A 70,465-nucleotide genomic window follows, 5' to 3' on the forward strand; every position below is an offset into this window, starting at 1 on the left:
CAACTTGRCTTTCATTTGCAGACAGGAACAGTAGCCTGTCTTTCAGCTAAGACTGACTATTGAGATTCAGTTCTTCTAAATTGTTTCAGTTCCTGGTGCTGCATTCACAGTTGTGCTGGTGAGTGCTATGCAGAAACTGAGAGCAAATTCCTTCTGCAAGATACCCATCCAGGTCTCAATCCTCCATGGTGGTGGTGTTACTCAGACTTCAGAATGTGGTTTTTGTAAGGATAGTAAAGTATTGCAGAAGCATCAGTTCTGGGTTTCTCCTGTCTTCCCCCCTGCCCCTAGTTAAGGTAAGTCACTGTGACCATACCTGTGTTACAAGAAGGTACATAGAGCTAGCTGTTAAAGAAGAACTTGTGCTCAGCAAGTAAAAGTTTTGTTGCTATCTGTAGTTGACTTAGGATGGCTGTAATGTCTTTGTAGTCCAGAAGCATTTCCCAATTGGAGATAAGAGAGAGAACCAGCAGCATAGAATGTTTGTACGGTGTTAGCTGTATGAACAATGCATAAGCTAAATCTACAGAAATCATGGAAAACCAAGTTAATTTTCTTTTAAATATTTCCTCTAAAGAATTACTTTCTCCAGAAGTGGTAACCACAGTTTTCAGAGGCAAATTGACCACTTTGCTGATTGTTGGGAAATTATCCTTTGTAAAGAGCCAGCATGCAGTATTCAGTTTACTAAATAAATGAAAACATCCTGGAAGTTTTGCAGTCTTCCACATTTCTGCTTTGTAAGGATTTGCATCATACATCAGTCAAATGCTGAAAAACAGGCTGTGTACTGTTGACTATTGTTGTTGCAGAGTGCATATACTAGCCTCCAAAAAGTACAGCTTAAGTTTGTTTGCTATAGGGAAGATATGGCCTAGGTTTCCCACTCAGCTGGGGAAGCCTGGCAGTCATAGCAAAATCTTTCAGTAGTACTGGAAAGAGAAGCTAATTCTGGACACTGGGAAATGCAAAGATAGATTCACTGGTGTAACCATATGGGCATGGCTTACTGATTGTGCTGGGATGCATTTGGATCATTTTTGGAGGCAGAAGGCGAGAAAAATACTAAGGGTCAAGGTAAAGGGTCAAGACTCATGGCCACTGTGGGAGGAACGGTGTGTGTATGTGGAGCAGTCCTAGGTCACTTGGTTTGGGGAATGTGGAATCTGAGAATAGTTCAGGGACCAGTGAAGGAGAGCTGGAGTGTTTTTTGCTTAGGGAGTTCTAACATGGCATATTTCTTCAACTAGGATCATAGGATAATTCAGGATGGAAGGACCTCAGGAGGTCATCTAGGCCAACCTCCTGCTCAAAGCAGGGACAAATACAGGGTCATGGGCCAAGGTATGTCATTGCAGTGACCACTGAGGGATAGAGTGTCACAAAGTTTGAAGACAGCAGTGAGATGGCATGACATCTCTTACCTGAGGAAAAGTGTAGTTGTGGAGATAACTGTATTCTTGTTCTTTTGACTCCTGTTCCCTCAAAATGACTAGATTGTCTTGTCAGTTTTACTGTGGTGTTGTGAGTATTTGGAAAGAGGTTTTCTCAGCTTTTAGCACAGGTTGCACTTACATTTATCCAAAAATGTTTCCACCACTGCTGCTGAAATGCTGCTATAGCCTGTAGGTCAAATGTCTTTGGGAGCTACAGGTCCCTCAGTAAGTCAATGGAAACTTTTGCATGAAACTTTTTACTGCTAGTATCCAGTCTCATTGAAAGGGTGAGAGTATTGTTATATGGGTATCGGTCTCTGTGACATAATTTGTTATGAGAGGGGAAAAAAAAGAAAGAACCATTTACTGATTGGTGACTAGTCATCCATCTGTGCCCAGAGCAGCCTAACTTGGCAAGAAATCGGATGGGATGGGGTAAAGTTCTGCAATTACACAAAACTGGTGGGCTTTCTAAGAAGCATCTGAAGTGAGCCTCAGATTTGAAGGTAGGTCTGTAGACCCACCTGTCAGGAGGTATATGTGGGTCAGGATTCTTACATGCATGTCTCTGTAATTATAGTTAAGTGGCTTGCGTGGTATTTGAAATGCTTACACTGAAAATTCTTGTGCAATCCTCTGGCTCTTCCATGGTCTGCACTTGATGTGTAGAAATGTATTTGGCTGTTCTTCCTTCTGTGGAAAGAAAACTCTTCATTAGTGGTCATAAGCTTCCACATGCTAAATACACGGGTTGCCAAGGGGACTTTTTTCGTCTTGAAATGATGATCAAGTCTCTTGGGCTGCACAGATGGGACAGTGGCCATGCACCATTGCTATAGATACTAATACAATTCCTGTAGCTTCCTAACAGTTAATGTGATGCAGACTGAGGACACAGCTGTTCTTTCTTTGATTCTGTCCTGGTGAGAGTGCATGTGTGTATAATAAGAATATCAAGAATCATTTGTAAACATGTTCTGCTGTAGTGACTTGTACAGGGTGTGCTTCTAAGTAGCAGCATGCCTTGCAAGTGCAAATTGGGTTTATTGGATCCATTTACATTGGCTGAAACCGCATGGTACCTCTTCAGAGACACCTGGGTCTCTTCCATGACCAGTGGATTGTTATTCATTGCCAGTAAGGAAATGATTAAAGATAGCTAAACGTTCCTCTGTGTGTTCTTTGTCTTAAAGGCACGTCAAGCAGACCTCAGATAGCATAGGTGCTGATGAGCAGACAGTATTAGGGCAGAAATAATTTTTGTGCATCACCTATTTTTGCTTGGTAGCCTACAATGTGTGCTCTTCTTGCTCTCAGAAGACAAGCTTTGTTTGTGTGCTGGCTTCTGTTGTGATTTTTCAGTAATGTACTAGAAGTGGGATAGATTGTTACTCAACCCATGATATATCTGAGAATATGCTTCTAGCATGAATCTGTGTGTGATGCTGGGTTTAGTTGCATGTGTGATCAGCTCTTAGGGAAACATGGCAGAAGTGAAGCAAAAAGAACCACCAGTTTGATTCACTTCATTGCAATTTGTTTGAGGGAGCCTGAATTTCTAGGGAGGCTGTTCTGGGAAAGAGCAGGTGATCTCCAGTGCAAGAAAGTTTCAGTTATAACTACATAAGGGAGTAAGTGGGAGGTGATGCCTTAGTAAAGGTAAGAAAGATCAGAGGTCCTGCATGAAATGAACACTGTCCCCAATTGTGTTTGTGTAATGGCAGAATACTGGCTGGGATTCAGCATGACTGACCTGTAGTGACCCAACTTCTGCCTAAGTTATGGAGGCCTTGTGATGTGGCTCACCTAAAGAAAGTGTGCAAGTTCCTGAGGTCATCCCTAGGAATGAGCAGGTAGTCTTGAAAATCTTGAGAAGGAGGTCCTGCTGCTGCAGACACCTGAGATATGCAGACAGGATCTTCTGGAAACCCCTAAACCCTTTCTCTTTGAAAGGGAATGTTACTTAAAACTCCATCTGGGGCTTGTGCTTTTTTAAAGAAAATACTGCATGTTTGTCTTAGGAGGCACAACAGGCATCATATCCCAAAACATCAGTGGATTGCAAGGCCTTTAGTTAAGTGCTTCAATTAAATATCTATATATTATTGACCCTTTGCAGATGCAGCAAATAAAGAAGAGGAAAGCAGAAACATTTTTGCCTGAGATTATACAGCAAGTCAGGAGCAGTTTTGGGGTATCGCCCCTACATCCTGAACTTCCAATTCCATTCCTAATTGGTTCTGCTTGGCTATCTTACAGTTAGAGTAGAGCTTCCCCATAACACTTTATCTTGTTGCTTAGGAATGTATTGCACTCCAGTAACAATCTCATTGGGTTGCCTGGTACAAGAGAAATTGGAGTAGAACTGGAGAGAACTGGAGTAATCTGCCTTCTTTATACAGCAGTAGATTTCATGTCCTTCCTAATGGGACCTTAGTTCTCAAGAGGGTACGGAAAGAGGATGCAGTACAATATGCTGTCAAAGAATATGATGTTATCTGATGATCTCCTCTACTAAAGAATATTCCAGCTACATTTCAGCTACCAGGGGGTGAGTCTCAACTTGATCTGTACATCCCTTAAATATCCAGGGAATACTTCTAAGGTTGTTGTGAGCATTATCAGAAACTCATTTGACAGGGTATGTGTCTCCACTGGAATAACTAACTGTCCACACCTGCAAAATGATCAGACGTGCTCCTGTGGACTGGAAAATGTAAGGTAGGGATCCCTACAATCCATATGTTTAAAATTCCATGATGTAAATGTCAGTCTCACGCTGGCCTTCATGAGTTTCAGAATGTTTAGGTCTGGCAGTACTTCTGCTATATTTTCACGGAGCTGAACAGCTTTATTGCAGTGTGGTTTGGAGCTGCTCAAAGACCACTCCATCAGCAGAGGACTGGGCATTGTGTTGTTCCACCCTACCTCATGTTCAGAGTTGACCCCGTCTCTTCTGCTGTGAACTAAACCATCAGTCTAGATGGCCGCATCTGCCACAACAGAGTATGAGAGAAATATTTGGCAGCCTTCTGGCACTGCCAAGAACACAGAAAAATTGCTTGTACTTCCTGAAAATCTAACTCATTTCAGATTTTCAAGGTATGCAGGAATTAAGTGGTCGAAAAAAAGCCCTATTTAATTGGCTATGTTGAATTCAATGAGGTGCTGCCTGGTTTTCTTAGCATGAGGTGAACAAGGATTTTTCATCCTGCTTTTTAAATTCTAGTTTGCATGCTGAAGCAGAGTTTCTAGGCTTCATGGCTTCAGGCCTCCCTGTGTTCAGTTTTGATCCTATACAATAGTGTTCAACCTCTTTCAGTTTGGGGGCCCTTAAAGCTTTTCCATTGGAGTTCTAGTCCCTGTCCAGTGAATTTCAGTCTGCTGACAAGAAACCTGTTTTTTATAAATACCTTAATCTGTATTTGCTAAGCACTTAAAATGGCAGTGCAGAGGTAGCTGAGCTGGATGTGTTTTTGATCACAGAATATATCTGTGCTTTTTAAAAGAAGCTTCTTAAAGTTCTTGTATACTTTAATTTGCTGTGTGCATCTAATTTTCCATGACAGGGTGGAGAATCCCAGTTGTAGCCACCTGTGATCTTGTGGTTATAAAGCTGTTCCGGTGGCTTTTGTCCACATTCYATGTTGTGTTGTAAGATTTCTTTTTTTTCTTAAATGATCCTAGCATTAACCTTTCCATAACCAGATATAAGGCTAAAACATTAAATGAACATACAGAGAAAATTTAGCCTGTGAAATCTCTTTGGCTTTTTAAATGATGTTTATACAATTAGATTGGAGATAGCAGTGTTGGTGAAATTTCCCAAGTCTTCCTTCTAAGTTGGGATTTTGCCAAGCCCATTTTCCTTCACCAAAATGATGCAAGGCTAAGCAAGGAGAAACAGGAAGAGGTGAACATGATGGTCTGGTATATGAGGAACGAGTGGGTGACTGAAAAAGAACTCTGGTTGACAGGAGTTGACAGTTTCTGTCTGTTTTGGCCAAGTCCCCCAAAACAGGCTAGGCAAAAAGAAGAGTGAGCTGAAGGTGCTGGCAGAATTCCCCAGTAGCTGCCTCTGAGCAAGGCCCAGCTGGAGCCAATAGGGGTCTGAACTTCATCTGAGTCTTCCAAGTTATATTAGAGAGTAAAGTAGAGGGGGGACACAATTGTCCTGTACCAACCTGTAGCATCTTGGATTCTTAACTTGGCTTCTAGTGTTGTCCAGTCACAAACAGATTTTTGTCTGATTCCAGAGAAACTGGCCAAAACTATAGACAATAGGCTTTGCATTTGCTCTCCTTCATGTGATTCTTTCAATCAGGTTCTGTTCACATAGCAGTATGAAACAAACCATAGGTCCAAATAATTTTTTCAAATGCAAAACATTTCACCCTGCATGCAGTTTCACTGAATGTAAAATGTGTAGTCTGTAACAGTTATTCTATATAGAGACTTTTCTTTTTCTCTTCTCATCATGGGTCAAAGTAGGAGAGCCTTGTCAGAGGAACTGTAGGTGATTGTTATGCTTGGCCTGGACAATTGGGATCCTGATGTTCCTGTTCATGTTACTTGGAAATAAAGTAATAAGTGAGCAGCCAAGATGAGATGGCAGGCGATAGCTGACACTGGGACCTACAGCAACAGAGTTTGTGCCTTTCTCACTGACAGCCTGAATCCATGTTACTACACAGTGTGTGTATGTGGGCCAGTATGTGGCAGAAGTGTTCAGGCAGGATAGTATACAACTCTCCCATCAGTGCATTTGCCTGGAATTCAGCAGTAAGTATACTGCAGCACCCCAAGAAGCAGCGTGGCACAGTACCTCCTTCATGTATCTGCTTCTCAGTGGACCTGCCTAAATCTCTTCCCCCCGTAGCTGCTCAGCAGTAGTAGAGTTGGGGGTTGCATGGGGTGAGAGCTCATGACATCCACCCTGGAGCTGTTTGATGGCTGGGGAAAAGCAGAAAACACCCATAAATATGACAGGAGGAAGTTTGTGAGCAAAAGTCTGATTTTTCTTCTGTAACCCTGATTGGTCTCATTCAGCATGTGAAAGACTTGGGAGGAGGAAGCTTGTGTATAAACTGTGGGAGCTATGACAAACATGGACTTCAGCTTATTAGAAGCAGAAGCCTATTTGGGAGTAAATTGCAGGGCAAGGAAGAGATCTGCTCTTACAGAGCATTTGACAAATGGGCACCATATGCATCAAATTCAAGTGCTACTCTGTTTTCCATTTGGGTTATTTTGAGCAGAGGGCTTCTGTAGATTAGATCCTCCATTTGCTCCTGGCTGCTCTGCAGAATCTTGTCTTTGTTGTCCCTTCAGGATCCTCCATGCCAGGCCCTTTTTCTTGAATGCTACATTTTAGACAGAACAGCATAATTTGGTTCACTGGGTCCCAGAAAGCCTCAGCATTACACTGCAGAAGTGAATGTGGTGGTAGGAAGCATGAGATAATGACTGGGGATGTGTATCTCATGGAAATGTACCTGAGGCATGGCAGATCTGCTGCTGGGAAGTCTTCCTGGTTCATGTTTGCCTGTGCCTGAGAATGGGTATCTGTACAGGTTTCTTTCCTTTTGTCAGCCCTGTTGCTAAGTCCTTCATACAACAAAAGCCTCACCTGTGTTTGGAGTATCTGGGTATTCCTTTTCATTCCTTGCTGAAAGCTGAAATTATTCACAAATGCTCTGAAGAAAACAGAACATTTCCTTGGGTCTTCCGTCTGTCATCAAAGGCTTAATAATGCCCGCAGGATAATGTTGGGAATCCTAGAAATCTTAACACCTGACTCTTGAAAACATTGGACCATTCCTGCCATGGAAATATTTAAGGGCTGGAGAAACCAGGCATATCATGTCTGTARCTAGGCACAGAGCCTTTCTTGTAGCAGTTTGTAATCTCAACACAAGTTTTGGTGAAATATGCTAATTAATGGATTAATTTAAATGGCCCAGTCGCAGATGTAGTATCTCTAGTTGAAGCATTGATATCAGTTGTGTTTGAAGACAGGAGAATGGTCTGACTTGGAACAGCCTTTCTTATGGACTTGTGTGGTGGAAGCTGGAGAAACAGTGTGACAATGTTTCTTTTTCACTCTTTTCCCCTAACAGTGGACTCGTGAGTAAATCTCACATCACACAGCTCATCAGGAATCGTGAGGTGCCATTCAGAGCTGGATGTTGTCTGATGGTAGAGAACCAGCCCCACAAAAGCTAAATGGATTGAGCAGAGAGGGAGTTCACTCACAGGTTGAGACAGAAGTAGGAGGAATGTGAACTGAAGTCCAGTTTTCTTAGGTCTTTCTAATTTGTGTTATTCAAGCATCCAGGTGAGAGCTGGTAAGGAGAAATTACTCAGGTGCCACTTTTTATGAAAACTGTGATGAATGGATGATTTCAGGAGATGGGGAGGAGAGTCACTAACATGTTTCTGGCCTGCCACATGAGTTGTCCCTGGTCTGGTTCATGTGGTTGGGAAGAGCATCTAATCTGTCAGGCATCCCAGCAAACAGGGGTACATGCGTCCGTTTAAGTAAGAAGAATGCCCAGTCAGGGTGTGGGTCAGTTTTCAGAACAGCCTGGAGTATGTAAAATTATGCCTATTGCTAGCTGTTATGTAGCCTCTCAGTTCCTCTGCTCCTCCAGAACCCCATAAACCAGACACAGCTGGCTGGAACCCCCGTATCAGGCTGAGTGGCTTTGTCTGGTATCTTGGGTACTAAAACAGCCCAGCTGCTGTCCTGTATAACAATGCCATGGCAGAGCATGTGAAGCAAGGGTTAGTGAAACAGGTCTCATGCAGAACACACGGCCTGTGGCTGGCATGCTCTTTGGAGCTGTTGGGGAAATCCTATGTATTTCCAGCTTCCTGGTTGTCTGTAGTTGGGAGTGTAGGTACCCATACGTGGTCCTTTCCATTTTACAGTTGTGTAGGGCTGCAGAGTCCAGACCAGAGGTTCTGGTCATTCCTGCTACGCCGATACATCTTATTTTGTCTAAAAGTCACTTCCTCTGAACATAATCACAGAATCACAGAATCACTGAGGTTGGAAGGGRCCTCTGGAGATCATCTAGTCCAACCCCCCTGCTCAAGCAGGGTCACCTAGAGCACGTTGCACAGGATCACATCCAGGCGGGTTTTGAATATCTCCAGAGAAGGAGACTCCACAACCTCTCTGGGCAACCTGTTCCAGTGCTCTGTCACCCTCACAGTGAAGAAGTTTTTCCTCATGTTCAGATGGAAGCGTCTGTGTTTCAGTTTGTGCCTGTTGCCTCTTGTCCTGTCGCTCGGCACCATCCTCTTGACACCCTCCCTTCAGATACTTGTACACGTTGATAAGATCTCCTCTCAGCCTTCTCTTCTCCAAGCTAAACAGGCCAAGCTCTCTCAGCCTTTCCTCATAAGAGAGATGCTCCAGTCCCCTAATCATCTTTGTGGCTCTTCGCTGGACTTGCTCCAGTAGTGCCACATCCCTCTTGTACTGGGGAGCCCAGAACTGGACGCAGTAAATCTAATGTAGTACTTTGATTATGCATTTCCACTTCCAGAAAACGAAGTCAAGTAGCTGTGATCTTCATAGCTTCACAGTTAAATGAAATGCATGACAGTCTATGAGCATGTAAGCATACAAGTTTGTTTATCTGTGAGAGCTTGCTCACTGGTTTTGTTGGTCAAGAAAGAATTCAGAGTCCAAGCACAGCTCTCTGGCTAGTTTCCTTTAACAAAGAAAGAATTCATATTTATTTATTTATCTTCCCCTGCATCTTCAGCCTGTAGTCTCTGGGATCCTGCTGCCCCCACACAGAAGCTTCTCTGCCTTGCCTACTGTTCCTGCCTTAGGGCTGTTCAATTAATTCTGATCAGGGCCACAGTATGTTCTTGGAAGAAAAATTTCTTATGCACAAATAGCTGTAGGTGTGGACTAGACAGGAAAGTTAATACGGCTGTCAGTCTTCCCGGTGCTGCACAATCAAAGTTGTACAAGCCCTGACATGCTGTTATGTAGTCAAGGTCATACAGTCCTATCTTGGGACTGCAAGTCCCAAGCAAAATACTGCAAAAGGAGTATTTTCTGGCCCAGGGCTGTTGCTGGGATGGAATGCCAGAACTGGTTTTCTGCATTGCTGCAGCCACAGTGTTATTTTTCATTTTGTGTTCTTTTTCTGGCACTTAGTTCTACCATCTCTATCTGTATAAAGTTAGACATGTATATTTCCCCAATTAATGCTGGCATGCATTAATATAGTAAAAATTGGTGCATTGCTTAAAGTTACCAGCCTATTTAAAGATGATGTGCAGACTTAGTATGTACAAATTCACTTCATAATACAACAGTTTATTTCCTACTTTACTTTCTCAGGTTTCTCAATTTCCTGTGCTCTATTAATGCCTTATGTCATGTAAGGAATGAATCTCCTCTCTCTGTTATAAGTGGTTAGTGATGCCATTCCAGTGATGGAAGGACAAAATGGCCCTGTGAGTTTACAGCTCATCAGGTAAAAAAAAAAGTTTCAGTTCGCCTTCCAACTGCATGTTCTGTTCTTTACTTTTTTTCCTTCCTTTTTTTCTTGTGGTTTCCGTTAAGTCTCATAAGTTTTTTTTTTCCTTCCTGCAGCGATCACACAAACCTTTATGCATCTTTATTATAAAAAAGAAGTGATTTGTCTGAGTAGTCAAGGGAGTTGAGAGCATTCATTAGTTAACATTAAAAATTAGTGACTAATCTCATGTAATAAAATTTCTTTATGAAAGAAATCTGAAAGGATTGCTGTTATGAAAAGACCGCTGATTTGTTGATAACACTGCTTGTGCATGTGCTGTCACCTTTATCCAGGCTGTGATTTCCTTATTTCAAGTAGTGAGGGACAGAAGGAGCCTAATGGGATTTAATATACTGGATGATGTATGGGGCACTAAGCAGTCAGAAGAATTGAACTCATAAATGTACTCATTTGCTCTGGAGTCACTGAGAGGGAGACTAAATACAGGACACTGCAATGTCAGAGTCATGCAGAGTCACTTTAACCATGGAGCTACAGCAGAAAGGCCGTATTCTTATTTAATAGCAAGCAAATCTGCAAATGAGCCCTGTGGGGTTGCTATCATTGAGCGAGAAGAGAAGGTGAACTTTTGCTGGATTTCCTTGTGTACAGACCTTTGACTAGGGGTTATTTTTCTGTGATTCTGAATGTTTTGGGGTTTTTATTTTGAAGTGACACAACCCCATGCTATCTTTGTCTCTTGCCTCCACCATGTCACTGCAACCCTGAGCTCAGCCCCTTGCCTTTAAACATGAAGGTGAAATGAAGGTGAAAGTATGCATCCGAGGATGATGTTTAGCCCCAGTCTTGCATTGGTATTGGAGAGAAATTTTCTCCAAGTAACTTTAGCAGCACAGAAGGRAACGAAAGTGTTTCTTACTGTATTTTTCTCTCTCCTCATTACTCTGTGCTATTGTGAGTGCCTGAAGACTCACTTCACTGCTTTTCTCAGAGAAGGCTATTTCTGTCACATTTTAGATCAATTTAGGTTTGTCCTGTGCATGTATGATAAAGACAAGATGTTGCTGCTGTAGCCTTGAACAAGTTCACAGATTTTAGATACTGGGAACAGGAGATGAGATTTAATTGTCATTGCCGAGAAGTTGGAGGGACTGAAACCACTGGCTGAAATGTGGAATTACCAAGCAGAGCCAAATTGTTTTGAAAAAAAGATGTAAACCACAACATAAGGCACTTAACAGTTTCCAGAAATGTGTATATACATAATTCCATGATGTGTAGCTACCTTAACGGACTGTTTGTACATTTGTGTCCAGACAACATAAGTACAATATTCCTGGTTGCATCCTGATCTTGTCATAGTCATTCCCAAGCACATCTGTTAAGCATGTCTTAAATGGATGTGGGCTTTAGTGCTATGATAAACTTTCCCTCACTGACTGGAGGAAAGAAATAAAGCTTACTGGTATTTTCTGTGCAAGTGCAGAGACCATATATTAGCAACACAGCAGATTAAGTCATCTAAATGAGCGCGAACAAAGTATTTGGTCCAGTTACACTGGTACGGCCCTTTAGATAGCTGTTTCACAATGATTCTTCAGATTGTCTCTTCAGCCTCCTCTCTGCAAGCTACACTCTGAATAGTACCGACATGCCCTTCAGTTCTTTTTGGGTCCAGCTCAGCAATCTCAGTCAACATTGTGTAACCTTTATTCTCTGCTTGGGTTGCCTGGAGCCATTTCCTGCATGGCGAGTACCACCTGCTCCCTTGGAGAGCCCAGGGAAGTTTAGGTGTACAACACAGCCTTCATCTACAAAGTGTTCTCCCTTGTCTCCTGCTGGTCAGATTATCTGTGGTTGATTCTTGGTGCTTCAGAAAATGAGCTTGTTTGTGTATGTGGCGTTTTGTCTGACTGATTTTTCTCCCCTGTGTGGGGATGCTGTACTTTAAACTGGAAGAAGATGGAAGAAATAGGTGTTTCCCTTTTGCCTGTTCCCTGCATTAGCATATATCTGAATGGGTAAGTTGACCAGGAGAGCTTTTTCCCTTCCTCATCTTTCAGTCCCGTTCCCGCACTTGCAGCTAGCTCCAAGGTACAAGGCTTTGCAAAGCACATCGTGGCTCATGTTGCTTGAGTCTGTGTTCAGTCACCCAAAACTTTGCAGGTCTATTTTGAAACATTATTCAATCTGTCCAGTATGGGTTTCTTTTTTTTTATTCTTGCTTCTGACATCACTTCCTGAACACTATATTCACTGAGTTCTGTAGCCAGATCCTCTTCTCAGCATATGATGCAAGGAGCTCTTTAAAATGGATTTCAGCTCTCCTTTTATCTTGCAGTGCTTGCTCGTGATAGTAACAGTTACTGATGGTAAGTGGGTTTTTTCTTTATGAAACTGGCACAGATTTCTGTAGATGAGCAGTCATCTTAATTTTTCTCTGAGATCTTTAAAGAGCTCTACCAGGTTTTGGGAGACATCGAGTAGTATAACTGTTAATGCATGAAAGAGGGCAGTCAGACCAAAAAAAGACAGCTTTTTTCAGTAATAACTATCAATATGGTACTTCTTCAGCGTACTGCATCTGTAATAGTGTTTCGGTAGAGAACTTAAGAGCCTTGTATGCAGAATGCTGGTTTGAGTTCTTAACACTCAGTATGACCTTGGGTCAGTCCCTGAGCTGCTGTTGCCCTGCCATTTTCCTGTCTGGGATTTGAGTGCAGGGAATGTTAGTATACAGGGATACTGTGAGACTTGTCCACATTAAAACTGCAACAGTACTTCACGTCTGTGAGTAAGAAGAGCTGTGCAAGTAGTATTTGTTTTTGCTACCATCTGTACAAGGTACAGGGCACTAATGCTCTGAGGATCTCTTTCTCCTCAGTTCCTCATGTGAACCTTGAGGGGAGAAAATCACTGTTCGGATTTCTTGTTTCCCTGTGTGCATGGTGTGCATGTCACTGTTGTGGTAGCAAGGGAGAAAGTTGGCCTTTATAGAAGGTGTACTATCGTCCCTCCTATTCTTCTGATTTTTCAATTATTGGTGTCCTCAGCCTGTCATTGGGGTGGAGCGGCCTTTTTGGGAGACAGACGGGGAGAGGGTGGATGGACATGGCAAGCTCACTGCCAATGCTCTGTGCTTCTCCTTTCAGCCTCTGCTTCCAGGATTGTTGCACTCAGCGGGAGCTCAGCAGTCTTCTCTCTGGGAATTCAAAGTCTGCAGAGCATCTCTGAAATGAGCAGAGACAATGCAAAATGCTTGACGGCTGTGCTGAATGATGCTTTGTTGGCCAGGTGCAGCACTTCTGCTAGATGTCTGAACTTGCAGAATGGTTCTCTGGTGCTGAGGAATGTGGAGAAAGGGGACGAAGGAGAATACGAGTTTGTTTTTCACAACACCAGCAGATCTTTTATGCTGGAAGTGTCTGGTAAGTGGCCTTGTTGGAAACAAATAGCTCTTGAAYCTGTGAGTTTGGCTGGAAGCTGCTGCCTTGCAGTTCTTCTTAAGAGACCTCTTGAGCTTGCAGGGAGTGATAGGTGCCTCTGGAGCAGCAGGCATAACTTTGTAAGCCCCTGGCACTGCAGGGAACAGTAATTGTGTAAATCAAAGGATGCATTTTGCATCCATGTTATTAGTCTCGCCTCTCTGTTGAGCCTTATTTAAAGTAGTTAGTCACTTCAGGTATGTGCTATTTTTATCTGACTTAAAAGACATCAGCATGAAGCGTTTGTAAAATTGAGTCTTCACTATGTATTCATGTAGCTGGAGATTTCAGTCCATTTCCGGAGTACTCCTCCTGATGGCTCCCAAAAGCTCTCATTGTGCCTGGCACCATTTTGCTGCCTGTAGACAAGCTTTGCGAAGAAATTAACCCTACCTGACTTGGCTCTGTAAACTGGAGTTCTGTGCATGTCTGGTTTGAGGTATGCTAGGTGCACTTTCCCACTGCTTCATGCAGTTAAGAAAAGGTATTAAAGGAATCCAAGTGTGACTTTCTGATTCTCAGCTGCCCACTTGCAGCTTAAATGTCAGCATCTTCTGGGTTATTTAGAGATTAACAATAGGTATTTTACCTTGCCAGTTTCCCTTTCGTCCTTTCTGTGGCCTCAGGATTACTGCGTCGCAGTCATTGGTCTGTGGAAAAAAAAGACCACAGAATCAGTAAGGGAAAGAAGCAGAGTCACTGTGGTGCAGAATCCAGCTCATTGCCTGGGGTAATACAGAGAAGACTTAAGCAGGTTTTGCCCACTTCTGGATAGTACTCTAGATAACAAGTGACCATTGTTCTGGTGCTTTTCTCTGCCTTTTCTTTTACAGAGCTTTCATTTACACAGGTTTCTAAGAGAAATTGAAGCGTATGAGTTTAATGAAAATGTTAGAGCAAACTGAGCTCCGTGAAGACAAATGAATCCTTATGCCATTCAAGTGCAAACAAGTGGAGCTGCCACAGAGTAGGTCAAGGATGTGGCTCCTTGGCACAAAGATCAGGGGTTTAGATGGGAACTGGGCAAAAACTGCAGAAATAGCCTGGTTTTAACCTCTATTTCAGTGAATCTGCCTTGTTTGTTAGCTTTTATCTCCTTCTGTCCTGTTGTCGTGCATAAGTTAGTGAAACAGTTTCCCAGCAAAGGTATTTCTAGAAATAGTGAATTTTAGTTGCGGATGATGTCATAGTTGAGGAAAGTGATTTCTTAATTTGCATAAATGTTTGTTTGCATCAGTGTCTTCAGTGTGGTTCTTACTGTCAAAAAAACCATATGACTTTGCTGCCTAGTCTATATTTGCAAAGTGGCAAATGTGGGGAAATAGTTTGGCTCCTTGTAGTACACTAAAGGAGAGAGATTCAGGAAAATGTAAGATGATCAGTGATTCATTCCTTCAGTTTAAATTGTCCCAGTGTGGGTCATCCTATCTATCTACAGGTGTCTTGTGTTGGTACCTATGTTGGACATAGATTGCACTAATTTCCATCTAAAAGGGAAGAAGAGACAGTGACAGCAAAAATGCATACCTCTCGGCAAGGGGAGGGTTGAATCATCCCTGAAGCTACATTTCTCTACTAATTACAGAGAAAGCCTGTGACTACCAGATGCTCGAAGAGCATCCACAGTCCTCAGTTCATGGGCTGATACTTTGAACTCTTCATTTACCACAAGGAAAAAGAAGAGACACCACATTTTTGTGGAATGCAAATACATTTAACATTGAAGTAGATGATATCTCTCAGAACAGGGGATATCGAAGTCTGTTCTAATTAATCTGATATAACTTGTGTCAGGTTACTTTAAGAAAACAGGAACCAAAAGTCGCTGACAGGGTTGGGTGAGCACTGCTATTTATTATAGGGCCGAGGGCAGGCACTGAAGAGTTTTATTCAGTCTGGTAACTTACTTCTGTGCTTCCTGGCTAATAACAAATGTGGTGGTAGTAGGACTCCTGGTAAGGGACACTCCTGTCTAGCTCACATTTGCTGCTGAGTCAACTCAATGTATCTCTCTTCCCTCCCCATCCCATTACCCCTGTGTCGTGTGACCAGAGCCAGCTGTTAGTATCCGGTGCTTCCCTAATGGGACTGGAGAGTTGTCCTGTGATGTGATTGGCAATGAGAGCACCGGGTTTAAGTGGCTGCTGAATGGTGCTGCGTTGGATGCCCCTGAGGCTTGCGTTAAGGATGGTGGGAAGAAGGTTCGCCTGGACAAAACTGTGCCTGGAGACTTTGTCTGTGAGATTCACCATGGAAATGGCATCACTAGGAGCAGACCCATTGCACTGTCTTGTGACTACTATGGTGAGTAACAGCAGCCACAGAATATCTCCTTTCAGTCTCTTGTAAAGGAAATCAAAGGAGTTGTTGCTGTCTGTGTGAGAAAACTCTCCTGTCCTCTGACAGCAGCCTTCTAGAATTGCCACATTCTCCCTTTAGAAAGTGTCCCTTCGACTTCCCTCTCTTTCTTCCTGCTGTATCTCACACTGACACAACCTACAATCACACAAAGGGTGAAAGTGTGTTCAAGAGGTCCTTTTACCCAATCCTGCTCCAAGGAAGGATGTCTATATCTGTGTTTTTCTACTTTCCAGTGATGGAGATATCATCTTCCTACATGCTGATCCTCTATGTCAGTTTAGAAACACAGGTTGCTTCCTACTCTGACATTCATCCATTACCCAGTCAGCCTTCCAGTTTCTGCAACATCCACTAATTCAGCCTTTTGCTGCTGGATTCAGCTGAGATAATTTGTAGTGTCTCTTTTCTGCTTTTCTAGACAAACTGCACAAAGATATACCAGATTATACAAGTGTCTCCTTATCAAACCACATCATCAGAGGTCCTTTGTTTAGAAAATGTAGGGTGTTTCCCTACATAGGGACATACGAAAAGGCTATGATTTTATTTTGTTCATTTGCAAGTTATGCATAAGTGCTGACTGTTCTGCTTGAATGAGATCATAGTTTGAGAACGTTAATCTGGATCCTAAAACTGATCAAAACCATTAGAACCTCATGATGCAAAGCAGTGGGGTCTGTATTGTCAGTTCACATATATTAAAAATTATTGATTAGGTAACTTTGGGTGTGATTTCACTTGTACCTCCAGCAGTGAAGATTTTTGTCCTGTGAGCAAAGATGACCATTGATACTATGTCAGGTGACATTATTTAACCATAATGGTTTTGACTAATTTAATTGTAATCAGTATAACTTAATCCAGCTTTGCTGTTAAAGAAATTGTGCTGTGGAATAGCCCTCAGTGTCCCACAAGACACTGTCATTTCAGAAATTGTCTGAGTCACTATATAGCAGATCCAATATTGTCTGTTCTTCTGTAGTCTGCATATAGTTACTAGGAAGGAAAAATGCTGACATACACCCTATGTCATGTGTTCTGGCATTCAGTAGAAATGCTGTGAGCTGTTCACACCTGATCACATCAGTGCTCCTGGCTGATCTATACAGGTTTGGCATTTGGGATTGTGGAATAGTGATCTTAATTTTGTCCAGTTAAATTGGTCAATGGCTGTTCAGCATACTCAGGTCCAAAAGTCAGCTGAGGCACTGGGGAGCAAGGATGCAAATGATCGTGAGCTCTGAATCAAGCCCAGTGATAAATCATGTGAGTGCTGACAGTTACCCTGTTTACTCTGGGTGGCTGCCCGTGTCCTGAGTATAAGATCACTTCCCTGTTTCCTCCTCAAAAGCCCACAAGGGAATTTAGTGATAGCTCTGCTGGGATGAACACATGCATGAACATGTTTTTGGAAGGATATGGAAGCAATAAACTAGCAGCAGTTCTCTTTTTTGTGACCAAATGCAACCATGTTCTTAAAGTGAACTAAAGCAGTTATGGATACCAGTGAAATGAATTAAAGAGATAAGTGAGTTCAATTAAATTAATTAAAGACAAATTCATTATTTTTGTGGGTTATTACTTGCTCCAGGCAAATGGCTAAATATGATTTTCTCACAGTTGTTCTGCTGTAGGTGTAAGGTATATGTAAAAGCACCTATTTGGGCAACCTGCTGGCTGATGAAATTCATTCTGAATAATAGTTAACATAAAACACTTCAGCAGAAATGTTCTACACATAGGCACCAAAGGGCTCTGATCATGCAGGATCTAAAACCAGTGCCTCAGAAGTTAACAAGTCAACATATGCATCAATAAAATCCTTTAATGTGTTTTATTATTGCTTGTTGCATTTCCAGTTTTTAATATATTTTATCTCAAAATGGCCCTTTTAACAAATGGCAATGTTTGAGTAAGAAATATTCAGGAAAATATTAGCAGCTTGTACTTACACCTTTGACAGTATTCTAGGCTTTTATCAAAAATGAAACAATGATTAGCAAAATATTTTCTCATTTGTTAAAAGTTTAATTTTGAGTATAGATTTTTTTAAATGTAATAACTGTTTCTAAAGAGACTGGAATGAGTACTTTGAAAGTGTATCTTTTTGCACGTAGAAGTGGCTGTCTGCAATTGTTCTTACTGTTCTTCCAAGTGTGTGGAATATTACATTGTGTGGTATGTCTTGGAACAATCTGAAATGTTTCCCATTCTTTTGGGATACACAGCTATTTGTACATAGCAATTCGTGCTGCGTTCGAGCTCCAAATTAGCTGATGTGTTTTTACCATGCTATGCAGACATGTTCAGCTTTGTAGAACAGGTGAATTGTGCTCATGCAACTGTGTTACATCCAGTTCAGGAACTAGGTCGTCTTGAGCTGTCCTAGAGAGATCTGAATGGCCTTGCTCTGAATTTACCCAATGTTATTAAGAGAGATACGAGGTAAGTGAAGAAATACTCCGTGTAGATAGGCAGTCTAGTTACTAACTGTTCAGCCTAGCTAAGCAAGCTACTGTAGTTAGTCTATGTAGTTACTCAGACAGAAGGATAAGTCTTGTTTGAAGGGAGAGAATAGCAGGTGAAAACAGGCCAAATGATTATAAAAGTGATGGCTTAGGTTTACAGTACTTTTAAGCAATTTGTAGTATAGTGATATTTGAGCTGTGTGGTGTGTATCTGTTTTTTTTTCTTTTCTTTGTTTTAATTGGAAAGAAGAATTTTCCTACTGACTGGCCCAGGTTGGAACAAATCATCTAATAAAAGGGTTCTGTATGGATCTCTTTAAGTCTGTGATGCCCTCTACCTGCCTCCCTACTCATTCTTTCTACAGCTGTAATGTATGCGCAGGTCTGACCTGTCAAAATGCATGTATCTGAGCAACCCTGAGCAAGGGACTGTGAGTAGTGTAATAATTACCACCAATCTGTGTGTGGCCTTCTGCTCAGCCATCTGCAGCCTTAGCTTCCTGCTAGGAATTTGGTATGATCTCAGGTGGGAAAGGGRAATAGAGAGAAGTCCTTTCATGAGCAGCAATTAAGTTGGTTTCCTATGGCTCTGACTGTGGTGGCTGGATTCTCTGGTGTTTGATAAAGTGCAGCCTTTGATCAGACTTTCCTTGAGGTTGTTGCAGTCTTAATACTGCTGTTTTAAGTGGCTTCTCTGGGGCCTAATATGAGCTGAGCTCTGCAGCTTTCAGCGGTAGATACTAGTTTGGGTTTCTCTCCTCTTTTGGGCTGCCTATTTTCATAAAACTTCCTCAAATACACTATGTTTCAAGGGAGCACCTTCTCTATTACATTTGATTGAAACTTGCAAATTGTTTTCAATGTTATTAGGCTGAGTAGGGAGAGATGGACAAATATGCACAGATAGCATAATTGCACAAATCTCTTAATGAAAAGTTCTGTACTGTAATTAAATGATGTGCYAGAAATTATGTGCCACTGTTCATGATTTCTGTCTAGCTCCTCTGTTCCAGACCAAACTTATAGTAATGCCCGCAGGTTCTAATCTGACTGCAGGGTTTCTCTGGTTTTGAGAAAGAAGCCTGTCTGCCCTGGTGACTAAAAATGCTGCATCCTTCCTGCAGGAGACCTGCTACAGAATCCGTGGTTCTTTTACATCCTGTCAGGATGTGCAGGAGGTGCAGTCGTTCTGGTCATTATTGTGTCTTCAGTTATATGTTGCTGCATGAAGAGGAAACACAGGTTCATCCCAGTGCCTTCAGGTGAGTGGAGAACACTGTCTCTTGGGATGAGTTTCATGAAGTCTATGCAGGCTGGGTCTGAAATAGTGTCAGCATAAAACTGGCCTCAACTCTGTAGCTGCTCTTGTCTTCCATTTAGCACTCTCTGGCTGGGCCTAGCAGAGCAGAAGCCTGCTCACTGATAGGCAAGTGTTACATCCAGCATGGTCTTGAAGAAAACCTTACTTGTCCTTTTTTCACCTCAAACTTGCTACTGTGTGCTTCTGGCCAGAAAGAAACAGCAAAACCTTTTCTATGGGCAAAAAAAGTCAGCCTCATTCTTCAGCTCAGGTCTCGTCCTGAGAGGACCTGAATGCTTCTGATGACAGCTGTTTGTCAGTACCAGTCCCTGTGTGCTCTTTGCTCAGGCCCACCTGGGCCACCTCAAGCTGCAATCCTGCTAGCACAGCTAAGCCTGTCTCTGGCAGGTTGGTAGTGGCCCTCTGAACTTGACATCTGTCTGCTCTGGGAATGGAGCCAGCGCCATGTTAGGAGGAGACACAAGTGTTTGTTACTCACCGCAGAGCTGCACTGCTATGCCTGGGCCAGTGGAATGTGGGGGGAACCTCTTTCCTTCAGATCTCTGATTTTCCTTTTACAGAGGAGGAAAAGGATGATGGAGTAACAATGTCAGTGGTCTCCAGTGAAGGTGTAAAGAGTCCCCCCAGTGGAGATCATGTTGATGCTCAAGCTGTCCAAACTGACTGCCCGCTAAAGCCTGGTGGGTTCAGTGACTTGTTTCAAGTGAGATAAATAACCTGTTTAGGAAAATGAAGGACAAAATGGACATGTGTGACTGATGGGGGAGGAGCTGATTGGAAAAGTGTGACTAGTGTAGGGAAGATACTCTGTCCTCTCAAGACAACAGAGGTTTCAGCAGGTCATATGTCTGTATATTACTTGTGCTCTGTTTCTGCAAATGAGTAGCTCTTGCCTTCACCCAGCCATGAGATGTAGTGGCAGCAGAGGGTGCTGCCAGCAGATTACAGCACATCTGTTCCGGTATCCCCTGTGCTAAAATATGCATGTCTTTAATTAAAAAAGAAAAGCAACCCCCCTGAATTTTAGCAGTTTTTCTGCAATTTTTAATCACCCCCTCTCTACTCATCAGTTACACTTTATAAGAATCAGCATTGCTTTAGTTAGCAGTTGTCTTCAGGACAACATCTACCACTATGCTGAGCTGTAAACGGCTAAATCCCATCAATGTCAGACTCTTATGTGGTTCCTTAAATTGGCACTAAAGTAGGAATACAGTCACATTTTAAATCCTTCAGAGAAATCAGGAGTTAAAAATACAGCTTTAATATGGTATGGTCAAGCGAATGCAGTGGTAAAAGCCTTTCAGAAATCTGCTCTGAATGCTTGATATTAATGCTCCACTTTTACTTTACATTTCCTCAGTTTTATTTCATAAACATGAAGGCTGGCAGCACCTTCCCCAGTAATGCATCATCAGCTGAAGTAGATCTAGCAGAGACATTAATTCAAGCAATGTTACGTAGGTCACAAGTGTGGTCTCAGCTCTGCTGCCTCCACCTCTGATGTCCTTCACTGTACTATGCACAGCCTCTCACCGGCTCAGCTGTCCCTTTACACAAGCTATCCTTAGATGCTTCCTTGCCCTGCCTTCAATATTGTAAAATGCTACTAATAAGCATGGCACAACAAAGAAAACTAAAATGTGGCAAGTCGTCCAGGTCATTGTTTAATTTTTATTAGCATATTAAAAATGTAGAACTAATTTTTTATTAAAACAAACAAACACATGGTCAGTTTGACTAAAAGCATTCTATAGTTAGATTTTCTACGAACGAGCTAGCAGAAGCAGAGATGCATGTGCAGAATGTTTAGGTGAGAACATATTAAATATTTGTACTTCAGCTGACTTTTATTAGTCAGATGTAACTGAACTGATTTGGCTTAAGGATTTCTTTTAAATGGCATTCTGGCCTGTTGGGCCCAGAAGGTTTCAGCACCATGATAAAGAGATGGAGAAAGCCATGGTGAACCAGTCAAGAAATGAGCACTTAACAAAGAAAAGTGAAATTTGGTTCTGTTGCTGCTTGTAGAAACTGTCCTGAAAGATTCCTTCCAATGCACATCACCTTACATTTCTGCTGTCAAAATGCTTGGCAGGGCTGAATGGCAATCAAAAAGCAAAAGAGAATGATGTCAGGAGAGAGAGCAACAGATGGAGAGATCTGGAAAGGAAAAAGGGATACGTTTGGTCCAGAGGTTTGAAAATACATGCAAAGGTGACATGGCAGAGAGGGATACCAAGGGACGCTGTCCCACAAAGGTTTTGTCATTCCAGCAGTGATCAGGAGGACATGGAGGAGGGACAGAGAAGCTTGTTTTATGCAAAAAGGAGTAGATCAGAGGAATGTGGGAGTAAATAAGTCGACAATGTTTTGGTGATTTTGATGAGGCTCCTGAGCAGGATGGGCAGTTGGCATGGGGGGTCAGGCAGCACACACAAATTTCTGGCATGGGGGGTCAGGCAGCACACACAAATTTCTGGCAAGAGATCGAGCAGGAGTGCGGGCACATGCTGGAGGAGCCTGGGGAGCTGGGACTGGACTGGTTAGGCAGCCTGTAGCTTTAGGCAAAGCGAGGGTGGGAGGATTTCCATGGAGATGGGCATGGGTGCATGCCTTTATAAACCATTTCTCACTTCTTTTCCAGATGCTGCCCAGACTGGTCAAGGTCTTGAGCCCCAACCCTTGGTGGAAGAAAATTTCCTAGTGGAGGCTGAGCCTGAGGAAATGCCAGACCCAGAGGTCATAGTTGATGTTGAAAGCCAGGGAAATGCATCAGACTGTTTCCCAGATCCAACTGATGCCTGATCTGACACGCTTGCTGTCCCATCGTGTCCTGAAGCCTATGGCACATGTCCTTTGCATCCCATAGTCTCATTGTGTGTAAGAATTGATCTGGAAAACTACACTGTGGGAAAGCCCTGAGGCATCAGGCCTGCTAACTGCATTAAAAAAAAAATAGTATGTGTGTGGTTTCAAGGCTGTGCAGCTGTGGGCTGACAGGTTCACCAACAAATAAAAATGGCAGGTCTCTTATGCTTTGTCTGCTAATAGATCTGCACTTGAACAGTGGAGCCCTAGAGGACAGCCTGAAATAAGATGGGTGATTCTTCCTGCTCCCTGCCCACCTCATGCCCTTCTATGTCTTTGCCAGCCTGCAGTTCCTGAAAGGGACAGGCATGACGGGCAGATTGAAGCAGCATGCCAGTCCCAGACCAAAAAAAGGGTCTGCCAGTAATTTCCTGAGAAATCCTGTTCTTAGGARATTTCTAGACATATTTCACGGGCTCTGCAAAGAGCTTGGCAGAAGTTTCAACTAAGTATCTTATGCTTCTCTGAATCCCTCCTCTGAGCTCCAAACTCCTTTGTGCTTGGGCCTTTGTTACTTACTGTGAGGGCAGGAAACATGATACAGACTGACTGTTTGCATACATATCACAAAAGATAATGTCATCTTGTTTATGTTTTGCTGTGCAGTGATGGTGGGGGGCTGCTGGTTACCCTTCACCACAGGTTAACTGCTTGGATGAGTGAGTTAAAACAGCTGAATCACTAGCTTGCTTGCCTTCAGCAGAAGAGTTCCTGGGGGCTTGGGTGTGTGATTTTGGCAGAAACATTGATTATTATACTGTACTGAGATCATTCATCAGTGCAAGCCTTAGAGCATTAGTGCCTTTAGTGTAATGGTTTAGCTATTGTGGGCTGTTTAAGCTGGCCAGCTGCCTGTGTATGTAGGTTTTYTCTATGCTGTTTTATCTATACAGACAGTAGCAATTTATAGAATCTCTTAAGTCTTACTGCTACGCACATCCTGTCCTGCTTAGGAGAGACCGAGGAGTGGAGCAGATGGGGTAGACCTGCAAGGAGAGAGCAAGGACTGGGTCCTGGGCAGTGGGTAGCTGAGTTGCTGGTAAGGCTGCTGGGGCTGCAGGACACACTGTCAGAACACGTATTTTACTGTTTAAGAGTATTTTGGTAATAAGAAGCAAGGCACATTGGTGTTAAACCATCTTCCAGCCTTGGGCTAGAAAGGCATGGTTCAGTAAAAGCAGGTGATACAGATCAGGACTGAAATGCATGGAGAGRTGTGTGTTGCATTTCTTTCTTCCCATGTTCTTTTGTTGATTTTTCTCATCATGTTGACATTGTATCCTGAATCCATTAGAAACAGATTTAAGATTTGCTTTGTAATTACTGCCCAATGAGGTCTGCAAGTACCCCAGTGAAGGAAAAAGCAAAAGCTTGCCAAACACTTCCTCTCCCCTCGTGGGGGAGCTGGCAGGACAGCCACATGCTTATGTGAAAGTCTTTTATGTCTCTGTTCACGGCAAAGCTTTGTGATAGTTATACCCAGCCATAGACTGTGCTTGTTGTTTCTTTATTCTAAGACTTTGTTTAAAAAATTTTTGGATTTTGTGTGCTGTGTTGGTGGTGATTCAGCCTATCTGTGCTTTCTAGGGATGTTGCAGTAATCAAGTTTTCAGCAGCAAGAGGAGGATAATTCTTTTTCTCATGGTGCTGTGCTGTCTCCTTTCGGTACAAACATTCCTCAAAGGCAGTGAGTTAAATAATAAAAGTGTGATGCTGGGCACTTGGGATGGCACGGTGCACTGTTGGGAGAGAGACCGCAATTGCCTTTATGTAGCACAAGTAAAGCTGAGTGGTTGGGGTCCAGAGCAACAGAAACTGGGAGATATAGTCTGCTTTGGTTGTGTTTCTCTTCTGTGCTTTCTGGCAGGCACAGGCAGGGGACAGCCAACTCCAGCAGATGCTTAACCTTGGGGGCTGAATAGTGCTCTGAGTCACACTGGAAAAGATGTATTTCAACATTGCGAGCAGGGTGAGGTGTCAGAGCTGGCCAACCTGCTTTGCTGGGCTGCTTCATCCCAGGTGCATCTTGCCCTAGTGCCATCATGCTGCTGTYAGCCCTGGGAGGGCTGTGAGCAAACCCTGGCCTAGGTATGCTGTGACAGCACTGTCACTGGTGTAATCCTTGTCTGGGAAGGTTTTTTCCCACTGAGATGGGAATCCAAGATTTCAGCCATCTTTAGGAAGCAGATAGATCATGCTGGTCTTCCTTACTTCTCCTCTGAAGTGCCTGTGTGGCAGCTGGGTAAAGATTGCTGTTGCTGTGGGGTCAGGAGAATATTTGTGTATCCTGTACTTAAATTGTACATGTTCATGCCCAGCTGTTCTCATTTTGTGTGTTTTTTTTTCTGCAGAATGATTTTGTTCCTAATAAAAGTATCTGTTTTCTAACCGGTATTGGAAATGTTTAAGTTCTGTTATTTAATAAATGTTTCTTTGTTTTTCACTGAAAATGCAAGGAATGGTTTCCATATTTCCACTTGGCCAAAAAAGGAAAGATGTTGACAACTTAAATTGACTAGAGCTGACTGTGGATAGTTTAAGGAACAGAGATCAGAGGTGTGGACGTTTGTTTATAAGTCCTGGAAAGGCTGTAGGACAGTAGCATGTAACTTGTTCCCATCAGAGTGTGTGCGTGCATGCATGTGTGTGTGTCTGCACATCTATCTGCACTAGCAGCACACCAAACCTGGCTCTGGTGCATTGCTGAACTGTGAGGTGGGAAGGGGTGCGTGGAGATGGCCTCACTTTGGGACCAAATAGGGAATGGCTATCATGAGTATAAACATTCCTACGTGCTGTTTGTTGTGCAGAAGTTCTTTATCCATCTGTGGTTTTTTTTTTTCTTTTTGGTGACACCTCTCACCTTAGCTGTGAGAGGGGATGCTTGCCTACGTAATTTTTTTTGCAAGGAAGAGATGAAACACTTCGACACTTTCATGCTAACCCATAGACCAGTGGACCCAGACAATGGGTAAAATCACTGTCCTGGTTGTCTGTGATCGTATAAAATCCTGTGACTTTACCATTATAGGGTTAGCCCTGGAACAGTGGCACGGTTGGACATAGGTGCTCCTGTCCTGCCACCTGTGACCTCAGCACCTCAAGGAATCACTCACCTGGATTTGCTGTTGCTTTCCAGCCCAGATGTGGCACTGCATCACCCAGACAACAGAGGGGATGCTGTTCAGACTGGGCCTATCCGGCGGAGTAACAGGAGTATATGGATGTATATGTTTCTGTTGGGAATTTGACGGGAAACCAAGATCTCTGTGCTGCCTCTTCATTGTTTCTGGCAGCCTTGGTGAGGCCATGCTCTGCCAGTCCAGCCCTCCCTGGGTTGTAGAGGGAGCCAGGGTGGCTGTGGGATGAGGATATCCATATGCTCCTGGCTGCTGCTCMTGGGGGCTGTGCGATGTCACTGCTAGGGGCTGTGGCTGGGTGGGGTGGAGGCAGGCTCTCAACAGCGTGGGCCTGGCCCTCAGTGTCTGGGTGCCTCTGTGTGCTGCTGGTCTCCTGTCGGGAGCCGGTGCTTTCCAGGGGAGGGCAGCTCAGGAGGAGCTGCTGCTTGAGCTGTTCTCCTCAGCTGCTGGTGGCAGGGGGGCCTTGCGCCTGGGTCCTGGCACCCGGCTCCCCTGGCTGCAGGGGGCTGGGAGTGGGGCAGGATCCATGGCTATGTGAATTGAGTGCTGGTGGGACAAGGGGAGCTCTGTGCTGTAGGAAATGTGGGTGTTTTGGGATGTGGTTTCCTTCCAAACTGAGACAAGCCACCAGTGATTTATAGCACTCTACAGAGTCAATATTTAGATTTGACTCCATGTCAGTTTTGTAATGGGAAGAGAAAAATCTCACTCCATTTGTAGCATATGCTAAGCAATAAATGACATGAAATAAAAAATATAAGCACTTTTTTCATAATATAATTCATGCAGTGTGTGAACATAAAAGGAAAACAATAGGAAAGTTCTTACTTGACTTATAGGTAGAAGCAAAAAGCAGAAATGTGTAACGAAGTAAGAAAAGGGGAATGATTCCTCATGTATTTTACCATTCAAAATCAACGTGTCCCCACAAAATCCTTCTCATGTCAGTAAAGATCCATATTCCAGTAATGAAACAGTAATGCTCTGCTTTCCAACATTTACCCATGTTGCTGTACGGATGTTCTGGTGGCTGTGTATGCAGCTCTTGGGCTTCTTCCTCAGAGCCCAGCACAGGGGAGATGCACTAGGGCGAGAGCCTGCAGTTTGTGGGGAGCTGGAGGACCAGCCCTGCCATCAGCTCTGCAGGAAGGATAGAATGGAAGCTGGTGGGTCTGAAAGCAGATAGGCAAAACCAATAACTTAAGGGCTAATTTACGATAGAAAATGGAACTTGTGTTGTAAATACTAAAAAGGTCTGTGAGCAGTGGTTGTGTAGGCATTGTGGTGGAAATAGTCTGTGTATTGAAGAAAATCCTAGCTTTTAGGCTTGATGCATAGTAAGTTCATGCCACTTTTTTATGAATGATTTTAATTTACTTCAAAATAAGCAAACAAGAAGAGCTCACCCGTAACTTAGGGGCAGCAGGAGGATACAAGGTCACTGATGCATATCTTCAAAACCATTTCCTTAACACTAGCTAACTAATTCTTGTGCTCTAAGAACAGTAGGTATTGCCACCGCCACCACCAGGCACGGAGGAGTGAGATTCCCCATAAACCTCAATAGATAAATTAGGTAAAATAGGTAAAACCCACAAAACCAGTAGCAAATGGGGGGGAAAGAGCAGCATCACTGGTTTCCTTCTGAGGCAGATGTAGAATTTAGTGATGAGTTGTTGCAAAGGCTAACATTAGTGTTTGGACATTGCTTGTGCCTTTGGCCTGGCTGCCTGGTGTCTGGGTGCAATCAAAGCTTGTTTTAACCCTGGAAGCTGAGATGAACTGTAACCCCACCTGTACTTAGGCTAGCTGCAGAGAAAGTCCCTCCTGAGCACATAAAATGCTTCCCTTGTTTCCCATCCTGTTTTACAGCTGAGCACAGGACATTATCAGCCAAGTGAGAACCCTGTGATCCTTGAAACCCAGTGACTACACCTTACATCAGTTTTGTTCACAGTGAGCTATTTCTTCCTTACTTTCTTTTCCTTCTTTCTTTTTTAGAGTGTGTGACTTATCTCTCAGATAGGGAACATGGCTGGAGAAGGCAGGGGAGTCTTTATGGAGAACCTATAAGATGGTGCAGCAAAAGAAGGCTCTTAGATCAAGCATTTCTAAATATTTGTACCTTTCTAGCAGGCAGGTGTTGTATTAATTGTATTGAGATTGGTTTAATTTTGACAAGATCAGTTATAGATATCCTTGGCCTGTGTGAGCCCACTGGAGGTGCAGCGTCTTTCTGGCTGGCCTTGTTAGGGCACCGCTTGTGCAACTCCAGACTGGTAGAGGGATGAAATGAAGCTCTTAGCCAACTACAGGGTTGAGAGACTGTTACCTTTAGCTCCCTTCATCACCAGCAAACAATAGTGGATGGCCTTTTGCTTCAGCCACACTGATAGGAACTAAAGAAACTGTTTTTTGGCTGTTCTTAAGCAGACAGAATGGAGGATGTTCAATGGCAAGAAAGATGAGAGGAAGAAAAAACCCTAAAATATTTGAATACCATTCAGGAGCTGGATAGCAATTACACAGAAGTATCACATGACTCCAGGGCAGTTCTGCCCATACACATAGACAGCATCACTGGCATCTTCATAGGGATGTTTTCCACCTCACCTGAAAGGTGGGATTTCAACTCTAAACAGCTCTTCATCCCTGGGCTTCACCCCACTCTCCTGTCAAACATGACTGGTGGTGCACACAGCCTGAATTCATCAAATTGTTTACACTGTAAGTTTAGGTATCTGACTATACTCTCCATGTCCTAAGATACTTCAGAAGAGAGAGTTTGATTCTGCTGCAAGAGTTAACTCTGCCATCCTCTTCCCTTTGTGCCTCCAGTCGCCTTTGAGTTTCCGCCGAGTCTGGCATCGGGTCAGATATCTGGCTCAGCAACCTGCTGAGTTATACCTAGGGATGCCTGATACCCCAAACTAAGCTGAAACTAGATTAGTTTGTGGATTTTCAGTTTATGCTGTGTGGTCCTGGGGTGGTTGTGAGGATTTGGTGAATGTCTGCCTCCTGGGAGATGGGCATACTTGGCCTATGCCTGTTTGGTTTATGGGCTCTTCGGGACTGGGGCTGTCACTGGCACACAGGGAGCAGTCATCTGTATTCTGCTTGTCATGCTGTTGTACAAAGGCAAATGGTAAATGAGAGGTGCTTGTCTGTAGATTGATAGCAAATATGGATGGCCAATGTGTGCTTATTTTTAATGGCTTTCTTTTTCTGGTTAGCATATTCCATATCATATGTAAATATTTTATCATAGGTATTTGCTAACATGACTCTCATAGTATGTACTTTAGAGTTAATATTGGATGTTAATTAAAAAAGAAACTTTGAACCTGAGTTCTGTGCAGACTCTTTTAAAATTCACCTAAACTGATCACAACTACTCATATTTTCAGTATCATTTAACTCTATAAAGACTAGATGTATTACAGACCAAGAATTACTCGGAGACAATTTTCATCAAGTTATTTAGAATTACAAATACAGTATATTCAAGAGAATTATCATCTACTCACATGTATGTGCAGATGGAATAAAGAAATACAGTTCAGTGGCTATATTATTTTTCAAGTGTTATTGTCCTAGCTTTGACTTAATTATACAGGTTCCTCTTTGAAGGCAAAATATATGTTCCCAAGGCTAAGGAGTGACAATTTTATTTGATGCTAAAAGTCATGTAATAAGAGACCGTCAGACAAAAAAAGAAAAAGATAAAGCAACGATAAGCAAAGGATAAGCAAGAATTGCAACAGTGAATTTGGTAAATGAATATATGACTTAAGACGATGAGCATTAAGAGTTTATTAAGAGAGAGGTTTTCATCACAGTGTGATTAGTGTCAGCAATTTTTCCTGTGAAACAACTGACGAACCAGAAATTATGGGATTCAGGACAACACGGGGGATTTGCCTGAGCAGCAGTGATGTAGGCAAATGGGTTGTAACTGCTTGGCAGTCAGTCTTAATGAATGTTGAACTGACTACAAAAGTTGGGGTGGGTGAAGACTTTCCCTGCATGGCACACTGAACCCAGACCAGGAGTCAACCTGCTGGTTGTGGTGGCTTCTACTGCTGGTTTCTCTCTCATCACAGGCTTAATCATGGCAGGGCTGAAAGAAGGATCCCTCAAAGAGCAAAGTGACCCCTGTCGAGGATCCGGAAGGAAGAAAGGACACTGGGATAATTATCAGTGGTGCAGAAGCAGTGGTGAGTAATGGCAGTCATATACTGTTTTTTTCCCCTCAAAAGAGTCAGGGGTCTGCTGGGATTGCAGGCAAAGTCAATCTTCTGTCATCCTGTGAACTAGCTGGTAATGTTTTCTTCCAGAAAACAGTACCCACTGCTGCTTCCTTCTCCCTCCTACTCTCTCTAACATTTGTTTTCAAAGGTTCCCCAGACAGGCGCTTTTCTCCTGGTGATAGATTGTGGCTCCCCTGAGCCTGAACAAAAGCCTCTCTGGTGATGTGTGGCCTTGGGCACTGGCCATTTCTTGCTCACCCCTCTTCACCCTTCTCGTAAGCCAGTTGCAGGGAGTGTATTGTAATGGTTTTGACGAGCCAGACAAGGGGAACAAAGGAAAATCTTCCCATAGTAGCAAAAGGGAAATGCCATATATTTATTTTTTCTGTATTCTCTAATGCTAGCAAACTTTCAGGATTTTCTGCTGACATCACTTTCTGGGATGAGTGGTACCAAATGTGATGGGAGAAGGATGGTGAGAAGACAAGACTCTGGCCAGGTTTAGGTATACTGGAGACAGATAAGAACATGCCATTTCCCTTTGCTCGCTGGGTATAGGCTGGGTCAAGATTTCTTTTGCTGTGATACGAGGACATGAAGACAGCTGTGCAAGTTATGCTTTTGTTTGTATGTATTGCTGCCCAGCTGTTGAGAGTTTGGGGTTCTTTTGATGATTTTGTTTCTGATAAGTTTTGTTCCCTAAACTGTTGTTGAGAGTTTAAAACTGTTGTTTGGCAAATGATTGTTTATTGCTTTTTCTGGAGAACCAGCTGTAGATGAATAGGTGCTTCTTGGCTGGAGAGAAGATGAGTAGGATTTGACACTGATATGAATTTGATATCACCTATTTAAAAAAGCAATATTTAAACAACCTCAGTGAAAGAGGAAAATAGATGTCTGTGTTTACACTGATTCACTGAAGTTGCGTAGCTTAAAGGAACTTCCATAATACAAATAACTGCTGGAACTATAGTTCCAACCCAGTGCATCTTACATATGTGGCACAAAACATCTACAATAAATTTCCGCTGAGGTTGCACTGCAGAGTTGCAGCTCTGCAAAGTGGCCTTTAAGGTTCAGCAAATTTTTCATGACTAGCCCAAAGGGATGTATGCAAGGAAGAAAAGAGAAACAGTCAACAAAGAGTCTGTTCTTCTGTAATGAAAATAGAGATGGATAAAAGGAATGGTGAAACAGCCCTGAACCTGACTGTTGAGACATTGGTTGTGGCAATAAATGCTCTAGATGGAAGATACTTTTAAATGGTGCTGTGTAGGCAGCTACTGGGGAGCCCTGGTTTGGATCTCAGGAGCATTTGGTTCAATTAGCTGTTCTTCTTTGGACCTGCTGCTTGACCTTCAGCAAGTCATATAATTATCTTCTGCTTCTATTTTCCTATCTGTGCCATTGGGATAATCGTATTGGTCTCCTCTGTACAATTTGTTAAGTCCAGCTAATATACAGTGGCACCTGACACTGCATGTTGGTGTTGCCAAGAGGCAAGGGACCCACTGGGGTGCTGCATACTCTGGTCCGGCCGGACCCACAGGGCTGCACAGTGAGCACTGTGGCCTGGTTGCCACAGGATGTCTGGCTGCCTGGGACATGAGGAATCACATTTACCAAAGCTGCCAGGGCAGCAGTGCTTCTTTCAGCCTCTGCAGAGGAATGTATATATTTTCTTCCAGAAAATCTCTTCCCCCTTATAAAACTGGGACCAAAGGCCCATCTTTATTTTCTCATTCACTGTTTCTAAATCTTCTGGCTAGCCCTTGTAGAGGGCAATACCACAGTAATCCCATCTCCCAAAATTACCACGCGGTTGTGGCAGGCCAGGACTGCAGCATGGTTGTAGGAGGGGAGAGTTAAGCCATGAGGGTATTGCTGTTTTCCCACTTCCTCTCTGGCAGGGTGCTTGAGGTTAGAAACACAACTACTTTCTCCTTGTCCAGTGGGTTCTGGTGCCACAGGAGGTTTCTGACGCTGGTTAGAAAAGGGGCAGCTTGTTGGGGTGGGATGGGAGTGAACCGTGCCCATGCAACATGGATTTCCCACCAGATCCTGGCAGAAGGGTGGTGTGGCAGTTTGCTGGTCCACCTTTTTTTGCCATGCCCGGTGGTACAACCTAGCAATTGTGATGTGTAGCCCTGTAGCATAGGAAATTAGTGGAACAGAGCGTTCTCAGATCTGGAAGGGGAAGGCCATTTTATTATGTGAAACTACTAAGCAAGTTGATTTTTGCACACTCAAACCTTCATACTCAGAAAAATCAAGGCCTAGTGTGACTTGTGTGATGCGCAGAGGACAAGGGATAATGGCTGTTGTACCCTCATCAGGTCTCTTGGGTTCCTCTTGACTGGTGACAGCAAACTCATTTTTTGAATAGGCCTTTTATATCCTTTAGGAATGGTTTCTTGCTGTTATTTACCTGTTGCTCTAACAGGAAGAGGGATGGTGCGATCAATGTGCTGTAACTGGGTTGCTGGAGCACAGGGTCTTCCAATCTGAGTTGTTTGAGCTGTGATTTTATTGGAGTGCAGGCATCTGGGCATGGCAGAATCTTGATGAACTGGAAATGGGGGCCTTTGTTATCAATACAGACCATCCTTTAAATCCTTGTTCTGCTGTTTTCTCTGGAGCTTTCCCTCCTTTTCTCTCTCTCTTTCTCTCTCTGACACACATCTCCATTTGTACATTCATACCAATCCCAATTTCTGTCCCTGCAGCTGTACGCAGGCGATACCCAGCGAGCAGGACTGCACTGTGCAGGCTCTGTGTGTGCACAGAGCACGAGGACAGTCCCTTCGCCAGAGCGCTTGCAGTCCAAGTGTGCTGGAGCTGACAGACAAAACATGAGGGCCTGCAGGAGGCAGGAGACAGCCTGGAAGGATGCTGCCTTGATGAAACGGCAAGGCAAGAGTGTGGGCAGTGGTTTCAGCACATCAGGGGCCTCCCTTCGCCTTGCTTTACACACTTCAGCACGTTCGCCCACTTGGCTCCTTTCCTCGAAGCCGTCGGTCACCAGAGCCTTGGGGCAGTGCAGGGGCACCGGGGAGGTGCCACTTCATCAAGGCCGACCTCTTGCGGTCGCAGCTGGACAAGGGGAAGGCTCTGTGCATGCTCCAGGTATGCCATGTGTCCTGGGAGCAAACCTTCCCACCAGTTGTTGATGCATGGTGAAGATGAGAAGCTACTTGTGCAAAGAACAGGAGAGATCAGGGTTGCTGCCACTGCCTGAAGCCCTGGCGGTGCAGATCCAGTGCGTCCCTTCCAACTCGGCCAGAGAGACGGTCCCACAGCACTGCCAGGGCACAGCCTGGGGTCTGCCAGTGACGTTGCTCACTGAGGGAAGCCTGAGCGTGGTGGCCCAAAGGCAGAACCAAAGCGTGTCTTGCGCCTGTTCCTTCCTCTTGCCTTTGCAGGTACCTCTGCTGCATGTTCTTTGCAAGGAAATTATGGTAAAAGGAAGGAAGAAAAGCACAGTTCTGCCTTCGGTGCGGAGTGGCAGCAATGCTGACTGGGGCTGTCATGTTTTATCTCTGGTAATTTTTTTTTCCTTTTGTGCAAAAAGTGGAGTTGTTACCAGCTTTGGTACCGCTCAAAATACAATAGAGGCAGAGAAGGGGAAGGGTCTTACAGGATCCTGCTGTTACTTCAAGGAGAATGACAGGAAATAAGAGGGAAAGGTTTACTTAATATTTTACATTTCATGTGCTGTAGCTTTTCTGTTGTCCTCTCTTTGCCTGCCTCTGGTTGGAAGATTTCACCAACTGCTGTTGCAAAAGGATTGTGCCAGGGAGGATCTGAGACAAAATCCTCACCACTTCTATGTTTCCTACTGGGAATGGGAGTGGAGATGATAGCAGCTTCTCACTATAACTGGGCCTAACCCCCACCCCGCCTCCCAGCTTCCTTCCTCACCCTCTTTCAAACATCAGCTGTGGGGCTGATTTTTGGCTAGACCGAGGCCATGTTTCCATCCTCTCTCGAGCTCACCTGCCCTTGGCAGCTTGCGCGGCCACCCCGTGGGGACGCGCACGTGGCACTGGCCAGCGCCTCGCTCTTGGGAGGTGTCCGCGAAGAGGCTGACGTGGCGGTTCCCGCAGGAGGTGCCTCTCCCTTCTGCGTGTGATGCCTTTGCGGGATGGCCGCAGGAGATGAAGTCTCCTGTGGGCCCTCGAGTGGGCCAGCAGACCTCGGCACCTTCTCACGTTTGGAAGCACGCGTTTTCCTGCTCGCTGCACATCGCCCCTCCTTGTGGAGGCAGCAGAGCAGGAGGTATTTCTTCCGGTGCTGCTGTGCCGGGGCTAGAAAGGAGAAGTGCTTGGGCGAGTGATGTGAGGAGGGGAGAGGGGCAGGAGGGCTGTGCGGGCACATCCCACAGCTGGCTCCATGCTGCACAACATTTTTTCACCTGCCAGCAGCTATCATTAGACGAGGAGACGCTGGAGTTTTTGACCCTGAAAATGAACTTTAGGAGGATTTTCCTAGTCAAGTGCTTGCTGCTTTTATTTCCCAGTGCAAAATGTGAGTCTGTATTATTATTATTTTTTTTGCCTTTTCTGCCTGGCTTTGTTAACATTGCATTTTAAAGCATTTAAAACTTGGTGGAATGTTACTGATAACAAACTGGCTCCACTTCCTCAGTGGATGAAGTGTTTGGAGACCTTTGGGTTATTGCTATTATTATTTGATTTAGCTTTCAGGCAGGGGGAGGGCAGGACCTGAGTTTTCTGATTCCAATTATAATAATCATCTGTAAACAGTTCTGGTTTTAAGTTAATGAGCCTTAATTTGACACATGTATAATGAGAAATGTCGGCATGCCATTTTCTCTCTGCCCTCGAGGTAGCTTATAGTGCATTTGAGATCTGGTTCATGGTGCATTGTGTAGAGCCATTATTTCATGTAATTTCCTTTTCTTATCAAAGATGAGCAAATCTGTTGAAAGCACAAATTGTATTCTTCCATAAGTATTAACAGAAAGAGCAATACATCCCGGCAGACATAAGTGGAGTTGAAGGAGTCTAGGCTGTGAAAAACAGTAAGAAAATACATTTGTATATCTTTTGCATTATTGCACTCATTTTTTAAAATATTAATCTAAAAAGTTAATTAAGGTGTTAACTCACAGATTGGAGAAGGTTTTAAAAGATGGAGACAATACAATTGCTCATAGATTTTATTTCCGTTCATTCAACTATAGATCATATGTATGGCTTTTTAATGCTTTTTTTCTCCTCCAGAACAAAATGAATAGATAAATAAGGAATTTATTTTTGTACTTGATTTATAAAACATCCTATCAAGCAAAACCAAAGATTATTCACTTGAATAGAACAGCTTGTTTCAAATATATATGAAACCTTAAAACAGAAGACTTCCATACTTTTATGAAGTTATTATTGGAGCCTTTCCTTTTATCTCTGTGCCTGTGAATGATCTGATTTTTCTTGTGACTGCAAGTGAACTCCATGCTACTGGTTCTGATCTTACTGCCCCTTGAAAAGCATTTCAGTTGGCATTAGCAGAAATGCTGTTTCATTAGCTCTACAGATTTTTAGTATCRTGCATGTGGGATCTTCAGCCTTCAGTGAGACTATGGAGATTCATTAAACAGTCAGAGATATGGCTAGGTGATATGTCCATAGAGATGTCAGTGAATTTTCCCTGAAAACTTAGACTTTTTATTGACTTCCAAATGAAGGAATAAATGATTGTATCCATTATACAAGGAAATTCTTCTACTAGCTCTAAATATCTGTGGGTGACTGAGCAGAAACAAGTATCAGAATTCAAATATTTGACTATAATCTGAACTGTTCTCTGTGCAGAGGATYGCCACTTCCCAGATTGTTTGATAGTTTGATTTCAGAATATTTCACTAGATATGTCAAATACCTTGTAAGAAATGTGATAGTGAAATAATAACCTCTCCTTAGACTGGTGGGCGAATTGCTGGGAACATTTCAGTGTAATTTTCTTGCTGCAGAGGCACAATATTTTAATTCTTTGATTATCTCTAATATCGTTAGTTTCATGAAGTAGCAGTTGGATTTCAGTTTCCCCTCTGTGATATATTTTATCATTGTCCTAGACACAATGAATAAAGGTTTATATTCTATATGGAAGGATTGTAATAAAAAAATGTATAAACTTTTTTCTCTGTGGGGGAAAAAGTGCTTAAAATATGTAAAACTAGGGCAGAATCAGCTCTACCCGATAAAAATCCCATGCTACTTATCAGCTTTATCCTATAAATTGAAGAGAAAGTAATATAGAAAATGACAAATGAAATAAGTTCTGATTCTGCATGTATATTCAGTTATTAAAGAGCATATTTAATCTGGCACTTGTAAACACTTTTCCATCCCTTTCTGCAAATTTTCCACCCACTATTGGGGTGAAGGCAGTACCTTACTTGAAGTGACTTCCAGACAAAATGTGCGCGCAGAAGCCCCGGTGGGTTCTTTACATTCGCCGCAGAGGTGAGCGTGCCTTGCAAAGGCTGTGAAGCAGCGCTGGGGATAGATGGGTGTGAGACCCAGGCGCAGTGTGAAGTTTGTGATCTCTATTGCTAATCACATAATGTTTAGCAGCCTTGGTTTTCTTAATACTGTCACCTTCAACAGTCACACAGTAAGTGCTACCCAGTCCTGATAGCACCTCTGTGAAGCAGGCTACTCTTAGCTATTTTGCAGAAGGGATTTATGATCAAAGGAGTCCTGCAAAGAAAAAAAGATTATTTTTTTGGTCTTTGCTTATCTCCTAATATCACCAATGCCTGATGAGTTCAAAGGCTGCAGTTAGCTGTTTGTTTCTTTCCCCCTTATTTGCACCGTGACCCTGTGTTAGAGATACCAACTGCAAATACTCCGGAGGGACAAGGTGCTGGGGATCAACAAGAAGCAGGCACTAGAAGCTACCCGTGCTGGATCTTCATCCAGTGCAGTGTCCCACACTCACAGCTTGACACAGGAGAACTTTGGAGGCTGCCCTTGTTATTACTGCCATCACTATTATTACTGCTCCTTCCATCTAGAACCACTGCTAGTTCATATTCTTGCTATCCATAGTAACGTTTAAAGTGATGAGCGCTCTGATTGTCAGCAGTGTCAAGTGCAAAACACTGAAGAGACCCGATTTTCAGAAAGGGTTAAGTTCAGAGTTAAGTTTGTGGGCAACTGGGAATCAAGGCATCCAAAATCTGTACAAATAAGTCAGCCAGAATACAAAGCCAACTTTTGAAAACCGGGCTCTTAACTTCCTAGTATCTCAGAATTGAGTGCTGATGTTTAACTAATTAAGGGTCAAGAGAAGCTTTGGAGCATGAGATGAAAACAGCCTCAGCAATGAAGAGAAGCTTAGGGAACTTGGAGCAGAAAATGCAACATTTTGGGTCACCGCTGCTGCTGGATGCAGCAGCGGGTGCTGTTAGAGATGCACTAATGAGGCCGGTTGTGCTTCCCTTTAAAGGTGCTGTCACCAAATGGATTTACATGCCAGTGAATGACTCAGTTCATCTTAGCGTTGCTGCTGCTGGGAGCATACATCAAGCAATGTGGATGAGAGACAAGAAGTTACTTCAGATAAAAGATATGATAACCAAGTATTACGTTAACAAGGATCAGTGCAGATGTAAGATATTCCTGAATGGGACTCTGCAAATTGAGCAGCTGGTGAAAAACGACAGTGGAAAGTACACAGTCCTTGTTTATGGCCAGGATGGAAAGTTGAAGACAGAAGAGGATACAATGCTTATTGTTCAGGGTGAGTTTTTGCTCTTCTCGTACCACTCCCAGCCACAGCTGAATAAGACTTGGTGTTCACACTGTCTCATACAGCCTTTCCTACTCATCACCCCCCTTTCTATTTTAGGGGAAACTGCTGTGAGATGTACCTCTTTCTTCTCTCTGATGGCAGCAGTCTGCTTTTCTTTTCTTCCCTTCCATTGCTGCTCTTGATTCCCTCTGGTCCCCCTTTTCCACCTGGTTCCTGTCTTTATCAGCTACGAGATTTCTGCATGTGCCCAAGCAAACAGCCACAAGCACCTGTGTGTTCAGCAGCAGTGTGGGTACTGGCATACTGCAGCACAGCACGCAGTGCCGGGACTGCTCGGGGCGCTGACTTCTGAGCTTGGGCAACACCTCGTGAACAGGGCTGCATTGCTTCCAGCAGCATCTTGCACAACCTACTTATGTCTGCTGCTGTGCTGTGTGCCTGCCTCAATGTGGGCTTCTGGTGCCATTTTGGCACTGAGTTGTGCCTTTTGACCTGTAGCTGCTGATCCAGAAGGCCTTGTGTTGTATCTGCCAGCTCCATAAACAGGTCTCAGGAGCGCAGGTGGCACTAGATGCCTGTATTTAGGCAATAGGATTGCACTCATAGTTTTTTGTCTACCATGCAAAATATCCAGGAGTCACCCCCTGCCCCAAGATACACCAAAAAAGGCAAGGAGTTGTATGTGCAGGGGGAGGAGACTCTTGTATTCCATCCTTGGATAGCATAATACAGCAAATGCAAGGACCATGCTGTTTAAAGCACATGCCCAGAGTATTCAGCTGCATGGATTCAAAGCATGAGGGCAGCCTCAACCTACCGAGGTACCATTCCTGTGCTGTACCTTGTCCTCAGAGACTGGAGAAGTAGCAGCTCAAAGCTTTTGGGATGAGCAGGGAAGATGGGCTTGGCTGTTCTGTCCCTTTATGGCTGCTACCACCTCTCCAGACCACTAAGCTATAGTGCAGGGTGGTTTTTCTTCCAGACAGAGGATGATTTTGCCCTGACCTTCCTCAGCCCATGTGCACATCTCTACCAAACAATACTGAGTCCGTGGCACCACTGAAACGATGTTTTGGTGAGGCAGCAGCAAAGACAGTTGGAATGGTTTTAGCACTGTTTCTGTGTAGTGGGAGGCCTCATACCTAATGAGCTATTGAGAATTGAGGGTGTCTCACTGGGAACTATTGTTACAAGCTGTTGACAGATTCAGGAAGCCATCAGGGGCCTGATTCTACTTAACTCATGCTTGACTCATTCGGGTGTTCTGGGTTCAATTTCGGTTTAAGGCAATAGGTTGCATTGTAGCTATGTGATGCAACTGTTTATATACTGTGCGGTGGGGAGACCCCCACCATCTCCAATATGTAGTTTTGGAAGTAAAACCCTTTAACTTTGAGGTGCTAGGGTCATCTGTCAGCCAAATTATACTTTATTACAGCTGGGAAAACAGTTCTTAAAAATAAAAATAATAATAATAATTTAGTTGATGACATCATCACACAACTCCATCATCAGGACCTGGACTCTCATGTGCAGTGTTCCACGTTGGGGGGTTCCGCTAAGAGATATGCTATAGCTTGCAGAAGAGGAGCAGGCTTAATGAAGAAAGGGAGGTTGCAGAGATCACAGTGTGAACCCAGACTTMTTTGCTTCAAACAGCCCTTCCTGGCTTTAAAATGTGTGTTCCCCGTAGCTTACACTGCCTATACCTAGACATGTTTTTTCCATCTGTTCCTGACAGTTGACCCTGGTTGAGAAAAGTCCTGCAGGGCTTTTCTGTTTCATGCAGCATCACCAGTGATAGAGAATCTGCAACTGAAAAGTAGCAAGGTATTTGCAAGACACAGAAAGAAAATGTAAATTAGTTCTCTCTTTCATATCATCATTGAGACCTAAGAGGCTTTTATTTTGTTTTCTTTGTTCTATTCTGATGGGTTTTTATGCTGTGATTGTCATGCTAGGTGAGTGCCTTTGGGGATACATGAAGCATTATAAGTAGCTGTGGGTCCACCTACCTGAAGAGCATGGCAGATAAGAGCTGACTTAATTTGCGCCAAAACCCTGGAACCAGAGTTGCAGAGGGCTGTGGCTCCAAGTCCCCGGTCCGCCACCTCCTCCTGAAAACACAGTTTCCTCCCCTGCACTTGCCAGACTGGCTGTGAGCCAGGCTGAGCCTGAAAGTAGCCCAGCCATTTTGTTGCAGCTCTGCTTTGCTGAAACACTCTTGGACCGCTTCCAGACCTCAGTAAGGCTGAGCAGAGTGCTGCTGTGGAGTATATGCCTACCTGAGCTGTGCTCGCTCACACATTTCCATCCTCCCCTTGTTTTGTGGTCTAGACATGTCCATAGCCCATGACACACACACTCGTGCCAAAGGGCATGGAGAGGAGTGGTTCTGTTATATGCCACAGAATAGACTTTGCATTGTTTCCTCCACTTGATCCATGCTCTGCTTTGCACGAGGATCTCTGTCTCTTGGGAAGGGAGTGAATGCCGCCTTCTCTCTCTCCTGCCTGCTCACAGACATGTCCCCCCGAGTATCTCTAGAAATAGCAGATGAGCTGATGTGAAGTGCTGCCTGGCTGCTGTTATGAGGCATGTTGGCCGTGGGTTTGGAGCTGGCTAAGCGCRTGGCCCTCGCACCCTCACTAGTCACTTGGATGGCATGGCAGTAGTGATCCGTCACATGCAGAGCAAGCAGCCTCGCGACTGCACATAGCTCCTCACCCCTGTCCCCATTGCAACAATCTTCCCCCTTCCCCTCCTTGCCCCAAATTAATGAAGTAAGCTATAGCAGCACCTGATCTTCAGGTTGTGCTTTATATGTTTAACTATCTGGAGTGTAAAGGCCCTTATGATGTGAACTACAGATATTTCTATTCAGAAGCCAGATTAGGGATAAAACTCAGGTTATAAAATGAGAGAATGCTGAACTGAAAATGGGTCCAGGAGAAGGTAGAGTGCTAATGCTCTTGCTGACATAAACAGTCACTTCTTTTTTTTAGGAAGAAACAGCCAACAGAGCAGTGAGAAGGGAACAGAGGGAGAGAAAGGAGATCAGAAGTGTGTTAGGCCAAATACTGCATTTTCTTTATTATTGCCATGTTACCTCCCCCATGAAGGTCTAATTTGCACTTCATTCTTCTCTGTCTTCATTAGCTGGTGTTACTCTTTCACTGCTTATTGGTGGCTAAATCTCTGTTCTGATTAATAATGGAGCTTTTCAAGAGGAGAAACCTTTCAGATATGCCTGTCCCTTCTTTTCTTTTTCAGAACCCGTCCCTCAGCCAAACCTCAGTGTTGACTGTGTTAATGGATCTGTATTGGTGACGTGTGAAGGGAAGCAGAAGACCAAGGACCATATGTTTATAATAGAAGTGATGCAAGATAAAATCAAAAAAATCCGAAGGAACACGACAAAGGTGGAATTTTATACACATTATTCTGGGATGTTCAGATGCGTGGTGAAGAACCAAGTCAGTGAAAAAACAGCTGAGAAGAAAATCAAGTGTTCAGGTAGAAAATCTATTTTTGCCTGAATCTTCTAACACTGACCCACAAAGCCTGATGTAGTTACACATATCTGTAGGATTGTTCCAGATGCCAGAAGCAAGGATGGTTCCCAGCACCCAGTATTGTGAGTCTAATGATGCTGTGGTTACTGGCAAGTGATGCTGTTGCAGTATTCTAGATGCAAATTGTGCACTCTGCTTGGTATTTCCCAGCCTCGTTGCACCTTTGCCCTCCCCACTTTGCTGCTGCCTGCCCCACTGCTACCCTTWTGGCATCTCTGCCCCAGTGGTGCTGAGGCAGGGGCAGAGGGATGTGAGGTGGGCTGTGCTCCCCCTTGTCCTTGTGGCTGATGGCATTTCCCTTCTGGCAGCAGAGTGCCACCTCCAGCAGAGACCCACAGTCAGTGGGGCCTGGGGTTGCTGGAACAGGGGGAGATTTGGCTGGGGGTAAGAGCCCCGTGGGTGGCAGGGAGGCCCCAGGCACACTGTGATGCTGCTTCCACCTGGGGAGGAGGTCTCTGAGGGGAAACTGCAGCCTGCCAGAGAGATCAGGCTGGTCGGGGATTAGGGAACAAGAGAGAGAATCTCACTCACCCCATTAGGTTTCACCCTGCCCTCCATCACTACTGACCAAGAGGCACCCTGACAGACTCAAAGGTTGTCAAACATCAGTAGTGGTAAAGCAACAAAATAATGGAGAAACTGGACTGAGCATGAGCAGGGCAAGCTTAGGTCTGCATTGCTGGTGCAGGCAGGCATGATCCTTCAGCTAGATATTTTGATTTAACTGGTCACCCTTGAGAAGGTTTAGTCAGCTCTCCTCTTTGCTTTTTTTTTTCTTTTTGCACAGGGTGAGTTGGGTGGAAGAGTTGTTTTCTCTTGAATTACTAACAGTGAAGTAAAATGTTTGCCACATTGATCTTTAAGGTAAAAATACAGCATGTGTCAAACTGTGGGAAAACACTGAAACCACATAACACTACCCTTTTTACTTAAACTAAAAGCTTCACAGATGTTTTTGTATGGGGATAGGACATTACACAGCTCCACAGTAGGATAAAAATTCCTCAGGTTTCAATCAAACCTCCTTCCCACCCTACTGCTCTCTTTGAACATCTTACAGAAGTAGGCCTGCCTGCTTCAGAAGCCAGTCAGGAGATAATAATGATGGAAAATCAGTAAAGTATCTTTTATCCGAGAGTCTCATAGTGCTTTGAGAACTGGAGTAGATGAGTATCATAGCACTTGGGGAGAACTGAAGCTCTTGGGATAACTGATATGAGCGCTGTTCCTAAAGTTACAAAGTTTGTCCACCATTGCCAGCCCTTTGTGAGCCAAGCCTCACAGTGGCGAGGCCGACCTGCACGCAACCATGGGGCCAACCTTCTGCCTTCTGTACCGGGCTGAGTCCAACCCTGACAACCTTGGGCAGAGGAGCTGTGGGACAGGAGGGAGAGCTGTTCCTGTACCTGCTGCTGGTGCCCTTGGCTACTGCCTCACTTTTCCTCTATCCAGACAGAATTGGACAAAATCCAGCAGTAATTATTCTAAACTTCTCCCACCCTGCATTTCTGTGGGAGTTTGGACTAAGGAATGTGAAGTGTCTATTTGAAATTCATCTGCAGTAGAAGTCCCGTCTTAGAAGAGCCTAAGTTGTCCTGAATTTGAGGCCAATCACATTAAATTTTGACCTTCAGTGAGCAAGGCACACTTCAGATGCGATTCAGCTCAGTTGACTTTTCATGTAAGCATAACTATGGGCGAATCTGATTGGGCTCATCTTATAGCTGACAGGGAGAAACAGGCACTTAAAGGGCAAAATACATCTCAGTTCAGCACTAGTAGCTAAAATAAGTGAGAAGAGTCAGACCACTGAGGGGCCTCATTTCTCTCCATTTGCTCTAAAGAGAAGCCCAGGCAGATGTTGGCCCTTGTAGTGTAGACATCTCAACTTTGGTGTCATGACTCTTGCCCTTCACGTGCTTGCCCAGTGAATATTAAAGGTGATACCAGTGGTGTATCCTCCTCAAGCTTTGTCTGCCAAGGAGTGAAGGAAGGTGCACTTCTGTTGAGTTCAGCTTTTTCATTGCTCCCCAGTGCCCATTCTCAAGCGTGAGCACCATAATGCTGGCAGGACAACCCAAAGGGGACGTGGCATAGGAAGGCTAGAATCCAGCAAGCCTTATCTGGCCAAAATAAAGAACACTTACATAAATCTTTGCTCACCAGACAAACTGAACTCTCATTTTGAATCTGTGGGATATTTGGTTATGTTCTTTTTTTCTTCGCTATTTTAAATTTGAAGAGGAAGTGCCAAAATTGAGGCAGACTGGTCTCAGTGTTTCCAGCTCAGTAGGAAGTACTTAGAAAAAGTTTATTTCTGTTAGATGCTGAGCACTGTCTGGATGCTCATTGCCCTTGTAAGGGTTCAGAGACATATCAAGAACTTTTGTGCTGTTTTATGAAAGTGTCTTTGTGTTTGTCCATTGCTAGCAGGAAAAGGGCATTTGGGGTAATTTAAATAAGATGTGCGGACACACATGAATGCTCTGGTTTCAATTTTCTGTAGAACTTGAATCCAGCTGGGAGAAATCAGATTCTCCACAGTGAGGGTGAGGGTCAGTAATTTTCTGTTGTGTATGGAGAAAGGGCAAAGGGTGGGTTCTCTCACCTGGGCTGCGTTTATAGTTGATGGGGGAAAAATACAGAATTCTAGGTAGCTATTCGTCTGGTTTTAGGATGAGTCACACCATGAAATTGTCTGATGTAGATGTTGTGCAAATTTGGATGACTAACTCAGATGTAGACCTCTGCACCAGGTCAGATGACTTTAACTCCTGGAGTTGGGCCTCCTGGTTTCTAGTCTAAACATTGCCACCAGCTTTCTGTATCCATAGGCCAATTATTTGACATTTTTGCCTCTTAAGTTTTCTCAAGTCTTGATATCAGTGGATCATGTGGCTATATTGAATCTAATTTACTTCTTTACAGAAGTATTCTCACTATTTTGGCACAAAAAGCATTACTTAAAAAAATATATTAATGTCATCATATATATTTTCTCTCAGAAAATCAGGCCTGAACCACAGACTTAGTCTTGTAGTGATTTTTTTCCCCTCTAACATCCTCTTTCACTCTCTTAACTAGGCCAGCTGGACCTTTATCTCATCTTAATCATAGCAGGAGGCGCAGTCTTCTTTGTTGTCTTCATGATTTTGCTTATTTACTGTATCAGGAAAAAGAGAGCAGAAAGGCTTGAAGAAGATGGTAAGTCTCTAAGGTCTTTATGTTGTTATCCAGCCACCTAAAATCTTAGAGATTCCCACTATCAGCATGCTGGTGGGCAGGAACATACTGTCTGTCTCGGYGTGAGTGAGAGCTCTATTTGGCATGTGGTGAATCCCAGCAGATCAGCTGCTGTTGTCAGTCTTGGTTTCTGACATACGCTTTGAACAAAAGGCTTTTTGTTTTCGAGCCCTTTYGCTTACCCATGAGGGAAGAATGGTTCCTCCAAAGCTTGGCCCCGACTACCTGCCATGAACATCCACAGGGTTAAATCTAAAATTAGGTATGCTGTCGGCAAATTTTTTTCGTTAAGTTTATGGAGTGTAAAAGTAAGGTCCTTGAAATGACTAGACACATTTGGAAACATGGTAAGTAGGGGGAAGGGGCAAGAAAGGCTCAGTTTTTCCGTGAGTTTCCTCAGGCGTTTCATACAGCCTGTCCTCTCTAAAAAACAAAGTTGCTGGAGGCCCATCAATACTGGAGGTCTAACATGGAGCACTTTAAAGAGTCCAGGTTTTCAGAAGGGGCAGAGCCTTCATCTGTTGTCTGAAATTCAGGCCTCTTTGAGACCATAGAAAATACTTGGTCAAAGCCTAGTCTCAGTATGGCCTTTTCTGATGGAGAGGGTAGCTTGAATTATAACCCAGGTGTTGCCCACCCTAGTTTGGGTGGACAGACAGACTTAAACCAGAGGATGCTGAGCTGTGGTTCGAGGTGAGTTGGCCGGCCCACCTGGAAGAAGAGCCTAAGGAGGAGGTTGTCCTGCCGTCAGAGGAGGCAGCTTGGCATTAAAGGCTTGTTTTCAAGTCCCCCCACCCCTACCCTATGCCAGACTTCCTGTGTGGTCTTAAATAACAGTTAATCTCTCTGTGAGTCTGTTCCCAAGCTACAAAATGGAATCAAAAGCTCTTTTTCACACCACAACAGTGTTGTCAAGATAAAGAGGGTAGAGTCTGAAAGAAACTCCAGCTGATATCTCAAAGGTGCTTTGATCAGGCTGGCAGCTAGGGTGAGCATAACCTATCCCCTGGCTGAGTGGGAGTGCAAYCTCACTCCATCTGTGCACAGGTCACTCTCTGGGTGCTCTCGCTTCCCCCGTAAGCTATGACCAGGAAGAATAGACAAGTGCTTTGCCTGTCCTCCAGGAGAGCTCACTACAGTGCAACCACAGGACATCATCTCAGAAAGCTTGGCATAGCTTGAGTTAACAATGCCAGCATGAAYGTAGCTGAGTATTATTTACATTACAGCTGTTCTTGTTTGACTGAGATAAATTACTCCCTTTAACTGTGCAGTGACAGCATATTCTTAATTCTGGAGTCTGGCTTCAGCAAGACTCAAGAAGCACAGAAGTGTGGGAAAATGAGAAGATGAGGGCAAATGCCCCCACGTGGCTTGACCTCGGCTAGGGAGCCAAAAAGCTTTCAGGTTTGCCTGAGGGGAATGGGCAATGCTGATTTTGGTTGTTCCACTGGAGTAGTAGGGCTACCTGAGACTGACAGTGGCCTTCCAGGCAAGACCAACGTTTGACTTTTTCTTGCTTGGGCTAAGCACCTTTCCCCGTTGCTCACCATAAATAATAACAGTACTGTCTTTTGGTCAGACTTGAGTTTGTGCCTGATTGCTTGGGCCTTCTGTCACTGCAGATGAGAGAATGATGCAAATTCGCCAGGTGGACGCAGAAATGATGGTCCAGGAGCTCCCTCAGCTGCCATCCAACCCTTCCCTGAAGCAGCCGCGCATGCAGCAGAGGCCTCTGCCACAGCCACAGACGCAGCAGCAAGCAGTGCCCCCACAGCCCAGGCCGCGCACTCAGCAGCGAACTCCAAACCGCCCAAGAGAAGGACCTTAAATGGCCGTCCTGGGCAGAATGAAGGACTCTGTTCCATGATTCACTGGAAAAAAGAAAATTATAGTAGTCAGGAACCCCTCCTGCCCTTAGGCTTGCATAATGCTCAGCTATGAAATGGCACCTTTTGTTGCAGAAAATTAGTGCATCAAATGGCTCCAGGTGGAGAAGATTCATAGTAGTGAAGGTTCATCCCTGTGGCCATTCTTCTTCAGGTGGCTCCAGGCTAGGGTGTGGAGCATTGAACCTTGAAATCTATGTCTTTCTGTGATTATTTGTTTTTATTGCACCTCATTATCTTCTTGTTTTTTGGATGGGTTATATCAAGAAGGATCTAAAGCTCTAGTGAGACAACATGGGCTTATTGCTCTTATGTGGTTTTGTCACGTGTCTGTCTTTTCTGCTTCAACACATTCAGACAGCCCTCTGGCTGGTCAAATCCATGATTTTCTGGACAGAAAAATAATTGTATGTAATTAAACGCTTGTCTGATGTTGGAAGAATTGTTGCTGTCTAATGCAGAGAAGAAAAGATGAGGGGAGATGTGAGAGCCTTTGTGTGTGAATGGAAAAAAAGCAAGTGGGAAAGGAGTGAGCTGTTCAGCTTCTCTACCATGTTTAGAACAAAAAAACATGGACTTAAATTGCAATAGGAGAGATTTAAGTCGGGAAGTTTTTTTCTTTCAGGCAAATGAAGCAACGAAATAGATTTCTAGGGGAGGATCTCCATCATCTGGAATTTCAAAGGATGGATTAGACAACTGTCTATAAGGTATCCTTGTCTTGCTGAGAGCCAGGGGAATGTACTACGTGGCCTCTCCAAGGTCCATTTCAGCTCTGTTTTCAATGACTGCATACTGGTGAAGAAAATGAAACTTTATTCTCAGCACAGGTCTGTTTGTAATACTAGCCTCACAAACCAAAGGATACCAGACTTATCCTGAGACAAAATATTTGTCTGGAGAGCCAAATTCCCAGTCTGATTAATAGCGACACTGTCTGAATTGTCATGGCTTTTCATCACAAGGCCATTCATCCAATGCTGAGTGACTGTCTTATTGATTTCAGTGGTAGGCACCTCATGTAAAACCAGATGATTATAGAGAATTGCTGAGAGATCTCTCCTTCCCAAAGGGAGAGATGTGTGGCTGGACTGCAGTAAATACTTCTGCATCACTCTCCATGTGCTGGACAAACCCTGCTTGTTCTTCTTGTTTTTGGAAATGTCCATAAATTCCTCTTTTGGAGAGTTGAGGAGCCAAGAGAAGAAAGACCTCTTTAGAGCAACATCTGAATGGATAAACCAGCCCATCTGGTGTAAAAGACAGCACAGGTGGAGAAAGAGCTACCAGAGCCACAGACAGTGAGAGATCTGACTTCCATTTTGATGCATTAGGCAGAAGAATGTGTAGTTGCCTTTCAGACTTGGCTATCCTACTCATATCAGGGGAGTTAGTCATCCTTTACTTCTCTTCAGAAATGTGGCTATTTTTATCTTCTGGTATATTGTCAGAGGCACTGAAGTAACTTGTGAGGAAGAAGGAGGTCCCTCTGCCTCTTCCAGAGTTCAGTCACTTGGCTTTAACTTTTCCTCCAACCATGGACACAGGAATGGGAGTGTTACTTGTTCTTGCTTCAGCTTTCTGCAGCTTGTTTTAGGGCTTTTAATATTTAAAGTTGCATTTAGTAAATATTTTGTAGTTTATTTTGTCATATGAGCTATCCCTGTGATGAATGAATAAAGGTAAGAGTGGGTGGAGAGGATTTTAGCTCATACCTGTGAATGGTACTTTGGTATCTGCATTTCACTTTGGTATAAAGGAGACAAGAAAGACATTTTGGTCCCTGAGTTAAAAATGCAGATGTGGGAGGTTTTGCACAGATCCCAGGAGGGACCAATGGCTGTGTGAGCACCCGCAGCCGGTGGGCTCAGGTCAGCATGGGTGAGCACAGTCCCTGGGCCAGCCTGTTTGCTGTGCTGACACGCTCTGCCCATTGCGGGTGGCTAGAGCTTTAAGGGTTCCCTCTGCAGAGCCAGCAGCTGAGGTGGAACTCGTGTGCAGTTATGGTWATACCAATCATTTCTGGGAGAGAAGAAGGCTTACTGTGACCTGAGGGGGAGCAAGGGCTCCTCCTGTGACCCCACTGCCACTGAGTAGGTCTCTCTGTGCCCAGGGCTTAACAGAATGAGCTCAAAGTGAGGAGAAGTCACAGCCTTTGATTTACAAGGTGCTATGCTCATATCTTGGGGTTATTTCCAGAGAAAGAGGGAAGCCCCTCTCCACGTTGATTTGCTATGATCACCCTGTATCAGTGCTGTTGGAAACAACCGCTGGCTCAGAAAGGACTGAGGATAAACAAAGGGGTACGTCTCCTCACAGAGGAGGCAGGTCGCCTGTGATGCACAGCCTCCCCTGCCTCTTCTGCTTCGGACTATACATGCGTCCTTAGCCAAGTGCCCCCATTCAGAGGAGGTGGATCCTGGGACCTTCCTACCTCAGCGTCCTGTCATACTGTTAAATACACTAGCTTGTGGGCTTTTGAGGCACTTAGGGAGCATGGGCAAATAGGTACCGACGTTGTCTGCCTGCCCTGAAAATAGCAGGCTAGTTGATGCCTATCTGTGTGATTCCCTGACCTCCGTGCGTTCCTGTTAAAGGGATATTTTGCAGGCCATTTTCGTCATTCACTGCTTGATTCTCTGCTGCTGCTCTGCATCCCCTCATTTGCTTCCCCCCAACCCTTTTAGTGCTGTGGTTTCTCTCTCACCCTCTTGGTCAAAGTCTTGTTGAGCRTGCAGTGGCCCCGCTAGCACAGAGCCCATGGTGTGGTGTCACTGGTAGGCTAGCGGTTTGAGCGAAGCGTCCGTGGAGAGAAGGAAGGGACAAAAACGAGGACAGCAAAATGAGTAAGCGGAAGTCTGATTCAGCCCTCTCAGTTGTATACAGCAAGAACCTGCCTCAAAACAGTGCTGGCACTTCATGTGCCTTTGTTTTCGTGTGATTGTTAGATGGCCTCTGTTTTCAGTGCCTCAGAAATGCTTTAGTTAAGATAACAGGAAGAGATAACTGCACAACAGCGAAGCCACATGCATAGTAGTGCTCACTGGTTGCATTTCACACGCACTTCTTTGCCTGCATAATAACAGAAGGAAAGCTTTTCATGCCTGGCCTCCCACACAAATACCCACTTCTTGGGCATCTTTCATTTCTAGCCCTTCTTGGATTGGAGCAGATGAGAGCGTGGTGCAGCCGTGGGGTGTGAGAGCTGCATGGCACGAGGGCTGCAGTAGAGCAGCTCTGCACCAAAACTGCCTGCAGGCCTCCTGAAGCTCATCAGGGCCTGGATGGGATGTTTCTGCACTTACTGGGCCCTGGCTGAACAGCAGTGATTTGGGAACAGGCGGAAAGGCCGGTGCATTAGCACTGTTCGCCCTTGAAGAGCCTAATAAGTAATGCCCATTGGGCGTTGCTCTTGTTAGCAGCCTGAGTCAGACGAATCCCTTTTCTTCCATAAAGCACTTTTTCCCTAAGTGTTTACCTCATCTCTTAGGAAATCCCGGGCAAGGTGAGCTTTCCTGTAGCGAATGGGAATGAAATGAGGGRTGCTGTTTGCTAATGGGTTCCTGCCTAAGAACACCCTGATCTCCAGCTGTTTGTCCACAAAACATACCTGTGTCTCGCCCCTTTCCATGTCGGGGTCTTCCCCAAGCCTGTTTGGTCCCTTTGGCACCTAAAGAGGTGCCTGAGAGCCTGCTGTGTTTGCGGCAGGGGTTCTGCGGGAAGGAGCTTTCTGGGCTGCCCACCTTGGAGGAAGCTCAGTGCCAGCGAGGGAGCCAGCTGGGGGCTTGCCCTCCTCTGCTCTTGCTGCCGATCTCTCTCACTTGCCATGTAAGGTGTTTCGCTTACCTTGGGGGCTCTCGCTGCTACCCAGGTGGGAGAGTAAGGGCTGTTGGAGGCTTGAGGTGCCTCAGTGATGTTTCTCTTTGTACCCCTGCTGGGGACAGGGTACTGATTGCTCTTCTTGTCTGCAAAGGAATTGCTTGCACATCAGGTATTTGTTTATCCTGGCATTACAGTAGCTAAGTCTTACTTTGTTCCCACTTTCCTGGAGCTTTTAGCAGTATTAAGTGAGCCACCTTAGGGAGCTGTGTCCCTGAGAAAGGCTGTACARCTCCAGCCAGGGTGACTGTAAAGCCCATGCACTGCCGACACGCTGATCACTGTAGTAGCGAAACCTTCAATGCCAGTTGGCGTCACTGGGATTTCAGTAGCCAGGGCCAATGTGAGTGAATGACAGAATGAGGATGTGGTTCCCATTGCAGGGGAAGTGCCTGTGTCTTAAACCCAAAACTCAGCCATGCAAAACCTCCACCATGCTTTTGCTGAGCTTACAGTTTCTACAGACTCTATTTTTCTTTTAACCATTAAAAAAAGAAAAAGAGCTTTGAAAAGCTAGCCACTGCAAAAAAAAGAGGAAATGAGCCTTAAAAGAAGGAAAAGAGGAATATTAAGCCTTAAAAAAGGCACTGCCAGGAAGGAAATGTCTGCAAGCAAGTGATTTTTTCGAGAGTCTTTAGACCCCATAGTGGAAATTAAATTCTGAGTGTTGGAGGAGTTATCAGGAATCCAAGGTCTTCCTCAGAAAGGTATGTTTAATAAGCAAAAACAAGTAGAAATAAATGGTGTCCCCGCTGCCTTTCTTTATCAGAAATCTCATCTTGCCTAGAAATTTAGGCAGCACATGGGCTCCCTAATCTTGCGCTGCTGACAACAGCAAAAATGTCTGGCTAGTGCTTCCAAACTATGCTTGCTTATCAGGCTCATTCTTGTATATCCTACCACACTTCCTTGTCATCAGTGTACCCCAGAAACGCTCACCTGGGGTATGTTATAAGGGGGACAGAGGCTGAATTTACCCTTCTCTGACTATGAAATGTTTCCAACTCTGGATGCAGCCATGGCTCAGACTGGGCCAGCTGTAGATCACTCTAGGAGCTGCTGCTCTTGGAGGGGGGAGGCCTTGCTCCTTCCCCAGCTCCAAGCCCTGAAGGTAACCTTCTCCCTTGTGCCAGCTCTGCCCATCGCTCCCCAGAGCTGAGCATAGGGAATGTGGGAAGGCAGGAGAGGGGGACTCCTTGGGGGGAGTGTCTGTTTTTGACTCTGCACTGGGTCACCCCATGCAGTGGCACCTTGCTCTGCAAACATCTACGGGTACAGGGAGTGATAGGCCTCCTCCGTGGTGCTGGGGAGACCATATCAGAAATATGGGTTCATCTTTAGGAAACCAGCACACTGCAGCTCCAAAAAAAGTCACAGATGATGCTGGGGTTAGATAGGATGTGGGCAAGTGAGCAGAGACACTGTGAAATGGCAAATGTGAGAGAACTGCCTGTGAATCCTCTTTCTCTAAAAGCATCTGTGCTGGAACAAAGCATCTGTGATGAAGCATCTGGGGGCAAACGCAAGGCTCTGTGTCCTATCTGGAGATGAAAAAGTGCACTACGACCAGTGGGGAGCAATGCAGCTGTCTTAACTGACTCAACTTATGTACACACGTGTCAAGTAGCAAGAAACGTTAGTCCTTTTTCTCTCCTGAAGCTCTACAGACCACCCTGCTTCCAAAGTCCTAATAAGAAATAGTCTAGGGGAATGGTTTATGGGCCTTGCTTGATCAGAAGGGAACCAAAAGCTCTGCTTCTGCAAGGTATAACTAGAAGATTCTTGGAGATTATTTAAAAGCTATCTGGACAGGATCCTGGACAACATGCTCTAGGTGACCCTGCTTGAGCAGGAAGGTTGGACTAGGTGCTCTCCAGAGGTCTTTTCCAACATCAACCATTCTCTGATTCTGTGAAGATGCTGTGGTCTCTTAAAAAAAACCTGCTGTAGCTAGGAGGGATGAAAGAAATGGTATGGATGATACTTTCCTGTGGGATGCCTAAGGCTTAGCCCAGCACTGCCAAATGCACTACAGCCAAAAAGTCTATGTGGACTGAGCCTGGGGATGGGCAAGGCTGCAGGGGCCTGACAGACCTGCCTGGTCTTTGATGTGGGAGCTGCCTGCTCTGCACCTTTTCCCAGCTCCAGGCATCACACCAGTATGTGAACAGCAGTCAGATGGTCTCCTGGGTCAGCTGCGTCCTGGAAGCAGAAACTTTATCTGGTAGCTGCAAGGAGCCCAGTCCGTGGAGTCTCTGCCACGGGTCTTGTCAGCTGTGGGAAAGCTGAGCACTTACCTGCTGCCGCTTCAGGGTCAACCCTTAGTCCGATAAAACCCAGTGTGAGTCGGGAGGGAAGTCCTACCTAAAGCATGCCACTGGACACTTTCCCTGGCAAAAGCAGCCTGCGTGTGTTTTGTGAGGGGGCTATGCCCATGAACCATGAGAATTTGGTGCTGTGCCTGTTTTCCATCCCAGGCTGGCTCCTTACAGCATTCCYGGACTAAGTCCTCTCCCTTGGGTTGGGAACAGCACCGCAGGAGGAACAGACGCGGAGGTGGGCCTGCACCTAACAGGCATCTGGCCCAGCACTGCTCAAAGAACAGCTTGGGAAATTGCGAGCTGGCTTTTAGGGATGCCTTATTTAAACACAGGACCTATTAGCTAGCTTCTGGCACGCACCTCTAGGCAGGGAAACATCTTCAGAAAGCAGTTTACAGCATGGATCTACCGAGGAGCTCTTGCGTGAAGCCTGGTCTTGCAGCTTTTGGCCTGAATGCTTTGTTCAGCTGCACTATCAGCCTTGTCCAGGTACAAGAAATGGAGGCAGCGGGTGCTGCTCGGTGCCTGCCATACCTGCGTTGAGCGCAGGGTGTGCAAGGACACGCTGGTGCTGTCATCTAGTGGGACAGCATGAGCATGTCCCCCCTGCCTGGCCGTTGCTCCGTGCCCTTTTCCCTCACGCTAATTTACATCCTGACTGCCAGGCCTGGGAATGTTTAGGGGCCCTAAGGCTTTTTCTCTTGAACAGGCAGTGAAAAAGCTCTTAATGTTTTCAAGCTTTGTAAACAGTTTTTATCAGGCTTGTGTATTGTAGGCCAGGCTTAAAGGGAGCTCATCGAAGCTGACAAAATCAGAGCCACAACACTTCCCCCTCATGTATCTCCCCCCTCCACCAGTGTGTTTTGTGCCTGAAAAAAGAGATCAGCCTGATATACAAATAGGATAAGAGTTAATCTCACACCTAATTTAATTCTTGTTTTGCACTCGAGGAAATCTGAATGGTCAAAGCTAGAGACTTCTCTTAAACGCCTGATTTGTATTCAAAACACAACAGCAATTGCTACTTTCTGTTTACAATCTCCGCCAAAATCAGGGTCAAGTTTTGGTTCCTCCTGTGGCTGCTTAGACACGTTCTGCTGCCTGCGCCCCACGGGGCAAACCTCCCTCTTGGCTGCTGTGCCCTCCCAGAGCGTGCACGGAGATGGCGCGTCTCTGGGAAGGCAGCAGTAACACGTGAGACCCAGCAGCGGGTCTGGACTCGAGGCAAAAGCAGGGCAGGGGCAGCAGCGGGCCCTCGCAGCCAGCTCGCTGGCTGTGTGTCTGTCCTGGCCCCGGCYGCATCGCCCCGTGGGTGCCTCGTCCCTCATGAGGCGGAGAGAGTGCTGGGAAACCTCTGCTGATGCTGCTAACGCTTGCACAGGAGTTGTAACGCAAACCACAGCCTGGACTGGGGTGACGGGACTGAGAGCAGTCTCCCGAAAGAGTTGTACCAGTGTGGTTCTGTTTTTAGAGCTGCAGGGATTTCTTAAACTGCACTGTAAATACGTGCTTAGATTGAAATGGTTCAGCTGCCGGGGCAGCGCTGGGGGCTGCAGAGGTTCGGCGGTTGCTCCCGCTGCGGCCCCCTTCCCACAGGCAGGGAGGGCATGGCTGAGGGAGCAGGCGGCGGGAATGGCAGCGAGCTCCAGGCACAAAACGCTGCTTCTTTCATAGGGTATTGAGGAGCAAGTTTGAGTCTGGCATGTTTAAGTGACACCAAAGGTATTTTTTTAAGTAAACTAAACATAGCCCAAGCACATTATTGTGATGGTGCTTGTGCTATGCCCAGAGGCTGTTGGGTGCTACCAGCGGTGGAGGCAGGGGCTGGAGGAGCCCTTGTCCCTTGTGGCGTTTGCAGTCGCATCCTTGGTTCCCCAAGGGGGAGAGGGTCCATCCCATGTGCCGGTGCGCTTGAGTGGCCGGAGCTGGAGGAGAGAGGCAGTAACCCGAGGTCTGCCTGCTCGTTGCCCTGTTTGAGCCTCAGCACCCTGTCCCATGCTGTCAGCCATGGTGGGGGCTCAGGGCTGGTGTTTCCCACCCAGTGGGAGCCAGTCGGAGCCATTTCCGCAGGAACCCCCACGGGCGGCTTTCGCGTCGTGCTCCTCTCCCCGGTCCCTCTGCACTGCAGCATCAACCTCATCCCTGTCTGCCCCTGCCTGGAGCTTGGCTTACTTCTCATGTGCATTTCTTGGTACTTCGGCCTGAGCCTGCGTGCTGGGCTTGCCTGGCCCTTGGAGAGAGCCACCGCGTCGCCCTTGCTCAGGGACTGGCTGCGGCTCACCAAGGGTGGCTGGGGTTTGTTCTGGCCCTGCTCGACCAGTTTGGGCAATTTCCCCCCGGGGCTGGGGCTTTGGGTGCTGCGTTGCTGCTGGCCGGGGGCCCTGTGGGACAGCTCAGCTGCCCCTTGCACTGCCCAGCAAGCGGCCAGTGGCCCCGGGGGGCCTGGAGGGAGCAAAGAGAAAACCTAGAAAGGCCAGAAGAGGGCACCTGAAATCAACTGTTTTGTGCACAGCTGTGTGTGCTGTCGGGCTTTTCCCTCTGCCTTCTTTCTTTCTTTTTTTTCTTTTCTTTTTTTTTCTTTGCACGAGCCCTGAGAGCTGTTTTCATCTTCCTGGGAATTTCCTGCTTTGTGGCATGGAAGGAAAGCACAAACCCATCCTCGTCTGCTCGTACTAGCACGCTGTGCTTCTCTTGCCTGCCCCTGTCAACCGGCAGCATGCAGCTTCCCTGGCCCCTGCCCGGTTGCCCCCTGTTCTCACCCCCAGTCCACATCCATTTTGCACATGCCTGCATGGACCAATGCTCTCATCTACAAAACGCACATGTACGTACAAGTATATTGTGACCACACTGTGAAATTGTGGGACCAAAACCAGATGTGTTTTATTCCCGAAAAGCTCCCTGGAACATGCAGACCTCAGTAAAACAGCACCTGTGTTCAAACCACAGTGGTGCTTGGAGGGCAGAAAAAAACCCCTCATGTCAAGCCAAAAGCAGTGCTGGGCTTTGCTGTCTCTCTGAAATGCCACTACGTGCTGGCTCTGTTTGTGCTAGTGCTGGTTGAGTGTTGCTCTCTGAAAAGCCAGGTTTTCAGAAGCCTGAAAACACTGAGGCAGAGATCCTGCACATCAGCCTTCAAATCGGAGGTGTCAGCCTTGAGAAATGTGCAGAGCTTGGCTGCACTGAGGGATGGCCGGGTGCCGTACCAATATAATCCCAATTATAAAACTCCTGGGGTTTGTTCAGAGCAAATTCTGACACACGCATTCACTGTACGGCATCCCTGCCGTGCCTACCTTTGGGGAGCACGAGTGTCCAGTGGTCTTTCCCTGTCTCATGTGGGCATATATATGCACTCTTTCCACCACACACACACTTTCCTCCTTATTTCTCATGCGTGCTTGCAGATCCAAGCATGAAATCTCTACCGACAAATGCTTTCTACATGCTCTGCTATGTGCTTTACAGTATTTGCTTCATGCACTAATTGCATCACTTCCCTAATTGCATCACTTCCCTGCAGCTCCCTCTTCAGGTGAGCGCACTGCTCTCTTAGTCAATGCATGCATACAATAAATATTTCATGCTGTGTAGACATGCCTAAATAACCCACAGATGACTTACACTTATGTGTACATATCCACTGTTTGAGCATAGAGGCATTGACTACTCTGTAACAAATTCAATGCTATAAACTGTGTACCCACAGGCCCCTTTTCCACATAGTCCATACAACTTTAAGTATAAATATGCTTCTTTTCTTTCTTGCACAGACACACATGCACACACTTACTTTCCTTACTCCTGAACAGACAAAGCTTGTTGTCAGGCTGTCTTTGCTTCTCTGCGCTTTTTTCCTTGTTTCTGGCTGTGCTCTCCCTAACGTTTGTCTCTCTTGCTTCTTCAGGCTGTCACCTAAGTTGCGAGTTACTGCAGACAAGCTGATTGAAGCTGTGTTTGTCCAAAGCCTTTTYCTGGGGCAACATGGCGTTTGTTAAAACTGGCTCCATGCGTGCTCACTGTCTCAGTGAATCCCCCTGTCCTCACCTTAGGGGTACAAAATGTGACACGGCATTTTGACAAAGCGTTTCGACCTGGCGGGACTCTCAGTTCTGCAGGGGCGAGGGATGCGGCTCCGCCTCGGAGCCTATTGCAGTAGCGAAATTCCCTGCACCAGCTCCAAGGAGCGGCGGGCTCCCACTGAGACGGGCTGGGTGCTGGTGGCAAGCCTGCTTGGGCTCGCCTGCACGCCGCACTGCCGCCCCGCTCCCTGGCAGCCTTGTTGGGACCCTGGGAGCATTCACCTAGCACTTGTGCCTTGGGGAGACGCTGGTGACAGGCCCTTGGATGAAATGCATTCAAAGACACGTCACAGGCTCGACTGGCTTTTCCTTGCAGTGCTGTACCAACAGCCCTCTTGATACTGAACTGATTTTTCTTACTTACTGATCTCAGTGTCTTCTGGGTCTCTCACTGGGGCTAGAACCGTAAATCAGGTATGCTATTAATACTTTTGCACTTAATGAAGTAGGAGCAGGGCAGCAAGCCCAGGCTGACCTGCGACCTCAGTGCAGTGCTGCAAAGGCGGCTGTATCACCCAGGCTTTTGCTCCTTGGGGACCTTCTCCATGGCAGAGACCACCCATCTTTCATTGCCGGTGGGTCACACAGCACCCAGCCAGCCCAGGGATGTGTTGCTGTAGTGCTTTGGTCAGGATGCAGTTGAGGTATATTGGCTGAAAACAACAATGAAAGGAGCCCAGGCGCTGGAACGGCTTCTATAGGTTTATTGGGCATGCTATGATTTTATTTTCTCCTGTTCAGAACAGAAATGAGAAAAGAAACAGTGGCCAGCAGACGTATCACCCATCTCTGGTCTCCTCCGAGCAGCCTATGTGCTGGACAGGGCCTCTGGAGCATCGGTATAAGGATGTCATAGCCGTGCTACTTCCTTTTTCTTCCCTCTTTTCATCCCTTCATTTTAACCTTTAGCTAGTCACAGCAGAGCTACATTTATGTCTAACAGGGCCAGGTTTTGTGCAAGTCATTTGTTTTTCAGTGATCTCTCTYGCCTGCTGTGCCCAAGACAGTGACTGGTGCTGCCACGGTGGGGAGCAGCCCCAGCTCACTTTGCACCTGTGCTGCATCACCTCCTGCACAGGCTTTGCAGCCAAACCAAAGGCAAGAGCCAAATGCATCTTGTGTACAGCAGAGCAATGGCCCTGCCCCAGCAGCTCGCTGACCTGGAGGCCTCTGGGCATAAACAAAATGCAGTGTTAGTGGAAAACTGGTGCAGCCCCCAGAAGGTCCGTAGGAGGCATGTGAACCTGGATGGAGCCAGCTGTTCTGCGTGGGAAGGCGAGAGGTTAGCCCAGATGACGTGGAGGAGCCAGGCGAGCCAGGGATGGAGCACATTAATTTGTCTCAATGGCCGAGGAGATGAGTGGCTTGAATTGGACGTGGGTGAATGGCACTCAGCCATGTTTTGAGGAATGATCTCCACAGGAAGCTGAAAGAACCATAGATGTCAGCTCTTGCGAAAAGGATTTTGGAAAGCTCACAGCCAAGGGAGGCTGCTAGTGCAGTGTATTTCTATTTGCAGCCATTAGCTGGGCCCTCACACAAGCTGGAGGTGTCTCTTCACAGTGGAAGATACGAACCCCAGTAAGTGGTACAGTCACATGTAGTGTCTCATGTGCAGCTCCTCCCCATGCTTCTGGACTGACTTTGGGTGCTGGGTGAACATCCAGACTACCCAAGGAGAGAAAATCTCTTCTGTACATCCCCACTCATCTTGAGGAGGTGATTCAGGTTGAAAATGTAATTTCAAATATAGTATATGTTCTGGGGTCTGGGCTGGATGTGGCCATGGATACTGTGAAATGTCTGTGTTAAGCAAGGTGATTTGCTGGCACTAATGGGGAGGCCGCTGCTTTTTAGTCTCCTTGCGAAATCCACCCTGGCTCTGTGTGTGTGTCCCCGGGGTAATCTGAACTCATACACAGAAAGCCCTTCCTCATACCTCTGTCATGGCTTTGAGACTCAGTGCAAAGAGTGAGGCAGCATCCTTGCTGTAAAGTGAATTGAAATGGTCCAATTTTTCTTCAGAAGTTTCTGGGTGACCAGTCATGTTAACACAGCAGCATCTGTGTCTCCCCAGGGATGTTGCTTTTCAAGCTGAAACCAAGAACAATTCTCTCAAAGATGCACTGAAAATGAAAGTGATTATGCTGGAAGGAGTGGCACTGTTGCTTGAACTGTTCCTCTTCTCTGGGTCCTCTTCCCTCCAGGCTGGAGAATCATAGGGTTATAGTGTAATTTGTGTTGGAAGAGACCCCCTGGAGGCCATCTGGTCCAAGCCCCAGTGAATCCCCAAATGAAGCCAGGAGACTGTGAGGCATCACTGTGTTGCTGAGGAGACAAACTTTGGGACTAAATCTTGTCTCCCTGGGTTTTGGTGGTACTTTTGCCGGTAATATAAGCAGGGTCAGAGATTGAGTSCCGCTTTGGATCACTCCTGAGTGCCCACACCGCACTTCAGAGGGGCCATGGTGCAGATCTTGCTCCATCATTTCCATCATGGGTAACTCTGCTTCCTTCAGCAGTCCCTGGTGCATCTGCCAGGAACCACGTACACTGTGCCCTGTCACTGTGTGCTCTCTTTGCTTTGACTGGGCAAATTACTGCCTTGTTTGTCCCTGAAGCGACCATATTTTGGTGCAGTGAAGGCAGAAGGACTGTGCGCCATGCCACATGGACACCTGATAGATGGCTCCCAGGAAGGTGGCTTATTGTTGCAGCGTCAGCAGGAAAGGTGCGGGCTTACCTGGGAGCGGAGTGGCTGGCAGGAGGCCACACGGTGTTGTCGCCATTGACTTTGACATCCTGCAGCTACGTGTGGGTGGTGGTTTTGTCTCACTGGTGCTGCTCATGTCAGCTGAGGGCATCCCATGTGCCGCTCCTGCCACCCTTCTGCAATCAGGGAAAGAAAGGAAGGAGTGAAGATGCTTAGAAACCTGGCTCTTTAAAAAGTCGGTGTGCTCTTTTGCTAGCATCAGCGTGATGTTGGGCCTGTCCCTTGGAAGGAGGCATATCTTCTCCAAGAAAAGGTCAGTATGGCTGAAGTTACTGCTCTTGGGACCTTGCGTGCTTGCTCCCAGGGGCCCTGGTCCTGCCCCAGACCTCCCAGGTCGGCATGAACTTGCAGCTGTGCTTCCCGCTCCCAGTTGGCCTGGAAGGATGAGGACAACAAATGTGGGATGTTGTTTAGCACTTCAGTTGGGTCACGTGGCAGCCAGGAAGTGCGACGGTTCCTAATAGAGACCATATGGGATCACAAACAAACCTCCTCGCTCGCTCTGTCCTAGCTTCCCTGCCTGTAAAATGGGAATAGTAATTTAGTACCTTAAAAAGGAGTTGCTGGGCTTGCTTAATTAATTAACACCTGTAAAATACTCATAAACCTGCATTCAGACAGGGCTGCGGGAGGGCATTGTGTTTTTAATTGCAGGAGCATTGTTGATCTGTCTCTTTCCCTTGCTCCCCTATGGAAAGGAGACACCCCACGGCCTCTCTGAGAGGCTGCTGTAGTGCTCTGTGCCCCGGCAGCTCCCGACAGACCCTTGTTGGCCCTGATGAGCAGCAGCCTCCGCAGCCCCCAGCCCAGATGGTGACACCGAACAGGGCTGCTGCTGCCAGGGCACATGAGGGCAGCCAGGCTGTTGGGCTGCCCCTGGGGTCCCGGCACCGCTGTAGCCACCTGTGGCTGTTCCTCGCCCCTCGGGCAGAAACCAGCACCTTCCCACGCACTTTYCATCACACGCCTGCTCCTCGGCAAATATTGGCTGACGCCGAGAGCAGTAGCAATGAAAAAATTCCCTGCAGGTATGAGCATTTCCCAAGATAGTAATGTATAGTAAAAGCCAAGGGACTATTTCTTTCTTTCTTCCTCCTCCTTTTTATAAACTAAGGCTTTTTATTTTGCCTTCAAGGAAAGCTATAGTTGTCTTTATTCTAGAGCCAGCTTAAACATTCGTTTTTCTTTTCCACCCTGATCCTCATGGGGCAGAGTAAAGGAAGAGCCTTCAGGGAAGAGAGCTGGGGAAGGCAGAAACTCCTCCCCTTCCTCTTCCTCCTCCTCCTTGTCTGGACACACCGAGTCCTCGCTCCCTCTGCTCCTTGCTGGTTGTGTTTGTGGGGAATGTGGCAGCCACCTCCCCACCATTTCCTGACTAACAGCCTCTGCTCCCGCAACAAAATGCTTGACATGCTGTCAGTCTCTTTTCTCTTGCTGAGCCCAGCACACCAACGTGATGAGCACAGCGAATTTGCAAATGCCACCATGGAAAGTGGTGCCTCAAGCTGCCCAGAGAGCAGGGTTGTGAGCTGCAGGGCAGCTGGTATTGCTTGCATTTGGTCATGGCGAGACAGAGTCCCGCCGCGTTTCAGTTTGAAAAACTGGCAGTGCGAGCACGCTGCGTCTGGAAAGGCTGAACAAGGCGTTTCTCAAACAAAATTGTGCCCTGGACCCTGGTGGCTGGGGAAACCGAACGGCTGGGAGTGCTGCTGCGGCCAGCAGCCAGAGTGACCAGCGCCCCACGAGCGGCAGTGCTGCCGCACTGGCCCTGCGGTGGCAGTTAACACATGGAGACAAAAATGGAAACAAAGGGAGGACAAATGAACAGAAAAACTAGGGATGTCCATCTTCACTAGAGCTGGGCATATGTAGCAATAAACGTTCACAAAATGTGCTTGTGAATAAAACATGCAGGCTCTCTTCCTTAGTGACTGTGACCCATTTTATTCCCAAACATTCTCTTGAAATAATTTTCTACCCACAAAGATGTTCATGAAAGCAAGCTATCTTTTAGAGTAATGTGAATAAATATAATTGAATGCTCACGCTGGCATTATTCTCAGAGCCATTTTGAAGAGCCCTATCAGTTGCATAACAGGCTTGTTGAACAATTCGGCATGATTGCAAATAACTTTCAACTAGAGAAGGATGTTTCTCCTGGGCATGAAACATGGCATCTAGCTAGAAGCAATACAATATGACTTACATGACCAACGACATAATGTAAACAGCGACTGAGGAGTAGGATATTTTCAGCAACAGGGTCCCAACTAAGCCATATGTTAAAACGTCTTCACGCAAACTATCTGTCAGACAAGTCTGAAAAGCAATCCCATTTGTAAGAAGACAGGCCGCTCGCTGATAATTCGGGGACAGATAACGGAGCTGTGTTTGTCAGAGGATTTGTCTGCAGTGAGCAATTTGACCAGCTTTAATCATATGTGACAGCAATGTAAAGTGTAAAGTTTTGGTCAATCAGTTTGAATTAATCCCTCCTCTTACTCCATCAATGTCGCTGATCAGAGCAAGCTCGTATTATTTTCTCACTAGGGCTATGGCCAAGAGGAGAGGTTTTCCTGGCCCACGTATATCCCTGCAGTTCCCTGCAGTGGCCAATGTTCATCGACACGAACCCTCCTAGAGTGCCATATTGAAGGCAGCGATGGAAATGAGCTTCCAGCTCACATGGAGCCCATTCACCCCTGCCGGCTGCAGTATTGCCTCCAGTGGATTTTTCATTTTTTCCTTGTGTAGCAGCTAGTTGCATTTCACATGCCCCAAATGCCTGGGCTTTCCCAGCKTCTCTTGGATGGCTATTACATATTAAAGTTTAATTGCACCATCAGGGAGTTTTTCTTTCTGATACTCCGTCAGAATGTTCCTTTCAAAAAAATGGTATCTATAGAGGTTAGAAGCTTGGGTAGGAAATAATCCACACTACTCGATCTTCGGGGCAATTCATTGGAAACAGATATTCAGTGAGAGGGTGTTAGTGGAAATGCTGAATGAGATCTCTGGGGAGTGGATGGCAATTTAGATGTACTGTAAACTTGCAATTCAGATGCTGGCAGCAGTGCTTGGGTGGTTATGGGCTACCCACCAGACAGAAGAGGACTCTCCCACAGTGAGCGAGGATGCTAATGTGTCAGCGTGCTGCATGGACAGTGCAGGCTCCGCAATGCTGTGCACGCTTCTGGGCATCCCAGGGCCAGCTGGGTATTGACGAACTGCTGGTCATTTATAGAGCAAATGGCAAAGTTGTTCAATTAGAATAATATTCTGGTGCATATAACCTCTTGGAAAAGAATAGGAGGGGAGCCCAAATTGCTTGGACCCCTGTTTAGGAAACAGTTTTCCATGTAGCTCAGCACAAGCTAAAGGGCTTTCCTGATCGGAGGCCAGGTCTTGGGTAAATGGGGAGAGCATCAGTGGAAAATCAAGAATAGCATTTTTTGAGTAGCAGCAGCACTCATAGAAAATGGTGTTCCTATTTGAATGGAGCAGCATGGATTGAAGCAGAGTTCATGGGCAGACAAAGTCTGAATGCCCTGATCCTCTACTCTGGGAACTTGGCACAACCTCTGGCAATGCCCCCGAAAGGAAAATAGATGAAGAAAAGACAGATTAACTTAAAAAATGGCAAATCAAAAAATGGTTCATTTTCTTTATTCATTTTTTGAAGATTTGGGATTTTGGCTTAGAAAAGAATGAAAAATTGTTCTGGATGCTTTACTTTGAATATACTGAAATTAAACTTTTTGGCTGCCTGAAGAGTTGGTTGGTTAGTCAGTTTTTTGGGTTTTTTTTAACATGAACAGTTAAGCAGACTGTGATAAGCCCATGAAATTTGGGTGTCCTCAGATCTGAAAATATGTTGAAGAAAGCTTTACCAGTTCTTTTCAGATGCAGATGTCATCTGGTCACCAGTAGAGAAGGCAAGCCATGTGATATAGGCATGACTTTGGCCAAGGAGTGGAACAAAGTCTGTGATAAGATTAGTAGTAATCTGATGAACATTAACCAATGAGGAAGGAACATGACTAGAAAAAGTCTGATAGCAAGGTCTAATAGTAGGAAGGAGATTTACCGTGAAATAATGAATGCCTCTGCACTACCAATTGAGCTGAAAAAAGGAGTTTTCACTCAGTCCTTCTCTCTCTTTTCTATTTAATCTGTAGTTATAATGAAAATAACAATCTCTCTCTCTCAGGAGCTCTTCTTCCCTTCCTGACCCTGCCTCAGAAAGAACTCAAAGCAACAGAAAGCATTAAACAAAAAAGTAACCTTCAGGAGTGGGTAGCAAGCAATATTTTTGATGTAAATTTTTAGTCCTCAAGTCTTGTTAGTTGCACTATTTAAAAATGAATTGGATGCATCAAGGAGATCAGCAGGAGCTGTTGTTAATAGCCACTTTCTTTTCAAGATACATATAAAAAACCCACACGGGTTTGTTTCTGGAATATTTAGCTAAAATTATAGGACCTGTAAAAAAAGGTGGGTTGAGTGAGGAGGAGAGGTGTGACCARGGACAAGAGTAACCGAAGGTAAGCGCAGGAGGCTGGGTGCGGTGAGCGGGGGCTGTATCGCTTTGTGGAAAAAGGCCATGGAAATGTTACCGAACACTGAAGCAGAGAAAGGAGGATGTGAGCAAACCTCAGAGACGGGCTTGAAGCATTTCTTGAGAGAGTTTTAGGGCAAAGAACCCTGAAACAGTGCATGGGAATTCTGCCCTTTGTTCCCCTTCTGCGTTTAGGAAAACAGGCCTTACAGTTGCCTGCATCCTCATCTCTGCTTCCAAGAACAGCATCACCCTGCCAGCAGCTGCGGTGACTAAACAGGGGGGCTGGTGGAGCAAGGTGGCCTGGGGTGCCTCAGCCAGCCTGGGGACCCGTTTTCTTTCTGACCCTCTGCTCCCCAGCTGCTCAAAATGTTCCTCTTTCAAGCAGTGTTCGCTGCCTCAGCCTTGGTCTTTGCAGGAAGGTTGCTTTCGCTGGAAAATATGAAGAAATGTGGTTCAACAGATTGTCTGGAAGAAAGTGCAAACAATGTTCTTAGCGGCCCTTTGGCCAAAACCGGGGAGAGTGAAAGGTTGAAATTAGGCAGGGAAATAACCTCTGCTGTGGAGAACTTTCTCTCAGCTTATGCCAGCGAAGATGGTTTTCTGTCGACCACATTTTGATTGCTAAAAAGTCCTGTATTGTGCATGCATGGTACTTTTTGGTGTGGCTACGCTCGCAAAGCGAGCAGCTGAACAGGGCTTTGCAGGTCACGTGAGCAGCTGATTTCCCCGCACAGTGACAAGTCTCTCAGGAAAAAGAGAGGGGCTTAAAATAGGCAAAGAAAGCATGAGGAGGTGGTAAAGCACCTGGGATAGTCTGACCTTTGGGCAAATAGATATTTATGTCCACAGTTACTTTTGTCAGGCAGCAGTGCTTCGAAGACCTGCAGAACAAAACTCCTGTTTTCCTTTTATTTTTCTTTAAAGGCAAGAAAAAAACAGCCCTTCCGCACCTCAAAAACTAGGGAAAACTGTGGGGAAGCATGCTGAGGGGGATGGATTCCTTCTCCAGACTGTGGAGCAGGACTTCCAGCCTGGGTGGGCAGTGAGGGAGCTGGGCACTATGAGTGGCTTGGACTCGCCATTGCGTGTTGCTTGGCGGAGGCTTCGGCCCCGAGCTCCCTGTGCTCATGGCTTCATTTCTCCCTCAACCGTCTCGTCTCCCCATGGGATGGGAAGCTTGGTTTGAACTGAAGGTGCCATTTAATGCTCTGAATTATTGAGCGTGTCGCAATGCAGAGGAGCTGAGGGAGCCACCCAAGGTCCGGCAACCTGTGTGCTGCTTTTAAAAACACAGGCTGGCCTGGGGTGGAAACACCCCTCCAGCCAAGCACAACAGCAGCGCGCAGCGCAGAGAGGCCCCTGGCAAGGTGGGGATGTGGAGGCAATGATGGGGGTCCTGCTGGTGGGGCCAGTGGCGGGCGCAAGCATGGTGGGGACATGCGTGCCCTGCAGGGCTGGGCAGCGAGTTGTGAGCCTGCTGCCAGGGCTTAGGGTTTATTAATGCCTTGGAAAAGTGGGGGAGGCAGTGAAGCAGCAAGTTTTTGCAGCTGGCACAAAATTATTTAGGTTAGAGAAGGCTGTGAAGGGACCTGGCGGGACTTACCAACGCTGGGCAAATGAGCAGGCAAAACTCGCTGTGGACAAACGGGGAGGAGGACGTCTCTGTGCTGCCTCCGCCTCGCTGGCTTCTCGGTCACAGTGACCACCAAGGTGAYGGTGGGGAAAAGAAACCACACTGGAAATACCACCTTTCTGAGCAAAAGCAGGTGAATCATGGGCCAGAGCAGTTCTGCTGTTGCATGAGTAACACGGGTGAAGAATGGGGAGCAAAACTGGCAAAGAAGATGGTGGCTGCAGAGATGCTGAGAACAGCAACTCTGTCTTGTTCTCACCTGTATAAGGACAGTTGTGATGAGGTGCTTGAAAAATAAAGGCAAATTAGTTTATTCTCCTCAAAAAGCCACAACCAAAAAGACATTCATTGACGCCGACAGGTGAAATGGGTAGTGCTAGCAGAAGGATGGACTTTTTCAAGCAATGCATCATCAGCTGGGAGGATGAAATGGTTCCAGGTACTGATATTGTGCATGTCCAGCACTATTCAGTGCAGGGCTGGATGCGCAGGTGGATCACAGACATCCACATTTCGCATTGGCGCTGAGAATCAGCCTGGCGGGTGCTGGTGGGCAACTTGTAATGCTCCCTTCTGAGGCTCTTTGCAGTTTTTCCCTGGAGCTGAGGCCAGTGGCTGCCATGGGAAGCTGGTGCTGAGCTGCTGGCTGACCCAGGAGCACAAATAAGTGGCGTGAGGCTGTAAGTCGTCGTAGCAGAGCCGTCATTGCGTGGGAGCCACCCTAGAGGGCTCAGATGCCGGGTCTGCACGGTGGGTCGAGGTGGAGGGCGGTGGGCTCTGCCACCCAAGACTTTTCCCCGCAGCAGGGGATGGCACCCGTTTGCGCAAGGCTTTCTCTGTCTTGCACAGGTGGCTGCAGACAAAAGCAGCCTCCGAAGGCTGGGCCTTGGCACCTAGAGGGGGAAACGCAAATGTGCAATAGTTTGTCTCCAAGATGCATATATCTGTAGCATTGAAAAGCAACTGCCTCCCACCTCAGACCATAAACCCCAGGGACTGTAAGCAGCGTTTGGACGCAGTTCCTCTCCCAGGTCTTTGCCACTGCTGCAGAGCAAGGCAGGGGGACGCGGCGCCCCACCGGGCATGCACGGGGCTGCTCAGTCAGACCCTCCCAGGGTGCTCATATCACTCGGGCAAAATGAGCCCTCGCCTCCGGTGCAGTGAGAAAATGTGACCTAGTTAAGCCCAGCAGTTTCTGCATGTGAGGGAATGAAAGCAACTGGCGTTCGCTGAAACTTGACACCAGAAATAGGGCATTAGCTGCTCTCCCTGCCAGAAGAGCCATGGAGGGGGGTGTGTGCGTGTGCGCGTGCGTGTGTATATGTGGGAATAAATTGCCATAGCAACACGGTACCACCCCTGCTTCCGCAGCAGCGCTGCTGCCCTCGCGGCCGGGTGGCACGTACCCCTTCCRCCATAAACCCCTCACCAGCCTCCCTCTGCTCCATGAAATCAAATTAAAGGGTGAAATGAATTTTGGAGTCACTGCTAGAGGCCAGGAAATGTCCATGCACAGAAAAAAAAAAAAGGAAAAAAAAGACCTGTCTGCTTGTGTCAGAGCAGCAGAGAACTTACTCTGGCCTCATTTTAAGCCCAGCCTGGCTGGAAAGCTGCTGCTGCGGCTGCAAGGGAGCTATAAACGTATCATGCAATAACGTTATTGCTTTGATGGATGCTGTAAAGGGTTTGAATGCTTTTTTCTCCCACTACGGCCTTGTACCTCGCAGCTTCCCTCACCATAACATGCCAGTTTCATTTGTAAATCAAATCTCACCGCCCCGCTCTCTCCTTATCTCTTTTAATGTTCGGAATACCATCATTTGCTGCCCTTTCCTGGAGGGAAAAAGAAATGCTCTACCATTTGAGAAATACAGCCTTTTTCCCCTCCTCTCATTGCTCCCAGGGCAGGTCTGTGCCTTTCCAACACTGGTTAGCACAGAGGTGGCCAGAAAGCAACCCTGGCACGAGCTGCAAAAGGGCCCGGGACTCTTCTTTTGGAGAGGGTCTGGCCTTGCGGGGACCGCAGGCTCCTCAGGCCTCTGCAGGGGAAAGCAGCTTCTCCATGCTGAACGTCATTGGTCTTGGCATTTTCTCCATGAAGAAATAGTTTCCCTTTAGACAGTGTTATGCCTGGGGCAGTCTGTTCAAATGCACTGCTAATGTCTTGGCCCCACTGAAGGGCTGGCAGGAAAATTTGAGAGTGCGCCGCGGTGATGTGACCTCACTTTGCCATTTCGGGAGTGCTGTCTAAGAGGGTGGACGGGCTGATGCGATGGATCCCTTCCCAGAGTGCTCCTCTCTGTCCTCCCTGTTTTCTCAGCCGCTTTCTGCCTGCCGTCCCTCGCCGGTGCTGGAGGAAGTGCTTTCCTCTGGTGCATGCTTGGGCTGTGGTGCTCGCTGCTGCCAGGTAGGATGGAGGCCAAAAGTGCAAAGGGGTTTGAAAAGCAATTAGTTTCAGAACAGAAAAGGTCCTTGAAGACTATTAAAGTTGCAGATGCAGCCTCTGGCTCGAGCAGCTCTTATGCCTTTGACTGCCAGAAGCTGGGATGGTCCTCTGGGGAAAGTCACACACTATGCATGTCCTGGTTTTTTTTGCACTTTTTCCTTCAGCATCTGCTCCTGGCCCCAGCATACCAAACTGGATGGCCTACTAGTCTAAACAAGCGTGGTCATTCTTACATCCTGCTCTCCAGTGCTTTTCTAATTTTGTTTGCTCTCCTTCTTCTTTCCCTCTGGTTGTTTTCCTGCGAGGGTGACTTCTCTTTCCCACTCTGCTCTGACCTTGTTCTCTCTTTATACAATTTGTTTCAATGGTCAGCCATTGCTTGGCTTTGGCTGTGGATGACTCATTCTCTGTGGCTTCCCTTGGTCCCACCTCTTGGCTGTCTGTTGGACATCTGCTCTGTGCTGCCTAACTCAAATTTAGCCTGCCTGAAAATGAAGCCCTGCTCTGTCCCCTGACACAAACCCCTTTACAGCAAAAAACCTGCCTTCCCTGGGGTGCTGAGGCTTCTCCAACAGCACCACAGGCTCCTGAATAGATAGTATCAACATCAAGGCATTGGTATGGGCCTTCCCACCTGCTTCCTCCTCCTATCCCCATCTAAAGRCAGCTTTAGCTATCTCCGGTGCCAGCCTGGACTCGCTGGACCAATGCAGGGATGGAGCAGCACAAAGCTCTTGCTGCGCTCCTCAGGCTATCCAGGAGTACTCAGTTATGGGGGATTTTAAGGTCTCATTGAGTGCACGGTTCGCCAGCCGCTTGCACCACTGTGCTGTGGCTCCCTCCCTGCTCCAGAGCCCATGTGCTGAATGCACCATGCTCAGCTGGTTGCTCTCCCCATTGCCAGCCATGGYGCAGAGCAGCACAAATTCTCCCATGAATTCTCGTCTTGTGAGGGAAGAACTGCTTCATGCTACCCAAGGCCACACTGAGAAAAAGGTCTGCTCCCATCCCCTTTTGTTTCCCAACTGCAGACCATGGAGATCCCTCTTCCTCATGGTCGCTGAGCTAGGGGCCTGCTTGCATGGACCTCACTGCAGGAGGCTGCATTTGTAACCTTAAAAGTGAAGGAACAGTGTTATTTCTTTTAGCTTTGCTTCCAGGTTTGCTTCTGTTTAGGGCTTTGGAGTAAGATGTAGCTGGTCAGCTAGGGTATAAAGTATAACAAAAGTAGAAAGTTGAGTTTCAGGCCAATATCATTAGACTAGACAAACCTTGATGAATGTGTTTTCTTTTCCCCTCCTCTCCTTAAATGTATCCAGACTAGACCAATGTTTCCTTCTTGGTCAGGGATTTCTGAGGTTCTGACTCCATGGAAAGTTTGACTGGCTTGGGTGTGCAGCCAATTTTTGAAGACAGCATTTGTTGAGGGCTTGTGTGGTGCTTGGAATATAAATCTGAAATAAACATATGTTCAGGAGCTGTGCTAAGGCTAAGTGAGGGATTGCTTTGTGTGCATAGTGTCCAAACACACAGGGAATGATTCCACTGCTGCGAACACAAACAAACTGGCCAAATTAAAGGCAAAGAGCTGTGGTTAAGAAACATCCATACACATCTGCAGTTAAATAACATCCATGCTACAAAAGGACAAAACCCAGGTCTGGTTCTGAGTGAGGCATTCCACAGCTTTTTAATCTCAGTAATAAAAAGTCCTTTTATAGGTGCTTTTCACCTTGAAGCATCTTCCAAATGCTTCGTAGATTTGTGTATATAAGAGGGTTGCTTGTCCAGCAATGAAGTGCAGGCAGCCTGGGGTGGGACATGGCAGCCATTCCGTATTATCTACAGTGCTCTACTGCTTTTAAGAAGTCGAGGACTTAGCTCTGATCCTTCCATGATTTTGGCCAAGAAGTGATGCCAGGGCTTGGGAATGGCAGAGGAAACCAGTTGTGACTCCTACCTCAGAGCTAATTGCAATGTACTTTAGGGCTATATGGGGCAACCCTATCTTTTCACCAGGAAAGGATTAAGGAGAGTAGAGCTCTGCTGTGCTGCCCTTCCTTCCCTCTGCTGAATGTCCCTTCCTATCTCTTCTGCTGTGGAGGAAAGAGGAAACTGCCCTACAAGACAGTAGAGATGCCTCCAGCATTTTTCATTTTTTCCCCTGGCAGTCCCCTCTCCAGGACAGATCCCAAGCCCTGCAGAAGGACTGCAGTCAGCACACTGGAGTTAACACCCAAGAGCTAGGGGAAAGCACCAAAGGATCCTGGAGAAGGACAAGTGACTGAAAATGTAGGCATTTGTCTTCCTGGGAGCAAAAGGCTATGTCCTGCTTTGCCTGAATAGTGCAGCGATGATCGTGCTGCAGAGGCTGGGTTGTTTCCCATGGCAGCCTGCACCACCCCAAAGGCTGGGGAGTAATTGTGGAGGGATCTTGGA

General features: G+C 45.9%; 2 protein-coding genes across 3 annotated transcripts; both read left to right on the plus strand.

Annotated features, from left to right (window-relative positions):
- Nucleotides 1-12,220: 12,220 nt before the first annotated feature.
- Nucleotides 12,221-24,844, plus strand: LOC112974457. Of its 2 annotated transcripts, XM_026083429.1 has the most exons (6): nt 12,221-12,318; nt 13,099-13,374; nt 15,484-15,735; nt 19,385-19,522; nt 20,142-20,261; nt 22,229-24,844. In XM_026083429.1, exons 1-6 carry the CDS (start codon nt 12,258-12,260, stop codon nt 22,387-22,389), a joined length of 1,008 nt encoding a protein of 335 aa, XP_025939214.1. In that variant the 5' UTR covers nt 12,221-12,257; the 3' UTR covers nt 22,390-24,844. The 2 variants fall into 2 exon arrangements, with proteins under 2 accessions (XP_025939214.1, XP_025939215.1); XM_026083430.1 differs by lacking the exon at nt 20,142-20,261.
- A 9,317-nt stretch (nt 24,845-34,161) lies between these two features.
- Nucleotides 34,162-48,031, plus strand: LOC112974444 (T-cell surface antigen CD2-like). Its single transcript, XM_026083398.1, has 5 exons — nt 34,162-34,369; nt 37,319-37,612; nt 40,898-41,140; nt 44,284-44,403; nt 46,068-48,031. Exons 1-5 carry the CDS (start codon nt 34,309-34,311, stop codon nt 46,271-46,273), a joined length of 924 nt encoding a protein of 307 aa, XP_025939183.1. The 5' UTR covers nt 34,162-34,308; the 3' UTR covers nt 46,274-48,031.
- Nucleotides 48,032-70,465: the final 22,434 nt, after the last annotated feature.

Source organism: Apteryx rowi, unplaced genomic scaffold, assembly GCF_003343035.1.
Source record: "Apteryx rowi isolate R43461 unplaced genomic scaffold, aptRow1 scaffold_60, whole genome shotgun sequence".
NCBI classification, from domain to species: domain Eukaryota; kingdom Metazoa; phylum Chordata; class Aves; order Apterygiformes; family Apterygidae; genus Apteryx; species Apteryx rowi.

Bases quoted from the DNA above. Each gene is read 5' to 3' on its own strand.
- LOC112974457 (XM_026083429.1), top strand. From the start codon at position 12,258: ATGGATTTCAGCTCTCCTTTTATCTTGCAGTGCTTGCTCGTGATAGTA. The intron at 15,736-19,384 runs GTGAGTAACAGC...TCCTTCCTGCAG, and splicing joins ACTGTCTTGTGACTACTATG to GAGACCTGCTACAGAATCCG. The intron at 19,523-20,141 runs GTGAGTGGAGAA...TTCCTTTTACAG, and splicing joins GTTCATCCCAGTGCCTTCAG to AGGAGGAAAAGGATGATGGA.
- LOC112974444 (XM_026083398.1), top strand. From the start codon at position 34,309: ATGAACTTTAGGAGGATTTTCCTAGTCAAGTGCTTGCTGCTTTTATTT. The intron at 37,613-40,897 runs GTGAGTTTTTGC...TTTCTTTTTCAG, and splicing joins TACAATGCTTATTGTTCAGG to AACCCGTCCCTCAGCCAAAC. The intron at 44,404-46,067 runs GTAAGTCTCTAA...CTGTCACTGCAG, and splicing joins AGAAAGGCTTGAAGAAGATG to ATGAGAGAATGATGCAAATT.